At 37.5% G+C, this 60,758-nt stretch overlaps 6 protein-coding genes and 1 non-coding gene across 8 annotated transcripts in view; 3 read left to right on the forward strand and 4 right to left on the reverse strand.

Annotated features, from left to right (window-relative positions):
• The window catches only part of LOC111339324 (arrestin domain-containing protein 3), a 7,788-nt gene extending 7,028 nt beyond the window's left edge, over window positions 1–760 (forward strand). The window contains exon 5 of the mRNA XM_022945951.2: window positions 1–760. This exon is cut by the window's left edge and continues 1,298 nt beyond it. The gene's annotated coding sequence lies outside the window, so the exon portion shown is untranslated.
• A 1,495-nt stretch (window positions 761–2,255) lies between these two features.
• LOC111339321 (soluble guanylate cyclase 88E) lies at window positions 2,256–12,019 on the forward strand. Its single transcript, XM_088755564.1, has 10 exons — window positions 2,256–2,573; window positions 5,934–6,799; window positions 6,919–7,172; window positions 7,549–7,678; window positions 7,789–7,935; window positions 9,171–9,317; window positions 9,796–9,955; window positions 10,783–10,892; window positions 11,162–11,251; window positions 11,679–12,019. The coding sequence occupies exons 2-10, from the start codon at window positions 6,005–6,007 to the stop codon at window positions 11,733–11,735; spliced, it is 1,890 nt and encodes a 629-aa protein (XP_088611690.1). The 5' UTR covers window positions 2,256–2,573; window positions 5,934–6,004; the 3' UTR covers window positions 11,736–12,019.
• A 3,159-nt stretch (window positions 12,020–15,178) lies between these two features.
• Window positions 15,179–17,710, reverse strand: LOC148736234 (uncharacterized). Its single transcript, XM_088753803.1, has 2 exons — window positions 17,074–17,710; window positions 15,179–16,894 (listed from the first exon to the last, which is right to left on the reverse strand). The coding sequence occupies exons 1-2, from the start codon at window positions 17,129–17,131 to the stop codon at window positions 15,930–15,932; spliced, it is 1,023 nt and encodes a 340-aa protein (XP_088609929.1). The 5' UTR covers window positions 17,132–17,710; the 3' UTR covers window positions 15,179–15,929.
• An 850-nt stretch (window positions 17,711–18,560) lies between these two features.
• Window positions 18,561–22,242, reverse strand: LOC148736235 (DNA-binding protein RFX6-like). Its single transcript, XM_088753049.1, has 9 exons — window positions 22,222–22,242; window positions 21,169–21,276; window positions 20,966–21,043; window positions 20,577–20,690; window positions 20,380–20,429; window positions 20,186–20,286; window positions 19,743–19,801; window positions 19,093–19,231; window positions 18,561–18,613 (listed from the first exon to the last, which is right to left on the reverse strand). The coding sequence occupies exons 1-9, from the start codon at window positions 22,240–22,242 to the stop codon at window positions 18,561–18,563; spliced, it is 723 nt and encodes a 240-aa protein (XP_088609175.1).
• Window positions 19,957–20,029, reverse strand: Trnai-aau (transfer RNA isoleucine (anticodon AAU)). Its single transcript has one exon. It is a non-coding gene; the product is annotated as a tRNA-Ile (tRNA).
• An 82-nt stretch (window positions 22,243–22,324) lies between the features above and the next one.
• LOC148736236 (soluble guanylate cyclase 88E-like) lies at window positions 22,325–28,727 on the forward strand. Of its 2 annotated transcripts, none has more exons than XM_088753802.1 (9): window positions 22,325–23,537; window positions 23,657–23,910; window positions 24,287–24,416; window positions 24,527–24,673; window positions 25,907–26,053; window positions 26,532–26,691; window positions 27,521–27,630; window positions 27,900–27,989; window positions 28,159–28,381. In XM_088753802.1, the coding sequence occupies exons 1-9, from the start codon at window positions 22,743–22,745 to the stop codon at window positions 28,192–28,194; spliced, it is 1,869 nt and encodes a 622-aa protein (XP_088609928.1). In that variant the 5' UTR covers window positions 22,325–22,742; the 3' UTR covers window positions 28,195–28,381. The 2 variants fall into 2 exon arrangements, with proteins under 2 accessions (XP_088609928.1, XP_088609927.1); XM_088753801.1 differs by lacking the exon at window positions 28,159–28,381 and adding an exon at window positions 28,417–28,727 and having other exon boundaries at window positions 22,327–23,537.
• Window positions 28,728–29,055: 328 nt separating this feature from the next.
• On the reverse strand, window positions 29,056–51,329 carry LOC111339331 (regulatory factor X 4-like). The gene is made up of 17 exons (XM_088753800.1): window positions 50,971–51,329; window positions 38,807–38,882; window positions 37,317–37,440; window positions 36,857–36,918; window positions 36,295–36,372; window positions 36,191–36,221; window positions 35,139–35,246; window positions 34,936–35,013; window positions 34,547–34,660; window positions 34,350–34,399; window positions 34,156–34,256; window positions 33,713–33,771; window positions 33,067–33,205; window positions 32,492–32,586; window positions 31,691–31,814; window positions 31,063–31,182; window positions 29,056–30,882 (listed from the first exon to the last, which is right to left on the reverse strand). The coding sequence occupies exons 1-17, from the start codon at window positions 51,131–51,133 to the stop codon at window positions 29,918–29,920; spliced, it is 2,487 nt and encodes an 828-aa protein (XP_088609926.1). The 5' UTR covers window positions 51,134–51,329; the 3' UTR covers window positions 29,056–29,917.
• Between the last annotated feature and the right edge of the window lie 9,429 nt (window positions 51,330–60,758).

Raw genomic sequence — 60,758 nt, forward strand, 5'->3', positions numbered from 1 at the left:
ATATTTCTTAAATTTAAAAAATGATTAGAGATGACAATTTGCATATAATGACGTACATTATCTATATAGATCATTACAGAAGATTTGCTCAATGAAAACCAGCGTCCTTCAAGTTTTATGTTCTCATCATACTTTACATTGTAAAGCGTCTATGAACCTATTTACAAAACAATTGTTATATATTTAGTAATTCAATGAAGCAAAATATAATACATACTGTCGATAAAGAAACAATTGTTGAAGCAAGCTCTGATATCTCTAATTTCTGGTGATTTATCAAACTTGCAAAAGATTGAAAAGAAAGGCTGCTAAGACTTGATTAGAACACTTAACTAGCTTTACTGATAGGAATGAAATGAAATGCCATCTCAATTGCAATAACTATATTGGAAGTCTGAAAATAGAAATGAAGTGCATATCTTTTTTTTACTTAATTTGTTTGCCCACTAAGTTTGTGGGCCTGGAACTAACCCCTCCTTTCTGTTTTTTTTTTTTTTTTTGCTGCACAGACTATGCATTTACATAAAAGGTAAAGCTCGAGCAGGAGCCACGTGAAGTCTTAATATGGACTTTGCTCGACAGTTTCCTGTTTGTATTTCATAAGTATTATTTCTTGTTAATAGAATTATTACTATTATTATTATTGATGTAACATTTATCATCAGCATCATCATCGTTTCAATTATTATCGTTAATTTTTATCATCATCATTATTGTCATTATTACCAGTATTAGTATCATTGAATTATTATTATCAGTATTTTGGGTTTTTTTGTTTGTTTGTCCCTTTCCACTTCTGTTATTTTCACTTACATCCTTACCACGATTTCAGAGAAACAAAAGGCCTGGTTATATTTAGAAATCACTGAACTGGAAAAGCATGTTGACTTGGCAGAAGTGTGGCAATCATCTGAAAGGAATGTTTAATTACCCGTAACCTGGCTTTCTCCCGCTGTTCTATGAATGATAAACTTTTTTTTTAAGAATAAAGCTATGGCTGTGAAACCCTAAATACTGCAGCATTTGAAGGATATTTAACATGAAGCTTCATCTGCCTCAGTATGACTTACAGCAAATAGTTTTGGTGTACTTTTTTCCCGGCAATTAACTTCTAAGCTGCACTAGATAAAAGGAAGAAACTCTTACGTACACGGCAAACGCAAAACACCAAGTTCAAAATTGGACACTGGTTTCTAAATCAGACAGCGATGTAAAAAAATAGACACTAGTGTTCAAATTCGGATACTGGAGTCTTAAATCGGTCATGAGTGTGTGATCTAAGTCCAGGATCGGACGCTAACGTCTAAATCGACCAAGAGGGCCTGACGTATTTAAAATATTACTTCAGTGCAAGTCAATTTTATGTGTGCTTGTAGATCAAGTCGATAGATTTGAAGGAGACCCAGGAGACCAATCTACTTCGACAAAGCCTTGTCTTAGAAGCTTACAAATGATGATATATCCGTTTCTCCAGATTTACAGCTCAGGAAAGCAGTTTTCGCTTAAGGATTATGTAGTGTTTTTGGTATTATTGCTCAAAAAGGAAAAGAAACGATACAAAAAAACAAAAACAAAGAGAATAAATACAATAAGCATATTTTGAAATGTCACAAAAAATTACTTGTATGATACTTTAGATTTCATTCAGAAAATCTTTCAGATATGTTGACTGTGACGTGGGGAAAATATAAAAAGGATGAAATTAAAAAAAAAATAATCGTAAAGCCGAATAAGAGAAATTAATAAACACGTCGCCATGGGGTTTTCGCCGTCCACTAGAGAGTCGATTCACTGACAGCTATCAAATATTATTCAGAAAGCGGTTTGACCTAATTGAATTATCCTGAACACGGATTGGGGTTATGTTTACCTTACTCCAATTTTTAATTTAGAAGCGCCGTCAAATTTCCAAAAAATTTTGGGGAAATTCGATGAATTATCTACTGCGATAACGGTGTGACACGGTTAAACAGAAATTCGGGATACCAAATCTGATGTTGAATGTTTTTCGGTTTACGAGAGATAAGAACTGGATACGTTAGCCGAAGGACTTACTATTATTTTCATATCAAAAACTAGATTTTCGTGCCATTCTTTTGTTACCGAGGGAGTCGAAAAAATGATGAATTATTCAGCCTTGTAGAAGGAAACGAGAAATTTTAAGCAGAAAGCGGCTTAAAGTAGAAGAAGCAATCTAACTCCCTTTGACTCAGGTGGATTCTGTGTGCATAGATGATTTGACATTTCAAAGAGATTGTTAATTATCCCAGTTCCATTCGCCAATTTTAATTCACCAGAGTCAACATTATGGAGTAACGTTCGCTCGCACAGTTAGCCATTACATTTTGTATAAATAATAAATGAGTTTAAGTTTAGACTATACCAGTTGGGTACACGATCGTTGAGACAGTTACAGCGAAGAAAAGACACTACAACAGTCAGTTTCTCCTTGAAGACACAAGTGAGTATAATTTACTCATATCCATTCCGCTGATCATAGAGCAGAAAATTTTCAAGTCTCAAAGTCAAAGCATATACTTTTCGGGAAGTGTACCGAAACATTGGTATTACAGGTAAGACAAATTTCTTTCCTTTTTTCGAGAATGTTTGAAAGCACAATTATCATCACACGAGAGCAAAATTCCAGCCAAAAAACCGGAGCAATATTCTAAACTGAGACTTTTAACAACTCTGAATTGTAAACCTTAGGTGACATACTTGCTACAACGACTTTTCAAAACTGAAACACCCTGACGGGAAATCAGCTTCGTTAATTTCTCCAAAATTAGGTCATAAATGTGATTTTCTCAGCCATCGTTAAGGAAAAGAAATGCAAATTTAATTAAATCTGCGTTGTTTAGTACATTTACTGTATACGTTTCCATGGTTAAATCAGGGAGAATGATAAGCGAGTTAACGCGAAACGCGCAAACGAACCTGAGCCAATTTTATTAGCTTAGAAATGGGGGATAACTGAAAGCTAACTTTACAACGGAGACTACGGAAGATCCACATAACATACTATTCATGGAAAAAACCCTATATCCTGCATAAATATATTTAGGAAGATTTATTCAGAAATCCGTTGAAAACTCAAAGATATTTTTATGAGTGAAAAACGGATTTATCATCTATGTTTCATTTCTTTGAATTGCGCGATGCTAGCTAGGCTCCATCAGCAATTCAGTAGTTATACTTCATCCAACGGATCACCAATGATATCACAAGGCATTAAAAATATCTCTCGAGGAACAAGTTAAATCCGTATGTTAAAACTTTGAAATAAATAATTATTTCTTAAAGTGACTGAGGCGGAATCTCCATTAGAAACGTTGGTTTCTATGCCAATAGAGACAAACAAGATCGGAAGACTTTTGCTTAGCCCGACATTAATCACGCATCAGAAAATCTGCTTAGTTTAACAAAGTTTCTCTCTTACAATAACACTTTTTTTCTTTTTTTTTTCCAAAATAATGGGAAGTGTTATTGGTCAAACAAATTTCTGATATATTTCTGTATTCATTCCACCAAAATCAACCTCATGACGAATTCAAAGGCCAAGGCTCCGATACTTTTACTCAACCACTGACTAACAGCCAAGTTCAATGTTTATTCCATAAACGTTTTTACTTTCTTACAAAAATCATCGATAGATTTCTATATTTAAACTGAATCATATTTTTTCGTGTTGACATCACTTCGATATTTTCAACGATGTAGATGATGTATGCTGTTATTACTTTTGGCGAGAGACAATCCTCATGGAGAGCATCTTAGATATGTTTCCTATTATTTGTATTCAATAAAATTTAATTTAACTGGAGGCTGACAAAATCCTGCTACAATAATTGATTCGTGTTCCGGCTCTTCTAAGCGGACAGAATGAAATTTTAAATTCTTAATCCATTACTAATTAACTCATGATCATGGCCCATCGCCTGAGGAGAAACTATCGTTCCAGAAACCCGTTTATTCCTTTACAAAATCAAAAGTAATGATTTTACTAGTTTTATTTCTGTCATTAATTTTTTTTTTGTATCTTTAACTTTGAATGATGATGGCACCGTATTCTGTAACAACAGTAAACTAAATCAGGGTCGATGAAAAAACAAGGAAAAAAATCATTAAAAAAGGTATGAAATCTCATTAATCATCCTCTTGATAAATTTTTTGACATCAAATAAAACCCGGTCCTTTACTGTCGTAAATGAATTGTAACTAAAACGATCAGTGTCTGTATCTTATCAGCGTAACGTATTACCTCTGTCGTAACTTCCATTTCTTTGATATGCCAGTATGTTGTAAGCACGGCATTTGAATGGTCGCTCCTGGAAAACGGCCAACCAATCCCCTTGACTTGATTGGAAGTTAATTATGAGGAATTATTATGACTGGTTACTTTTTTGTAGTTAGATTCACATCAGCCTGGCATATTGGCAACCAATAATGAGCCTGTGCTTTTCAAAAAACATATCATTGACCACTTACAAACTGATCGAAGATTTTTTCATTTTAACGCCAAATGCTATCATTACTTGTATTGTTAATGCTTTCATAATCACCCAAAAGGTTTACTCCTATCTATGAGAAACATGATTTTAAATCATGAAGGTTCATAACCATGATCACTCCTGTTGCCTGAGGGAAATATTTTTAACAGTAGTTTATAGAATGACACGTGATTTCTCCAGATCTTTCGGACAATTTATTTGCGTAGTGTAAACATCAAGTACGAGTGAGTCCATTTTTTCTCGTTATGTATCTGGTATCTTTTTCCCCATAAAGTACAAATGCACCTGTAAAACTGATTTTTGTTTTACAGGTGCATTTGTAATAAGAATGCAAGCTACTTATTAATTAATATTATATAATTCTTCTTCCACTGAGCAATGACGTATACTTTTAGTTCCTCCAAGAAAAAACTTTTGCTCGATCATAAACCATGCATTGCACAAGGGCGCTAAGGGCATAACGCAGTGTCACTCACAAACTTTTTATCCAAAATTATTCTTTCCTTAGAAAAGACCTATTTCGAAGCTCAAATTACTGCTGTATGAAATTGCTAATGACAACGAATTATCCTTGATCTGAAATCTGAAAGCTAACTCAAATAGTAGGCACGGTCATACATAGATCAGATCGTTCTTGAATTTATGAATATACAAATTTCAGAAAGAGACAAACCCTGTTAAAAAACGTTTGAATTTCATTAGGCGATCATGGCGAATTTGAAACTTGATCATTTAACATATTAATCGTTTCACAATCAATATTCATTTGGTTTCACAGAGCGAGAAAACACGAAGCTAGCTGTTGAGAAAGTTAATTTTGAATCTCATCACTAAATATCGTCAAAAGTATAAAGCGAGTGATTTTGTTGCATTGTGCGGTCTCGATTTATAGACTATCTGTCTCTGTTCGAGGAAATGGTTAAGATCTTTGCGCTGCCTTAATTGATGAAATTCAAAAGCGGTTGAAATTTGTTTAGGAATGTTAAGTATGGGCAAGAACGACCAAGGCTCTATGTTTTTCAAGTCTCAAAATTTCAACTTTCGCAGCTTATTTGAACGTTTTCTTGACTTCCTAGTTATTGAGCTGATTTTTGGTATAGGTCGACGTGTCCAATTAACTCGAACTTTGATAATTTTTGTGCAGTGAAATGTAACACCGTTAATTATTAACCGAAAGTTTATTTGAGTTCCCAGTCAACTTTAAAATTTGCAGCTTGAATGATGTCAAGCTGTCCCTTTAGAAATTATTTTCTAAAACTGGGCGGGAGGATTATTATTCAATATATTTCTAAGCTGAATGCATTAAAATTAAATATTCATGTTGGTGTGGAGTACAAAAGTGTTAAAGGGAGGCTTATGGGCGCAGTATTTCCATCGAAGATGTCACTACCATGGTAACACTTTTTTTTTTTATAAATCTAGGCCTGTTGTCGGCTCGAATTTTATTTCAAGCAGTTTATCAGCGCTGAATAAAGACAGCTTGTAGATACAAGATGTATGGGATGCTTCTGGAGAGCGTCATGTACTATCTAGTCGAAAAATATGGCGAAGAAAAGTGGGACAAGATCAGAGAACGCGCAGGTATAAGTGAACATATGTTCATAACTCACAAACGCTACAGTGAGAGTATGATGCAGAAAATTGCCGACGCCAGTGAGGAAGTTCTTGGAGAAGAAACAGATATGACAAGCGACGATTTCATGCAGTTTTTCGGCAGTTGTTTTGTGAAGTTCTTCAGTCACTATGGCTACGATCGTATAATTCGCGTAAGTGGTCGGCATTTGCGAGATTTTTTAATTGGTATTGACAGCTTGCACGAGCACATGCGTTTTGGTTACCAAAAGATGCTGTCTCCAAGCTTTTTCTGCGAGGAAGAAACGAGTGCAGGCTTGACACTGCACTACATTTCAAAACGGAAGGGCTTCATGTACTACGTCATTGGACAAGTCAAAGAAATTGCTTCCGCCTTCTACAACTTGGACGTTGACGTCAAAATTCTTAACAACGAAGTCACCAACACGACTACTCACGTGGTATACCGCCTCGATTTCGAAAACGCTGGCTATAAACCTCCCATCCCTGACTCCTTATCAATCCACAGCAAACGCAGTGTCAGCATTGAAGTATTTTTCAATATATTTCCGTTTAGTTTCGCGATTGCGCGTGACATGACAGTGCACATGGCAGGACATGGAATCATATCTACTGTGGGAAATCGTATCATAGGCAACGACGTGAGGGAGTTGTTCACAATGAGGAGACCTAAAGCGGATTTCACATGGAACACGGTAAGATGAGTCATATCGGTCTCACATTGGCTCTTGTCTATCTAAGCTCCACGCTTCTTAGTCTTCCTGTTTTTAGAATCATGAATGATTTGTTTTTATTATTCTCTTGTTTGGTTTAGTTTACGACAAGGCACGTGATGTTCGAGTTGGTCTGTACGCTTTCGACGCTGCGACGTCCCACAAGGGCGAATTTTACGCTGCAACAATCGTCTTATAAACTCCAAAACAGCAGTATGGAGTGTCCTCTTTTTATCTCCACTGAAAATGAACAGCAGTACGAGACCATGATGTCCAAACAGCCTAAGCTCCACCTTAGGGGCACGATGAAGTTCATGCCGTCATGGAATAAAATTATTTACATCTGCTCACCTTTGTAAGGTTCTTTAATTTGTTTTTCTATTAAGGTTTATAGTAGCATAGTAGCCACGCCATGTGCATAATAGCCAGCCTTTGAATCAGCTCAGAGTAAGGCGCAGTTGAAAGAAGAAGAAAACGGCTTACTAATTAAAGGAAAAATAAATAAATAATGACTTAAGTATGACAAGCGGAAAATTTCGTACATCTATCAGAGTAAAGTCGCCTTTACCTTCACTCTTGTCAGAATGGATGAAATGTTAGCATACAAGTGTGAAATGCGCGCGGCACTAATGTTTCTGCCAAAAAATTAAAAGGTGACGCAATTGTTAAGACTTGTGATTTCATTGAGTGTCATCTTTTTTCCGAATTCCTTCTTTTCTACGTACATGCAGGATTGGGGGTGTGGAGGAGATGATGCGCATAGGTCTGTATATGAGCGACCTAGGACTGCATGATACATCACGTGAGATGGTACTATCTGGGATTAAACCACTGCCTCAGCTTGAGATGGCAAGAGACCATGTGAGTGTCCAGGATTCAAGTTTGCTAACTAAACTTGTCAAGCTTTCTTTGCAGCCAGGTTTTCAAAATGCTTGAAATGATTAGTGCCTTTTTTTTATCCACTTAACAAGGAATTTGACAAAGGGAAGGCCCTCGAAGAAAATATGGAGAAATTGGCGCAAGAGAGGAAGCGGAGTGAAGAGTTGCTTTATAGAATGATGCCCAAAGCCATCGCTGATAGATTGAGACTGGGGGGTAAAGCAGTCGAAACATGCGAGGTTAGATTAATCGTGACGTTTATGTTCCATTATTATTTCCGAAAAGAGGGAGGGACAGGATATTTTTTTAAGGGACATCTCTAAGCTGCTAAGAATAAGGTTTACCGAAAGATCCTTCAAAACACTTACTCTGCAAGTATAAAAACAAGCAATGCTAAAAGAGTTCCTAAAACATGGGGTTTTTGTGGTAACATGTCGCAATAGTCAGATGCAAGGAATGAGCGTTTAAGAAAGATAGAATGTGGATTAAAATGAAACTTTTAACTATTAATTTTGCTTCTACTCCTTCATGTATTCTAATATTTTTGCTCTTAATCGATAATGATAACATGTGGTCAGCGAAGCGAATAGTTTCAGCACAGCTTCTATTGTTGACTGGGTAAATAGTCAAAAAAAACTTTCAAGAAAGAAAACATCATCAAAAATCGGGGACATTTCGAGCCCGTTACGAAATGCCAGCGGTATATCGTATTACAGACAATTCAGTATGGCGGCGGTGGAAGTGAAATGAATACGTAACTTTGTATTTTCGTAAAACTCCACGAGAGAAAAGGCCTGGTACCTTTCTATCCCAGAAAGCCAAAGGAGACGTCAAAACAAGGAAAATGGCGGCCAAGTTGTGCAGTCACTGGGACTTGTATTTTTCGTGTTCTTCCTTCCTAAAATTGGGGTATTTAAAAATGGCGTATTTGGCTTTTGAGCTCTGTAAAAATACGAAGAGTTTCCCGGCTAGAGGAAAATTTCTGGGCCAACATATTCTACCGGTTACGAGCGATTTAATTGAGCAAACTACTGCAGAATGCATGTCGAACTACACAGTGGCGAATCTTCACAAGGTTGTTCCCACGACCAAAAAATTGTAACACCTAGTCGAAGCAGATTTTAAGAGTTTGTGTGGGAAAATGGAGTCAGAATTATGAGTTTACTCGTATACCTTGGGAAAAGGTAGGCTTGAATTTGAGTATTTCTTTTTCGTAGCGATGGGCGCTTTAACCGATGCAGGCTGCATTTCCAACCACGCAGCGAAAGAATATCCCATTCTTAGACAGTTATTTTGGAAAAACAATCTTTTCCCATACATTTTCTTATACTGTTTCGGCGCCATTTTGCTTGCAACACGAGAACTACCTCTGCCATATTGTCCCGAATTTCTGGCAATGGGAGAAATGGGAAATTTACCCTATATTCACTCTTACAGTCTATTCAACTATTTCAATCTTTTATCCTTCTCTCAGTATTTTGAAAACGTCACCGTGATGTTCAGTTACTTGGACGGCTTTGTCGCCATCTGTTCTCAAGTGGATGCCATGGAGGTTGTCAATCTTGTAAACAACATGTTCACATCTTTCGACAAGTTGACTGAAAAGCATGATGTTTATAAGGTAAATTGTTTAATTCGCGTTCAGGCTGTACCAGCTTAGAAAAAAATGTTCGTTCAAATAATATAAATATAAGATGTATTGCAACAAGGTATTAAATATTATTGAATATTAATCACTTAGTTGGTTTGCATTGTGGCTGAAAGGCCCCTCAGGGGGAGCTTCAATTTACGTATTTATCTATTTATTTTATTTAAGCTGTCACGAAGAAAAATTGCAAAAAGCTGGGCATTGACTGCATTCTTATCTTGAATTAATGGAATAATATCAGGAATAATTTATTTCCATGAAGTTTACCTTAACTTTGGTGATTCGGATGCGAAATATCGTTCTTTTTAGTGCAAAGCAAAGCAGTACTATGAGCCCTGAAAAGAAATGAAAGGAAATATCTCGAAATTAAACCAGAATCCTCAAATAGGTTGTTCGGTTATAAACATATGCCTGAGGGTGAATATAACCTGGCAGCGTTTCCTTCCTTTAGTTTGAGACGTTGGGAGATGCTCTTTACATGACGGTTAGCGGTGCTCCTGTGAAGAAGGCGCGCCACGCCGAGCCAATATCAGCCATGGCACTAGACATGTTGGAAGCTGTCAAAGTAATCGTGAACCCTGCCAGTCAGAATCCTATAACAATAACTATTGGTGAGATCTATAGATTTTTCCAATCTAACAACTTAGACTGAACACACAAATCCCACAGACTTCCTAAAGCTTTTACCGACTTCAGAAAGAAGCTTTAGCTCTAACGAGCATTGAGTCAGAATACGATTACGTTGATCATGAGCTGGAGATCTCTATCGTGTAATCGCCGAAGAGGGTGAAGCCCGAATCAAGGTTTACGCGTGGATAATGAGAGTGAATAATCGCATTGTTTGTGCATAAATCTAAGAGTCAACAAAAAATTTAGCAAAAAGGCAAGCTCTTAAAGAAAGATGTCTTTTAGAATGTTTCCGAAATTGGGAAAAAAGTCTAACTGCCGACAAGAAATGAACCTCAGACTTTCAAATTCCCCGCTTTGTTGCTTATGTCTTGTCGATTACCGCACGATGTTGGGCCCCTGACACTATTTACTATCTATAACGGCATAGATAGCGAGTGGCATGACCAATCAGACTGCAGCATTTGTGGTAGAACGATAATATATTGGTAAGAGAATTGTAACTGTTTGGATATTTGTCCTCTGATTAAATATAACTTATTATAATCAAACATCTTTCTGAAGACTACATCATAGGCAACCTTTAGCGATCGGAGTACTTTGTTTTTATTTCCTGGTAGCAGCTCTTTTCTTTTTTTAGGGGGGGGGGGAGGAGTAGTAAGAAGTCCCGTTTGACTTATAAACGTAGCAAGTTATTTTTTGTTATCTCTTCATTTAGTTTTGCACTTTGAAACGACTAATTAAAAAATGTTGGTATCTGATGAATAGTTCTTTCTGGTGAGTGATATGTCTTTTTCATGTTACGTAACAGGTATGCATTCAGGCCCTGTGGCTGCTGGTCTAGTCGGCGAGAAGACGCCTCAATATTGCTTATTTGGTGACACAGTTAACATAGCCTCAAGGCTAAGAACCACTGCGCTGGTAAGTAAGTGGGAGAACATTAGGCGCAGGCTAAGCAGATAAAAAGATCCACACACTCCTGTTACGTTCTGGCGTATTTTCCTACCGCCGTCAGTAAATCTTACCCTTCCCCTCCCCTCCCCAAACCATCTTACCTCCTTGCGTCGACTTAAGCTGCCGCTTTTATTCCATAATACATTGTTCGCTTAGAATTATGATTTTAACTGCCAACATCTTCCGAGCAGCCATATCTAAACATTTTGTACGCTTCTTGTTGATTCTCCTTTTAGCCAATGAGGGCACATATCAGTGAAGCCACCAGAAAGTGTTTGGAAAACACAGACTTTCGCATCGAGTTTCGAGGAGTAGTGGAACTCAAGGTGAGGCTGTGATTAGTTTTTATTTCAGATCGTCATCAATATTATTAATAGCTAATAGAAATGTTGAAAACAGACAGCGAAGCGATACCTCAGACGCCTCTTTTAGGCGGAAAGTGATATAATTTGTCTCAATGTTCTTCGTCCTTTTCTTTTTTTGTTTTTGATTTGGTTAGCGGGGAGGGGAAACATTGACATTCTTCTTTAGAACCAAATCTATTATGACAGACAAATCGACGCAAGCGTTTTCAATATAAGCCGGTCTACCGCCTACTTCTTTCTGCCATCTGTTTAGCCTGAGAGCCGACTTTCGTGTTATGGTTTTGCCTTTTGGCCCACACTCCTGGTACACCCGTCTTTTGTAAAATCGACGGCCGCTTACAGAAAATGTTATCAAAAGCCCTAAATGATATTTACATCTTTTCAACAGGGGAAAGGAAAGACACGAACGTACTGGTTGACAGGAAGGAAAAACGCCACAAAGTGAGATTCCCATGGCTAATTTTTATCTTCACCACGAATGCGAACTTTAGAAAAGGAAGACTTACAGGGATCTATCGATCATATTTACTAGTAATTTTTCAATACCTTGTGATGTTACAGTGCTCATGCGCACATTTATGATACCTAATATATATATATATATATATATATATATATATATATATATATATATATATATATAACTAACTGCAGACAGAACTGTTTCGGCCTTCTGGGCCTCATCAGTGCAGCGCTGATGCTTGGATGGAGGAGAACCCAGACGGTTCATATATATATATATATATATATATATATATATAACTAACTGCAGACAGTACTGTTTCGGCCTTCTGGGCCTCATCAGTGCAGTGCTAATGCTAGGATGGGGGAGAACCCATATATATATATATATATATATATATATATATATATAGGAAGTCTGTAAGTCGATTTTCGCGTGGAACAGTGCTCAATACGTTGAAGCAGAGCAGAATAAATATTACGAGAGGAAAAAAGGACGTAACTACATTTCCCGACAAGCCTGTTTCGTGAATCGCTTCACTCCCCTGAAGAGTGAAGCGATTCACGAAACAGGCTTGTCGGGAAATGTAGTTACGTCCTTTTTTCCTCTCGTAATATTAATATATATATATATATATATATATATATATATATATATATATAACTAACTGCAGACAGTACTGTTTCGGCCTTCTGGGCCTCATCAGTGCAGTGCTAATGCTAGGATGGAGGAGAACCAATATGGTCACCCCAAACGATCCAACCTTTGTGGTATCGTCTAAGCCATGCCAGAGTGCTCAAACTAGAGTACACTAGCCCCCTGATGAGTGGGCGACCACGAAACAGGCTTGTAGGGATGAACTTGTAGTTTACTTGTCTTTTTCCTCCCACAATATATACTTCGCTCTACTTCTATGTATTGAGCACTGTTCTACGAAAATCAAGTCACACTTTATATATATATATATATATATATATTAGTTAGATATAGCTCTTTGGCATACAAAGCTTTGCTTTCATGTCCAAATTGAGCACTCTAACTAGGATGAGTCATTGCTCTGCAATTGCGCATGCTCGCTAGTGTACTCTAGTTTGAGCACTCTGGCATGACTTAGACGATACCACAAAGGTTGGATCGTTTGCGGAATGAGATCATTATCTACTAAAAAGTGCTCAATAGCAGGGCTAGAGCTATGGATAATTATACCTCAAGAATTAGGTTACTTGAACTTTTACTGCAACTCTGAGTTTCATGCCTCTTGCGAAGCAATCGTCAGGCAACTGACGAAGATGCATTCATCACGTTGAAAGACCATAAGCCCAATTTTCAAGACAATCCATCATGCCGCTTAATAAACCCTTCTAAGCCTGAAATTGGGAAAATCAGTAAGCATCTCCTCGATGAAATTAACAACGCTATCATCACCAGCAGTAAAGCAAACCAGTGGAAAAACACCTCAAGTGTTCTCAAATGGTTTAATAGTTTAGAAGACAAGAGCTCTCTTTCATTCATTAGTTTCGACGTTTGTGAATTCTACCCCTCCATCACTGAGAAGTTGCTTTCCAAAGCACTAGATTTTTCCTCTAAGTACTGCTCAATCAACAGCCATGAGCGTGAAATTATCTTGCATGCAAAACGATCTCTGCTATTTAACGATGATTGCCCATGGGAGAAAAAATCTGCCAGCAACCTCTTTGATGTTACCATGGGGTCCTTCGATGGAGCGGAAACGTGTGAGCTGGTTGGATGCTTTCTCTTATCGATTCTTACTGAGAAGTATGGTCAAAATATTGGTTTATACCGGGAAGATGGTTTGGCTGCCCTCAATGGAACACCGCAGGAAATAGAGAATATCAAGAAAGGTTTTTGCAAAGTCTTCCGCAACAATGACTTAAAAATCACAGTCGAGGCTAACATCACCAAAACCAATTTTCTAGACGTCACGCTTGACCTCTCAAGTGGGAAGTATTACCCTTTTACTAAGGAAGGCAACATCCCCCTGTACGTGCATAAAAAATCTAACCACCCACCATCCATTCTGCGCCACATCCCTGAATCAATCAATAGGAGGCTCTCCGAGATATCTTCCGACAGGGAATGCTTCGATAGTGCTAAACCTATTTATCAAGAAGCTCTCAAAAAAAGTGGGTACAGCTACACTCTGTCATTCAACGCTGCATCAAACCAGGCACCACGTCCACGAAGAAACAGGCAGCGGAATATTACTTGGTTTAACCCACCATACAGCAAGAACGTGGAAACTAACGTCGGAAAATGCTTCCTTGCACTTATTGATAAGCATTTCACAAAAACTAATCCTCTTCACAAAATTTTCAACCGAAACACCCTTAAACTGAGCTACAGCTGCATGGGCAGCATTAAAACTGTCATATCTAACCACAACAAATCTGAAATCCGGAAACTCGCACGCGCTACTGATCGAGCTAGGAAAAGCTTCAACTGTCGAAAACCTGACATATGCCCCATGGATGGAAACTGTAACATGGAAAGCATAATTTACCAGGCAGAGGTCACCACAGAAACCGCAAAGGAAACGTACATTGGTCTCTGTGACACCGCTTTTAAAATGCGTTACAGGAACCACTTGTGTTCATTCCGAAACGAACGTTACAGGCATGCTACTGAACTTAGCAAATATATATGGAGTCTTAAAGATAAGGACACTAAGTTTAATATTAAGTGGCGCAAGGTGAAACAAGCTAGTTCGTATTCCAATGTAGCTAAAAGATGCAACTTGTGTTTGTGGGAAAAATATTTTATCATTTGTAAACCGCAGATGGCAAGTTTAAACAAAAGAAATGAGCTGACATCAGGTTGCAGACATGTCAGGAAATTCCTGTTAAAGAACCTAACGTTACGATAGCGCGTGCAGTATGTTGCGCGCGCATGTATACATTGTTTCGTCTTTTACATTTTGGTGGATTGTAACCGTTATTTCTGGCAGTTGCCTGACGATTGCTTCGCAAGAGGCATGAAACTCAGAGTTGCAGTAAAAGTTCAAGTAACCTAATTCTTGAGGTATAATTATATATATATATATACAACACTAGATGGTGAACATTTTTTCTCTGACAATCGCCACCTCTTAACTGAAGGCTAGGAGACCTTAAAATCTTCCTTTAGGAAGATACCGTAGGCTTTTTTCGATTTCTTTTGAGTTTGTAACGGGAGAAGGCGCCGTGGATTGGCGGAAGTAAACGGAATGAGCATTTCAAATTTTGAAAATGCACCGAAGCTTCGTGAGCTCTCCTCTCCCTTTCTGAGATTAAATTCAATGAGGTGATGGTTGAAGGTATTTGAAACATATATGTAAACTTTATTGAATGGCACCCTTAGGAGGCACTTTCAGGCTTGTATTAATCTAACAATTTCCCTGCACATTTATGGAATCAGTATTCTTGATGTGCATTTAAATTGTTTTAATCCCAACACTTATATAAAATTTGTACTCTACCTTTTTTGTTTCACAGTTCTTGAAACCTAACTCATTTTTATTGTCTAGCTATATATCGAAAATTAGCATTAACATTAACCACGAGCAAAGTTTGTTGTAACATTCTTCAGAATTCTTTACCATTCTTACAGTCGACATTTTGCATATGAATAGCCTTTGGCAATAGTTAAATGCGAAATAATTTCGTTTGATCTATTTACAATCGTAGGGACAGATTCCTGATTATAGAATTTCATGAGACAAAATTGAGATGCTTATGCCTCAATTAGAAAAGTAGCTAGTACAAAACAAAGTAAAGTTGTATCTAAACCCCTGATAGATACACTTTTTGACTCTTGTTTTCAAGTCATTGATTAACCTAATATTTTTAGCTTCCATATATTTTACATAAAATGAAACACTATGAAGATTCCCCAGTACAGCACTGATGAAAATCTGATAGTCTAAATATGGAAGCACAATTACTTAACTTGACATAAATCGTTTTGATTAAAGCCTATTTATTCAAAAATGGTCCTGTGGCCATTAATAAATAATTTTCAATGTCATTTTTTAAAAGATATGATAACTCTATGAAGCAATAATCTCTCTCCATAAGTCTTTTTTCTATAAGTGAAGAAAATTTATGGTTATTTGAGTTTTTTTCGCCTTATGAGCATTATTCACAGGGCATAAAATAAGTGAAAATACACTGTTGCAAATTAAACAGCACCAATCCCTAATCGATTTGACTGAACATCATGGACTGTCAATCCATCCATTCCAAATGAATTAGCTGCAGCATTGAGCAATCCGTTAAAATTCATGACGTCACTTCCATTGGGTTGCATTACATTCCTCGCAGGTTCGTAGAGATAATTTGGCGTGTTGTACCTCGGATATATGTTTGTAATGCTTGGCACATAGCCGAAGTCGTCTTTGGTTGGGGATATATAAGGAATTTCTTGTGGCCGAGGATTTGCAGCCATTGTTTGTGAATTGGAATAAATGTTCAGTGGAGGTACACTGTTTTCGTAAGTGATGGGGAAATTTCCATTTCCTGGAAAATTCATGGCTCCGTTGTTGATAAGGTTGTGTTCTTGGAGACTGACAGGATTCAGCACGGTGAGATTTGATGCTTCGTTTTGAACCCATGGCGATCCCATGTAGTCGTCGGGGTTGAGGATAACCCTTGAGGAGAAAAATGCCTTGTCGATGGCATTAATAAAATCACCTTGAAACGCAGCCTCTGGAGTTGCTTGGCGTGGTTGTTCTTGTTCTGGTAGTGGTAACGGCTGAAAACTGGAGCGACATTCTTGTAAAGGTGAAAAAGACGTTGGAACAGAAACATTCATCGGCGTTGGATTCGGCATTTGCCGTGGTTGGTTGTTCATTGGCGCTGTCTGAAAGATCTGTTCGCTAGGAAAGGTCACATTTGGCGTGCTTGCTGTAACATAGTGACTGCCCTCGGAAAAAAATTCAGGGCGAGTCTTTTCTTTATTTTGATGCAGGGAGGAGTGATCTTTTGCAAAATTCATTTTAGCAGCTTGAATGAAATTCGACGATGTGTTATTTTGCCTTTTAGCTCGCGGTGCTTCCTTTGGCTTGTCATGTTGTTGTTCTGGCTGCATATTTTCTTTGGGTTTGTCAAGCTCTGTTTCGATGGACGGCATCAATGTGGAATTATCTGAGAATAATAACAAAAAAATACTTATATATCATACAAAGCAAAAACACCGTTGAGTATCGACGCTAGGAAAAACCTTTTATCTTTTAATGTGATCTAAATAACACAGCGTAAGAGAAGTTCTCTGCGCCCATTAGGTACAAATAAGAAATGGAGAAATGTCTCAAAAGTGACCTCACCTTTCATGAGATGTATCTCAAGAGAACGTTTCAACTTTTTATCCATTTCCACAATCATCTGGTTTTCGACCACAAGGAATACATATTCCTCAAAAGCAGTGTGGATCAAATGAAATACACCTAATCACAGGGAAAAAAGAGCGACAAATTTTTAGATAACTTAGCTCAAAACTACCAAATCTGAAATTTGCAGCTCTGTGGTACTTGCCATTTCCTTCACCGAGTGAATAAAGCGAAAGAATCACCCATTAGGTACAAGGGTGCCTCCAACATAATAAACTTGAATTAACACCAAATGTGACAAAGAAGTTAGATGAGATTCATTGGCTGTTTCATGTGAATAAATTGGTTCTTGGTTTCGTGAAAGTGATGCTTGTAACAGAAGTTGCACTTCAAGTGTAGCCAAGTTATCGATATACTATAGGCTTTTAGGATCAACAGAGACAATGGGAATCAGTGTAAGCTGTTTTCTTTTGGCTCAGATTGCCCGGATATCCCTAATGAGGTAAGGCGAAAGTCACAATTGCTCCATAAATTTACCTTAGCCTTGCTGCAATGAGTGTCCAAAACAAACACATTGGAATTTTGCTGCTCAAAACGAAGCAACCTGAAAATAGGAGTATCTTACCAAAACTTGGAGCACTTCTTAGCGTCAAATCAGCTAACAATCGTGCGGTAATAAAAGACCACATGGCAAGAAATTTCCTTGCTCTGTCTTCAGTAGAAGTCTTTTCTGATTCCTGTGGATGACCCTAAAAGAAAAACGGCTTATTAGCTGTTGCAATAGGAAAACCAAACGTGTCTAGCTTTAGAGAGAAACACAAATAGCTAAGAAACGTGAATTTACATTTCTATTGTAAAGTCAGGACTGGATAGCTTTCTTTGTATTTTCTGTTATAGTCTAAATCTTATGCCCCATTCACACAGCCAAAACATGTTAAGTTAAACTGAAACAGCTTAAAAATTTGTTTAAGCTTTGGTGTGAATGAGGTATTACTCTTTTAAGCCTAAACCTAGTATTACCAGGGCGAAGGTGTTAGCTTTTTTGAAAACTAAGAGAATCAGAGGAAAGGCGGGAGAGTGAGCCGCCTTCGTACAGACCTTATCTCAAAGAGTATTACTCTTAAGCTACATTTAGATCGATTTCTGTTCAAGGATAAAGGGACTATGTAAAAAAACAAATTAACATTTGCGAGCTGCATATATGGGTCGATAAGAAAATCCACTCCGAGTTGATGCATCGATTTTTATTTAATATTTCTCCCTGAATACAAGGTAACATGAAAACAAGGTAACATGAAAACAAGGTAACATGAAAGTAGCTTTAGAAAAAGTCATATATTCATTATTCTCTCTGTTCTCTTCAAACAACTGACAACGTCGCCTGATTCAAATCAATTCTACGTCTCCTTGTTTTAAATTATTAAAGAATTCTAAATGAACACCTTCAGAACACATCGATCCACCACACTGTCCAGCCATTCTATCTACGCTTCCAGTGGTGCTTGTTTACTGAGGAGATTTTCGAGCTCACTGACATCTGGCAATTACAAAAGGAGACAACTATTATTAAAAGCAATTGTTTAGGTGCTGGGCAATTCTGTAGAGAGTTGTAAAGTTTTCTTAGAGTCAGCCTGTGGCTTTAAAAGCAATAAAAAGCAGGAAAAGACTATTCCCGCTTTAATGGGAGGGAAGACAGCTAACTTTTTAAGTTCACAGTCCAATCGTTTAGTTGAGGGTATCCCTCTTTGAATGCTGCAGAAAAGAAACTTTCCTCTGATAAACACTTTTAGGCCTACTCTGGGACCTTAAGTTGCCTTAAGTCGCCTTAAGTCGCCTTAAATCGCCCAAAGTCGCCCAAAGTTACGGCGACTTAACTCCCCAGAGTACGCCTACTTTTAACTCAATGAGATCCTCTTAGACCCCTGATCATTGTGTCATTGACTGTAATTATTATTTTCAACAGCTTCAGTTTCTAAAACGAGGGGACTAGAGAAAAAACAAAGAGATAACACTTACATGTCTTAGTTTTGTGAAATACTTCCATGTTTTCAAAAATGAAGAAGCTTTTGGAAAGAATTTGATCAAAGTCGATTTTCCTTAGGTCACCCAACATCTGAGAGACATCCTCGTAACTCAATAAAGCTGAACGTGCTGCCTGCAGGAAATAATTGCAAAAGAATTGCGTCAAACAAAATTAAAATTGGGTAAATCAGTAAGATGAAAGTTGCGAGACCGTAAAGGTAGTCAGGTAACCGTTTATCGCGAGTGTGGAAGAAAAAACAAAACAGTGCAAAAAAATCCTGTGCGAAGATTAGGATTCGAACGTGTGGTTATGAGATGCTTTACCGCTTAGCTTTTCTGGGGAGGGTGAGAGATCTGATGAAAGAAAGCTTTCAAACTGACGGGTACCGACGGACAAAGGCTGTAAATTCCATTGTGATGGACTGACATCCCTTACAGAGATGTGTTTGTATTCCTAGTCATTTTAGGACACCAAAACCAGGCAAAAGCAATGTAATTTATCAAGGCCATTTAGCCTGGAAGATTTTCAAAGCATAGAGAACAGGTAAGCAATATCTTGGGTCGATATGTAGTATATAGACTTTGTAGGTTCTTGTATACAAATCAAAAGCCATCTAACAAAGGTAAAATTAATGTTTACATACCTGTGCAAGGTGAACGAAGCAAACTTGTCTTTTTAACGCTTGAGTAAATATTCTTGCAACTAAGAATTCAAATTAGGTTATTTTATTTGATTAATGATTATATCATTAATCAAAATTGTGAAAAAGTTGTGCATTATTAGGTTATTTAAGTATGATGCACGATCCTCGTAGTAGAGAGCGCTATTTATGCAATAGCGAAAATCTGAAAATAATCAGGCCTGTACGGGATTCGAACCACTGACCTCTGCGATATTAGTGCAGCGCTCTACCAATTGAGCTAACAAGCCAACTGGGAGCAGGCCGTTAAGTTGATTCGTAATAAACCCGTGATGATAAATCACGGATACAATGAATATATGAACTTCATATATTCATTGTACCTAGGTTATTTAAGTTTGCAGGTTTGTTAGTTAACGGATAGATGAATAACGAAATGTGCCTACCTTCTAACTTTGCATTTTTCAGTGCAAGTGGCACCTCAGTTAAAGATTTTTCTAGCCAAGCAAGGAGGCTGTCGGCAAAGTCAATTATTTCTTCTCTGAGACTAAAAATCGAATTGGTTTGATTATTTTCAAGAAAATAGGACAATAATAGCTGCAATTTTCTTGGTTTTATTATTTCATCTTTTGTAACGTACCTGTCTGGAAGATCTTGAATGGTTGAAGGAATAAGTACATCCGTCAAGACCTAAAGCCCATCAAGTCAATCAATTATTCAATTATACAAGCATTCGAGAAATATTCAATAGTTATAAAGATTTCTAAGCTCCTCCTTTAGTTACCCTATCTTTCTTTTAGTTAAGAGAAACACTTATAACTTTCCACTTTTTTTTACCTTGTATAAAATTGAGTCACAAATGGCCACAATGTCAACCACAACAGGACACTCTAGCACTGAAATTATATGGTCCGGCATGCCTTGCCAGAAGTGAGTGATAAAATTCTGAACCTGCAAAATGACAAATGAAATATAAGAGAAAAAAAAATTACTAAATTTTCACAAACGTATACTATGATATGAGGTGGAACTAGTCTCTGTCAAAAGCGGTTGCGGAATGTTCGAAACAAGTGGACCAGGTTGATGCTATCATTTCAATAACAAAAAGATAGAGTACGAGGAAAAAAACCATTGAGCAATTTCAGAGCCACTATTTACTAATAATGACTTCTGTGATACCGTTTCTGGTACGTTTTGCTATTTTTAAATTTATTGAAATAACTTACTCCCTCAAAGTTGGCGCTTACAACAGTATCCAGCATTCTCTGGCAGTGCGTTCGGTACATCATGATGAATGTCTCTACCTGGTAAGATGAAGATACAGCAAGATTATCGCTTTTAAGGCTTCTAGTCTACAATAACTCCGAAAAACTTGTCAATAAGAGTGGAAGTAAAATATTTAGTTTAGTCTGTGTGATTGACATCTAACCTTGTGGTTAGAAACTCCATCCGGTAATTGGACAGTTTTCGCGTTGGGGAATTCAGGTAAAAGAGTTCCAGACTTGGCACTGAGGGAAAACTTCTTGTGGTTTGCGTTCTGGTGGAAAAAGATATGAGGGGTAAGCTTGACTTCACATAATGGAATTTTCTGCACTATCACCTTCACTGCCTTAACATTGCTGATTGAAGGTTACACATTAACTAAAAAATGTGAACGTAATTCTTTCAATCTTGAGTAAAGAGAGTAAGTTTCTAAAGAAACTGTAGTGCTGCGTCGGTGGAGGAGGGGCTAACGCACAAAGAGTCAGCTTTCAAACTCCCTACTTCGATCTTGGACTGATTCGATCGCCAGAATGACATTATGCGACGTTATTACTTCTCCTAATATCATAGGTGACAAATTACTCCTTAATTTTGGCGCGAAATTTCAGCGTTAATTTTTAATTTCACAAGTGAAATTACAAAATTGCCATGGTAACATATTTTGTATCTCGATCAGAGCCAAGATGGCGTCGAAATTTAAGACGGTGACCCATGAAGAAGTTAGAAATTAAAAGAAGCGGCCGAAAATTATTAACAGGCACGAAGAATTCGAAAGGTATTTTTTGTGAAGAAACTCAGAAAATTACGAACTTTAACAACAATGTATGCTTTAAACGAAAACTATGTTCTTCTTCATGTTCTCGGTTTTCGATTGAATAAACCAGTAAAAACAATTACGATTGTGAACGTAAATTGTCACCCACGATATAAAAGATAATCAAATGGTTTTCTCGTGAAATTAGGAAATAATTTCACTTGCGTTTTGTCAAAATTCTGATAATTTCCCTCGCCTAAAGGCTTGGGAAATTATCAGAATTCTGACAAAACGCGCGTGAAATTATTTCCTAACTTCACTCGTCGCCATTTGATTACACATACATATCCGTTAAAGACCGGAGCACAAAATTACACTTTGGCTTTCCGTTAAATTTGTACATATGATTTCCGAAGAGAACATAAATGACAGAAGGTGGCTCAGGTTAACTTAGCAATAACTTACCACGTCTCCCTTTCCTTTCATCCCTGAAAATCTGCAAAATGAAGAGTATTGATTAATTTCCTCCTCCTTTAGCCTCCTGGGTGCAAGGAGTTATCTTAACTCACCTTGATAATCCCTTTTTAGAATAACCAGCATGAAAATAAGCTGATGTCTCCTTTACAACGATGCCATAATAGTGATATCTGTTGAGAATAAGATCATAAAAGAAATTAATATCGACTAGTGATGAATATCAGGTATTCAAACATAGATAGGATTTCTATGCAATTTTCTGCTTTACCGAGCCACAAGCAGGAAATATATTATTCAATATATTTCTAAGCTGAATGCATTAAAATTAAATATTCATGTTGGTGTAGAGTACAAAAGTGTTAAAGGGAGGCTTATGGGCGCAGTATTTCCATCGAAGATGTCACTGCCATGGTAACACTTTTTTTTTTATAAATCTAGGCCTGTTGTCGGCTCGAATTTTATTTCAAGCAGTTTATCAGCGCTGAATAAAGACAGCTTGTAGATACAAGATGTATGGGATGCTTCTGGAGAGCGTCATGTACTATCTAGTCGAAAAATATGGCGAAGAAAAGTGGGACAAGATCAGAGAACGCGCAGGTATAAGTGAACATATGTTCATAACTCACAAACGCTACAGTGAGAGTATGATGCAGAAAATTGCCGACGCCAGTGAGGAAGTTCTTGGAGAAGAAACAGATATGACAAGCGACGATTTCATGCAGTTTTTCGGCAGCTGTTTTGTGAAGTTCTTCAGTCACTATGGCTACGATCGTATAATTCGCGTAAGTGGTCGGCATTTGCGAGATTTTTTAATTGGTATTGACAGCTTGCACGAGCACATGCGTTTTGGTTACCAAAAGATGCTGTCTCCAAGCTTTTTCTGCGAGGAAGAAACGAGTGCAGGCTTGACACTGCACTACATTTCAAAACGGAAGGGCTTCATGTACTACGTCATTGGACAAGTCAAAGAAATTGCTTCCGCCTTCTACAACTTGGACGTTGACGTCAAAATTCTTAACAACGAAGTCACCAACACGACTACTCACGTGGTATACCGCCTCGATTTCGAAAACGCTGGCTATAAACCTCCCATCCCTGACTCCTTATCAACCCACAGCAAACGCAGTGTCAGCATTGAAGTATTTTTCAATATATTTCCGTTTAGTTTCGCGATTGCGCGTGACATGACAGTGCACATGGCAGGACATGGAATCATATCTACTGTGGGAAATCGTATCATAGGCAACGACGTGAGAGAGTTGTTCACAATGAGGAGACCTAAAGCGGATTTCACATGGAACACGGTAAGATGAGTCATATCGGTCTCACATTGGCTCTTGCCTATCTAAGCTCCACGCTTCTTAGTCTTCCTGTTTTTAGAATCATGAATGATTTGTTTTTATTCTTCTCTTGTTTGGTTTAGTTTACGACAAGGCACGTGATGTTCGAGTTGGTCTGTACGCTTCCGACGCTGCGACGTCCCACAAGGGCGAATTTTACGCTGCAACAATCGTCTTATAAACTCCAAAACAGCAGTATGGAGTGTCCTCTTTTTGTCTCCACTGAAAATGAACAGCAGTACGAGACCATGATGTCCAAACAGCCTAAGCTCCACCTTAGGGGCACGATGAAGTTCATGCCGTCATGGAATAAAATTATTTACATCTGCTCACCTTTGTAAGGTTCTTTAATTTGTTTTTCTATTAAGGTTTATAGTAGCATAGTAGCCACGCCATGTGCATAATAGCCAGCCTTTGAATCAGCTCAGAGTAAGGCGCAGTTGAAAGAAGAAGAAAACGGCTTACTAATTAAAGGAAAAATAAATAAATAATGACTTAAGTATGACAAGCGGAAAATTTCGTACATCTATCAGAGTAAAGTCGCCTTTACCTTCACTCTTGTCAGAATGGATGAAATGTTAGCATACTAGTGTGAAATGCGCGCGGCACTAATGTTTCTGCCAAAAAATTAAAAGGTGACGCAATTGTTAAGACTTGTGATTTCATTGAGTGTCATCTTTTTTCCGAATTCCTTCTTTTCTACGTACATGCAGGATTGGGGGTGTGGAGGAGATGATGCGCATAGGTCTGTATATGAGCGACCTAGGACTGCATGATACATCACGTGAGATGGTACTATCTGGGATTAAACCACTGCCTCAGCTTGAGATGGCAAGAGACCATGTGAGTGTCCAGGATTCAAGTTTGCTAACTAAACTTGTCAAGCTTTCTTTGCAGCCAGGTTTTCAAAATGCTTGAAATGATTAGTGCCTATTTTTTATCCACTTAACAAGGAATTTGACAAAGGGAAGGCCCTCGAAGAAAATATGGAGAAATTGGCGCAAGAGAGGAAGCGGAGTGAAGAGTTGCTTTATAGAATGATGCCCAAAGCCATCGCTGATAGATTGAGACTGGGGGGTAAAGCAGTCGAAACATGCGAGGTTAGATTAATCGTGACGTTTATGTTCCATTATTATTTCCGAAAAGAGGGAGGGACAGGATATTTTTTTAAGGGACATCTCTAAGCTGCTAAGAATAAGGTTTACCGAAAGATCCTTCAAAACACTTACTCTGCAGGTATAAAAACAAGCAATGCTAAAAGAGTACCTAAAACATGGGGTTTTTGTGGTGACATGTCGCAATAGTCAGATGCAAGGAATGAGCGTTTAAGAAAGATAGAATGTGGATTAAAATGAAACTTTTAACTATTAATTTTGCTTCTACTCCTTCATGTATTCTAATATTTTTGCTCTTAATCGATAATGATAACATGTGGTCAGCGAAGCGAATAGTTTCAGCGCAGCTTCCATTGTTGACTGGGTAAATAGTCAAAAAAACTTTCAAGAAAGAAAACATCATCAAAAATCGGGGACATTTCGAGCCCGTTACGAAATGCCAGCGGTATATCGTATTACAGACAATTCAGTATGGCGGCGGTGGAAGTGAAGTGAATACGTAACTTTCTATTTTCGTAAAACTCCACGAGAGAAAAGGCCTGGTACCTTTCTATCCCAGAAAGCCAAAGGAGACGTCAAAACAAGGAAAATGGCGGCCAAGTTGTGCAGTCACTGGGACTTGTATTTTTCGTGTTCTTCCTTCCTAAACTTGGGGTATTTAAAAATGGCGTATTTGGCTTTTGAGCTCTGTGAAAATACGAAGAGTTTCCCGGCTAGAGGAAAATTTCTGGGCCAACATATTCTACCGGTTACGAGCGATTTAATTGAGCAAACTACTGCAGAATGCATGTCGAACTACGCAGTGGCGAATCTTCACAAGGTTGTTCCCACAACCAAAAAATTGTAACACCTAGTCGAAGCAGATTTTAAGAGTTTGTGTGGGAAAATGGAGTCAGAATTATGAGTTTACTCGTATACCTTGGGAAAAGGTAGGCTTGAATTTGAGTATTTCTTTTTCGTAGCGATGGGCGCTTTAACTTATGCAGGCTGCATTTCCAACCACACAGCGAAAGAATATCCCATTCTTAGACAGTTATTTTGGAAAAACAATCTTTTCCCATACATTTTCTTATACTGTTTCGGCGCCATTTTGCTTGCAACACGAGACTACCTCTGCCATATTGTCCCGAATTTCTGGCAATGGGAGAAATGGGAAATTTACCCTATATTTACTCTTACAGTCTATTCAACTATTTCAATCTTTTATCCTTCTCTCAGTATTTTGAAAACGTCACCGTGATGTTCAGTTACTTGGACGGCTTTGTCGCCATCTGTTCTCAAGTGGATGCCATGGAGGTTGTCAATCTTGTAAACAACATGTTCACATCTTTCGACAAGTTGACTGAAAAGCATGATGTTTATAAGGTAAATTGTTTAATTCGCGTTCAGGCTGTACCAGCTTAGAAAAAAATGTTCGTTCAAATAATATAAATATAAGATGTATTGCAACAAGGTATTAAATATTATTGAATATTAATCACTTAGTTGGTTTACATTGTGGCTGAAAGGCCCCTCAGGGGGAGCTTCAATTTACGTATTTATCTATTTATTTTATTTAAGCTGTCACGAAGAAAAATTGCAAAAAGCTGGGCATTGCCTGCATTCTTATCTTGAATTCATGGAATAATATCAGGAATAATTTATTTCCATGAAGTTTACCTTAACTTTGGTGATTCGGATGCGAAATATCGTTCTTTTTAGTGCAAAGCAAAGCAGTACTATGAGCCCTGAAAAGAAATGAAAGGAAATATATCGAAATTAAACCAGAATCCTCAAACAGGTTGTTCGATTATAAACATATGCCTGAGGGTGAATATAACCTGGCAGCGTTTCCTTCCTTTAGTTTGAGACGTTGGGAGATGCTCTTTACATGACGGTTAGCGGTGCTCCTGTGAAGAAGGCGCGCCACGCCGAGCCAATATCAGCCATGGCACTAGACATGTTGGAAGCTGTCAAAGTAATCGTGAACCCTGCCAGTCAGAATCCTATAACAATAACTATTGGTGAGATCTATAGATTTTTCCAATCTAACAACTTAGACTGAACACACAAATCCCACAGACTTCCTAAAGCTTTTACCGACTTCAGAAAGAAGCTTTAGCTCTAACGAGCATTGAGTCAGAATACGATTACGTTGATCATGAGCTGGAGATCTCTATCGTGTAATCGCCGAAGAGGGTGAGGCCCGAATCAAGGTTTACGCGTGGATATTGAGAGTGAATAATCGCATTGTTTGTGCATAAATCTAAGAGTCAACAAAAAATTTAGCAAAAAGGCAAGCTCCTAAAGAAAGATGTCTTTTAGAATGTTTCCGAAATTGGGAAAAAAGTCTAACTGCCGACAAGAAATGAACCTCAGACTTTCAAATTCCCCACTTTGTTGCTCATGTCTTGTCGATTACTGCACGATGTTGGGCCCCTGACACTATTTACTATCTATAACGGCATAGATAGCGAGTGGCATGACCAATCAGACTGCAGCATTTGTGGTAGAACGATAATATATTGGTAAGAGAATTGTAACTGCTTGGATATTTGTCCTCTGATTAAATATAACTTATTATAATCAAACATCTTTCTGAAGACTACATCATAGGCAACCTTTAGCGATCGGAGTACTTTGTTTTTATTTCCTGGTAGCAGCTCTTTTCTTTTTTTAGGGGGGGGGGGGGAGGAGTGGTAAGAAGTCCCGTTTGACTTATAAACGTAGCAAGTTAGTTTTTGTTATCTCTTCATTTAGTTTCGCACTTTGAAACGACTAATTAAAAAATGTTGGTATCTGATGAATAGTTCTTTCTGGTGAGTGATATGTCTTTTTCATGTTACGTAACAGGTATGCATTCAGGCCCTGTGGCTGCTGGTCTAGTCGGCGAGAAGACGCCTCAATATTGCTTATTTGGTGACACAGTTAACATAGCCTCAAGGCTAAGAACCACTGCGCTGGTAAGCAAGTGGGAGAATATCAGGCGCAGGCTAAGCAGATAAAAAGATCCACACACTCCTGTTACGTTCTGGCGTATTTTCCTACCGCCGTCAGTAAATCTTACCCTTCCCCTCGCCTCCCCAAACCATCTTACCTCCTTGTGTCGACTTAAGATGCCGCTTTTATTCCATAATACATTGTTCGCTTAGAATTATGATTTTAACTGCCAACATCTTCCGAGCAGCCATATCTAAACATTTTATACGCTTCTTGTTGATTCTCCTTTTAGCCAATGAGAGCACATATCAGTGAAGCCACCAGAAAGTGTTTGGAAAACACAGACTTTCGCATCGAGTTTCGAGGAGTAGTGGAACTCAAGGTGAGGCTGTGATTAGTTTTTATTTCAGATCGTCATCAATATTATTAACAGCTAATGGAAATGTCGAAAAAAGACAGCGAAGCGATACCTCAGACGCCTCTTTTAGGCGGAAAGTGATATAATTTGTCTCAATGTTCTTTGTCCTTTTCTTTTTTTGTTTTTGATTTAGTTAGCGGGGAGGAGAAACATTGACATTCTTCTTTAGAACCAAATCTATTATGACAGACAAATCGACGCAAGCGTTTTCAATATAAGCCGGTCTACCGCCTACTTCTTTCTGCCATCTGTTTAGCCTGAGAGCCGACTTTCGTGTTATGGTTTTGCCTTTTGGCCCACACTCCTGGTACACCCGTCTTTTGTAAAATCGACGGCCGCTTACAGAAAATGTTATCAAAACCCCTAAATGATATTTACATCTTTTCAACAGGGGAAAGGAAAGACACGAACGTACTGGTTGACAGGAAGGAAAAACGCCACAAAGTGAGATTCCCATGGCTAATTTTTATCTTCAACATGAATGCGAACTTTAGAAAAGGAAGACTTACAGGGATCTATCGATCATATTTACTAGTAATTTTTCAATACCTTGTGATGTTACAGTGCTCATGCGCACATTTATGATACCTAATATATATATATATATATATATATAACTAACTGCAGACAGAACTGTTTCGGCCTTCTGGGCCTCATCAGGGCAGCGCTGATGCTTGGATGGAGGAGAACCCAGATGGTTCATATATATATATATATATATATATATATATATATATATATAACTGCAGACAGTACTGTTTCGGCCTTCTGGGCCTCACAACACTAGATGGTGAACATTTTTTCTCTGACAATCGCCACCTCTTAACTGAAGGCTAGGAGACCTTAAAATCTTCCTTTAGGAAGATACCGTAGGCTTTTTTCGATTTCTTTTGAGTCTGTAACGGGAGAAGGCGCCGTGGATTGGCGGAAGTAAACGGAATGAGCATTTCAAATTTTGAAAATGCACCGAAGCTTCGTGAGCTCTCCTCCCCCTTTCTGAGATTAAATTCAATGAGGTGATGGTTGAAGGTATTTGAAACATATATGTAAACTTTATTGAATGGCACCCTTAGGAGGCACTTTCAGGCTTGTATTAATCTAACAATTTCCCTGTACATTTATGGAATCAGTATTCTTGATGTGCATTTAAATTGTTTTAATCCCAACACTTATATAAAATTTGTACTCTACCTTTTTTGTTTCACAGTTCTTGAAACCTAACTCATTTTTATTGTCTAGCTATATATCGAAAATTAGCATTAACATTAACCACGAGCAAAGTTTGTTGTAACATTCTTCAGAATTCTTTACCATTCTTACAGTCGACATTTTGCATATGAATAGCCTTTGGCAATAGTTAAATGCGAAATAATTTCGTTTGATCTATTTACAATCGTAGGGACAGATTCCTGATTATAGAATTTCATGAGACAAAATTGAGATGCTTATGCCTCAATTAGAAAAGTAGCTAGTACAAAACAAAGTAAAGTTGTATCTAAACCCCTGATAGATACACTTTTTGACTCTTGTTTTCAAGTCATTGATTAACCTAATATTTTTAGCTTCCATATATTTTACATAAAATGAAACACTATGAAGATTCCCCAGTACAGCACTGATGAAAATCTGATAGTCTAAATATGGAAGCACAATTACTTAACTTGACATAAATCGTTTTGATTAAAGCCTATTTATTCAAAAATGGTCCTGTGGCCATTAATAAATAATTTTCAATGTCATTTTTTAAAAGATATGATAACTCTATGAAGCAATAATCTCTCTCCATAAGTCTTTTTTCTATAAGTGAAGAAAATTTATGGTTATTTGAGTTTTTTTCGCCCTATGAGCATTATTCACAGGGCATAAAATAAGTGAAAATACACTGTTGCAAATTAAACAGCACCAATCCCTAATCGATTTGACTGAACATCATGGACTGTCAATCCATCCATTCCAAATGAATTAGCTGCAGCATTGAGCAATCCGTTAAAATTCATGACGTCACTTCCATTGGGTTGCATTACATTCCTCGCAGGTTCGTAGAGATAATTTGGCGTGTTGTACCTCGGATATATGTTTGTAATGCTTGGCACATAGCCGAAGTCGTCTTTGGTTGGGGATATATAAGGAATTTCTTGTGGCCGAGGATTTGCAGCCATTGTTTGTGAATTGGAATAAATGTTCAGTGGAGGTACACTGTTTTCGTAAGTGATGGGGAAATTTCCATTTCCTGGAAAATTCATGGCTCCATTGTTGATAAGGTTGTGTTCTTGGAGACTGACAGGATTCAGCACGGTGAGATTTGATGCTTCGTTTTGAACCCATGGCGATCCCATGTAGTCGTCGGGGTTGAGGGTAACCCTTGAGGAGAAAAATGCTTTGTCGATGGCATTAATAAAATCACCTTGGAACGCAGCCTCTGGAGTTGCTTGGCGTGGTTGTTCTTGTTCTGGTAGTGGTAACGGCTGAAAACTGGAGCGACATTCTTGTAAAGGTGAAAAAGACGTTGGAACAGAAACATTCATCGGCGTTGGATTCGGCATTTGCCGTGGTTGGTTGTTCATTGGCGCTGTCTGAAAGATCTGTTCGCTAGGAAAGGTCACATTTGGCGTGCTTGCTGTAACATAGTGACTGCCCTCGGAAAAAAATTCAGGGCGAGTCTTTTCTTTATTTTGATGCAGGGAGGAGTGATCTTTTGCAAAATTCATTTTAGCAGCTGGAATGAAATTCGACGATGTGTTATTTTGCCTTTTAGCTCGCGGTGCTTCCTTTGGCTTGTCATGTTGTTGTTCTGGCTGCATATTTTCTTTGGGTTTGTCAAGCTCTGTTTCGATGGACGGCATCAATGTGGAATTATCTGAGAATAATAATAAAAAAAATACTTATATATCATACAAAGCAAAAACACCGTTGAGTATCGACGCTAGGAAAAACCTTTTATCTTTTAATGTGATCTAAATAACACAGCGTAAGAGAAGTTCTCTGCGCCCATTAGGTACAAATAAGAAATGGAGAAATGTCTCAAAAGTGACCTCACCTTTCATGAGATGTATCTCAAGAGAACGTTTCAACTTTTTATCCATTTCCACAATCATCTGGTTTTCGACCACAAGGAATACATATTCCTCAAAAGCAGTGTGGATCAAATGAAATACACCTAATCACAGGGAAAAAAGAGCGACAAATTTTTAGATAACTTAGCTCAAAACTACCAAATCTGAAATTTGCAGCTCTGTGGTACTTGCCATTTCCTTCACCGAGTGAATAAAGCGAAAGAGTCACCCATTAGGTACAATGGTGCCTCCAACATAATAAACTTGAATTAACACCAAATGTGACAAAGAAGTTAGATGAGATTCATTGGCTGTTTCATGTGAATAAATTGGTTCTTGGTTTCGTGAAAGTGATGCTTGTAACAGAAGTTGCACTTCAAGTGTAGCCAAGTTATCGATATACTATAGGCTTTTAGGATCAACAGAGACAATGGGAATCAGTGTAAGCTGTTTTCTTTTGGCTCAGATTGCCCGGATATCCCTAATGAGGTAAGGCGAAAGTCACAATTGCTCCATAAATTTACCTTAGCCTTGCTGCAATGAGTGTCCAAAACAAACACATTGGAATTTTGCTGCTCAAAACGAAGCAACCTGAAAATAGGAGTATCTTACCAAAACTCGGAGCACTTCTTAGCGTCAAATCAGCTAACAATCGTGCGGTAATAAAAGACCACATGGCAAGAAATTTCCTTGCTCTGTCTTCAATAGAAGTCTTTTCTGATTCCTGTGGATGACCCTAAAAGAAAAACGGTTTATTAGCTGTTGCAATAGGAAAACCAAACGTGTCTAGCTTTAGAGAGAAACACAAATAGCTAAGAAACGTGAATTTACATTTCTATTGTAAAGTCAGGACTGGATAGTTTTCTTTGTATTTTCTGTTATAGTCTAAATCTTATGCCCCATTCACACAGCCAAAACATGTTAAGTTAAACTGAAACAGCTTAAAAATTTGTTTAAGCTTTGGTGTGAATGAGGTATTACTCTTTTAAGCCTAAACCTAGTATTACCAGGGCGAAGGTGTTAGCTTTTTTGAAAACTAAGAGAATCAGAGGAAAGGCGGGAGAGTGAGCCGCCTTCGTACAGACCTTATCTCAAAGAGTATTACTCTTAAGCTACATTTAGATCGATTTCTGTTCAAGGATAAAGGGACTATGTAAAAAAACAAATTAACATTTGCGAGCTGCATATATGGGTCGATAAGAAAATCCACTCCGAGTTGATGCATCGATTTTTATTCAATATTTCTCCTTGAATACAAGGTAACATGAAAACAAGGTAACATGAAAGTAGCTTTAGAAAAAGTCATATATTCATTATTCTCTCTGTTCTCTTCAAACAACTGACAACGTCGCCTGATTCAAATCAATTCTACGTCTCCTTGTTTTAAATTATTAAAGAATTCTAAATGAACACCTTCAGAACACATCGATCCACCACACTGTCCAGCCATTCTATATACGCTTCCAGTGGTGCTTGTTTACTGAGGAGATTTTCGAGCTCACTGACATCTGGCAATTACAAAAGGAGACAACTATTATTAAAAGCAATTGTTTAGGTGCTGGGCAATTCTATAGAGAGTTGTAAAGTTTTCTTAGAGTCAGCCTGTGGCTTTAAAAGCAATAAAAAGCAGGAAAATACCATTTCCGCTTTAATGGGAGGGAAGACAGCTAACTTTTTAAGTTCACAGTCCAATCGTTTAGTTGAGGGTATCCCTCTTTGAATGCGGCTGAAAAGAAACTTTCCTCTGATAAACACTTTTAGGCCTACTCTGGGACCTTAAGTTGCCTCAAGTCGCCTTAAGTCGCCTTAAATCGCCCAAAGTCGCCCAAAGTTACAGCGACTTAACTCCCCAGAGTACTCCTACTTTTAACTCAATGAGATCTTCTTAGACCCCTGATCATTGTGTCATTGACTGTAATTATTATTTTCAACAGCTTCAGTTTCTAAAACGAGGGAGACTAGAGAAAAAACAAAGAGATAACACTTACATGTCTTAGTTTTGTGAAATACTTCCATGTTTTCAAAAATGAAGAAGCTTTTGGAAAGAATTTGATCAAAGTCGATTTTCCTTAGGTCACCCAACATCTGAGAGACATCCTCGTAACTCAATAAAGCTGAACGTGCTGCCTGCAGGAAATAATTCCAAAAGAATTGCGTCAAACAAAATTAAAATTGGGTAAATCAGTAAGATGAAAGTTGCGAGACCGTAAAGGTAGTAAGGTAACCGTTTATCGCGAGTGTGGAAGAAAAAACAAAACAGTGCAAAAAAATCCTGTGCGAAGATTAGGATTCGAACGTGTGGTTATGAGATTACCGCTTAGCTTTTCTGGGGAGGGTGAGAGATCTGATGAAAGAAAGCTTTCAAACTGACGGGTACCGACGGACAAAGGCTGTAAATTCCATTGTGATGGACTGACATCCCTTACAGAGATGTGTTTGTATTCCTAGTCATTTTAGGACACCAAAACCAGGCAAAAGCAATGTAATTTATCAAGGCCATTTAGCCTGGAAGATTTTCAAAGCATAGAGAACAGGTAAGCAATATCTTGGGTCGATATGTAGTATATAGACTTTGTAGGTTCTTGTATACAAATCAAAAGCCATCTAACAAAGGTAAAATTAATGTTTACATACCTGTGCAAGGTGAACGAAGCAAACTTGTCTTTTTAACGCTTGAGTAAATATTCTTGCAACTAAGAATTCAAATTAGGTTATTTTATTTGATTAATGATTATATCATTAATCAAAATTGTGAAAAAGTTGTGCATTATTAGGTTATTTAAGTATGATGCACGATCCTCGTAGTAGAGAGCGCTATTTATGCAATAGCGAAAATCTGAAAATAATCAGGCCTTTACGGGATTCGAACCACTGACCTCTGCGATATTAGTGCAGCGCTCTACCAATTGAGCTAACAAGCCAACTGGGAGCAGACCGTTAAGTTGATTCGTAATAAACCCGTGATGATAAATCACGGATACAATGAATATATGAACTTCATATATTCATTGTACCTAGGTTATTTAAGTTTGCAGGTTTGTTAGTTAACGGATAGATGAATAACGAAATGTGCCTACCTTCTAACTTTGCATTTTTCAGTGCAAGTGGCACCTCAGTTAAAGATTTTTCTAGCCAAGCAAGGAGGCTGTCGGCAAAGTCAATTATTTCTTCTCTGAGACTAAAAATCGAATTGGTTTGATTATTTTCAAGAAAATAGGACAATAATAGCTGCAATTTTCTTGGTTTTATTATTTCATCTTTTGTAACGTACCTGTCTGGAAGATCTTGAATGGTTGAAGGAATAAGTACATCCGTCAAGACCTAAAGCCCATCAAGTCAATCAATTATTCAATTATACAAGCATTCGAGAAATATTCAATAGTTATAAAGATTTCTAAGCTCCTCCTTTAGTTACCCTATCTTGCTTTTAGTTAAGAGAAACACTTATAACTTTCCACTTTTTTTTACCTTGTATAAAATTGAGTCACAAATGGCCACAATGTCAACCACAACAGGACACTCTAGCACTGAAATTATATGGTCCGGCATGCCTTGCCAGAAGTGAGTGATAAAATTCTGAACCTGCAAAATGACAAATGAAATATAAGAGAAAAAAAAATTACTAAATTTTCACAAACGTATACTATGATATGAGGTGGAACTAGTCTCTGTCAAAAGCGGTTGCGGAATGTTCGAAACAAGTGGACCAGGTTGATGCTATCATTTCAATAACAAAAAGATAGAGTACGAGGAAAAAAACCATTGAGCAATTTCAGAGCCACTATTTACTAATAATGACTTCTGTGATACCGTTTCTGGTACGTTTTGCTATTTTTAAATTTATTGAAATAACTTACTCCCTCAAAGTTGGCGCTGACAACAGTATCCAGCATTCTCTGGCAGTGCGTTCGGTACATCATGATGAATGTCTCTACCTGGTAAGATGAAGATACAGCAAGATTATCGCTTTTAAGGCTCCTAGTCTACAATAACTCCGAAAAACTTGTCAATAAGAGTGGAAGTAAAATATTTAGTTTAGTCTGTGTGATTGACATCTAACCTTGTGGTTAGAAACTCCATCCGGTAATTGGACAGTTTTCGCGTTGGGGAATTCAGGTAAAAGAGTTCCAGACTTGGCACTGAGGGAAAACTTCTTGTGGTTTGCGTTCTGGTGGAAAAAGATATGAGGGGTAAGCTTGACTTCACATAATGGAATTTTCTGCACTATCACCTTCACTGCCTTAACATTGCTGATTGAAGGTTACACATTAACTAAAAAATGTGAACGTAATTCTTTCAATCTTGAGTAAAGAGAGTAAGTTTCTAAAGAAACTGTAGTGCTGCGTCGGTGGAGGAGGGGTTAACGCACAAAGAGTCAGCTTTCAAACTCCCTACTTCAATCTTGGACTGATTCGATCGCCAGAATGACATTATGCGACGTTATTACTTCTCCTGATATCATAGGTGACAAATTACTCCTTAATTTTGGCGCGAAATTTCAGCGTTAATTTTTAATTTCACAAGTGAAATTACAAAATTGCTATGGTAACATATTTTGTATCTCGATCAGAGCCAATATGGCGTCGAAATTTAAGACGGTGACCATTGAAGAAGTTAGAAATTAAAAGAAGCGGCCGAAAATTATTGACAGGCACGAAGAATTCGAAAAGTATTTTTTGTGAAGAAACTCAGAAAATTACGAACTTTAACAACAATGTATGCTTTAAACGAAAACTATGTTCTTCTTCATGTTCTCGGTTTTCGATTGAATAAACCAGTAAAAACAATTACGATTGTGAACGTAAATTGTCACCCACGATATAAAAGGTAATCAAATGGTTTTCTCGTGAAATTAGGAAATAATTTCACTTGCGTTTTGTCAAAATTCTGATAATTTCCCTCGCTAAAGGCTTGGGAAATTATCAGAATTCTGACAAAACGCGCGTGAAATTATTTCCTAACTTCACTCGTCGCCATTTGATTACACATACATATCCGTTAAAGACCGGAGCACAAAATTACACTTTGGCTTTCCGTTAAATTTGTACATATGATTTCCGAAGAGAACATAAATGACAGAAGGTGGCTAAGGTTAACTTAGCAGTAACTTACCACGTCTCCCTTTCCTTTCATCCCTGAAAATCTGCAAAATGAAGAGTATTGATAAATTTCCTCCTCTTTTAGCCTCCTAGGTGCAAGGAGTTATCTTAACTCACCTTGATAATCCCTTTTTAGAATAACCAGCATGAAAATAAGCCGATGTCTCCTTTACAACGATGCCATAATAGTGATATCTGTTGAGAATAAGATCATAAAAGAAATTAATATCGACTAGTGATGAATATCAGGTATCCAAACATAGATAGGATTTCTATGCAATTTACTGCTTTACCGAGCCACAAGCAGGAGCAAGGTAACGGCTTTTACATGAATTAATTTTCCCAGTTTGCAACTTGAAATTCACATCAGTCCACTCCAATATTGGCCATCCATAAATCCTTTCGGTTTTATCGTTCGAAACTTTTTTTCTAATGAATTTCCTTCCCTACTATGACAATTTTTGAACGAAATTTAAACAAGTACTTACTTGGTATAACTTATTTAAACTTTGCTTAGTATCGATACCATATTCTTTTCCTTGTAGCGTGGGACGTTTTCTGACAGTTTCCACTTTCAGGATATTGGGGATCGGAACTTTAAAGGGAGCTCTTGTCTACTACCATACGAAAATTATCTGTACAGCTCACGTGAATTTTTTAACTCGTTGGTCAAACTTACTTTGATTGCCCACGAGTTCCAAGTCTTCTTGTCGTCAGCTTTGGAAACCGTTGACGGATTATCTATATAGTTAATTTAGAACAAAAAAAGAAAAAAAAACTCGCATTTGAGTCTAAAAAGGTTGTAAGTTTTCTGTGAGCTTCGACTTGAAATAAAAAAAAAGATGTTAAAGTGTCATGAAAGACAGTTGAGTCATCCGTGGTCACATTTGAGCCCTAGTCCTTCGGATTTCGCAGTGTGAAGCTTAACCATTTAACTCAATTCAGAGGAAGCATATTAATGCAGAAATTATTATTAAAGGAAATAGAGAAAGTTTTTAAACCAAGTTCAAAAGACTCGATTTTCCCTAGTTACTGATTTAAGAAACAGAAGACCTCCTTCCTCAATGAAATCGTCTTTTCTTTAAGCAGACGTAATAATTCATTAAATCATTAAATTATGTTCCTAATGCGGCTTTTACCTTCCCAAAAGTGGCTGGTCCTGCTGGGCACAGCTTGCCCTTACGACAAAAATCTAGATAGTGCGTGTACATGACACATCGTGGTAAACACATCCCTTCCTTCAACTCATAATTTTCACCAAGCCTGTTGAAGAAAACAGATACACTGAAATGCTGAATCCTTAAAATGCAGCCCCTATAAAACTTAGGAACCAACTTACAGTGTTCAACTCGCTACTCAGGTCACTGCATTCAACTTTTGAATGCATTCAACTTTTGCTTGGCGCTTGTTAGATGAACAAAAATTTCACGGCGATCGCGAGTAGGAAAAATTGTTGGTTTCTAAAAAATCTGGACATTATTCGCTTGTAAATTGAAAAAGGCTCCTCTGCGTTGAATTTAAAAGCCTCTATTTCTAGAGGCTTTTAGTGAGCCACAAGCATTATAAAGTGACAAGACTTAAGTCTTTGTTTAGACCCTTCCGTCACAGACGTGGATTTTAAAAGTGTGTCAAGACTAATTCTCATCACTCTTATCAGTTATTTTTTGAGTGAAGTGTCTACTGCTCAGAATTTGGAAACCAATTCTACGCAGGTATCTTTTTTTGTCCACATCGGTCAAGTACTAAGATTTGAGCAGATTTAGAACTACAATAACAAAGGACTACAGAACGTCATATCATTTGATTAGTATATTCGACGCTCTTTATTATTAGAAATTGTGTATATTTATAGACAGGTAATCAAAAGGGAAAAGTCTGCTGATTCATGGTGCCATTTAGTGACAGCTTTATAATGACACGATAAGCAGACGGTAAAGCCTCGTTAACAGACAAGAATAGGCTTCTAACGATATCTTCATAGTCTTTATATTTGATCTTATACCTCTAAAAATTTAATTCATATTACCTCTGAACTGATTAAGCTATAATCCCTTGTACGCGGGGAATGTATAAATCAGTAGTAGTTAATGGATGAGAGGGTTACCTAGCATTTTTTCATGATAGCATATGTGATCATTACACTCTATTTTATCCATTTTCTCCTACCTCATGAGGGGGAGGAGAGCACAGGCGTTTCATCTTTTCCCCTTTTTTTTCCTTTTTTGCGTGTTTTTTGTTTTTTGTTTTTGTTTTTGTTTTTCTTTTCTGTATTCCTTCCCATCACTAATACTAAAGCTAGCAATGCGCTTCAAATAAAAAAATTTTAAGTACTCTTTGATGTCATCTATCGTACTTCCAGCGCCTCTTTTAGTTTCAGTATTGCTGTATGTTATGTCTTTCCAACCGTTATGTTAACAAGGAGAGGTTGACTGGGTAAATATTGAATACGCTTCATTCCTTATAAAGAAACTTAAAAATGTTTTTACCTGGTTTCGGCCTTTTCCGATAATTTCTTCTTGTTTGTGTTTCCCCGTCAACTTGTTTTCAACTTTCGCACTTAATATCCGTGACTTAAATAAGTCGCGTTACTTGTCTGTTTATTTCTCTCTTCTACGAGGATTTTACTTACCATTTTAAAGTTTGAGCAATCTGCCTCTGTTTCTTCTCCAGCATAATGAAAGAATATGACTCTTTCCTTCTACCTCCTGAAACGATAGCGTTTAGAAAACAGATTTAGCTTTGTTGAAATAACTAATTATCAAGTGTTACAAATACTACTCACAAAAAACTACAGAAGAAAACTTGCGATCTTCGATCAATGACTCAACTCACCTTTACCGTGAAGGATGCTTAATTTTGTGAAGACCTATCAGTGTATGCGTTTGTCATAAGAACTAGAATATTTAAGCCGAGCTCGTTAACATTTTAGAATGCTTGTGTATAATGTCTCTTTGCCCTATTTGACTTATGCTCTTAAAGTAGCCCTCAACACAATGAGCAAACAGACAATTGAATTCAGGGTCCGTGCCCTTTTAAGTAGTGATTAAATACAACAATGGAAACAAAACAATGTTTTCATGCACAACCTTTAGCTTTGGTTGACCTCTGAAGCACGTGTGTGTAAAGAAAGTTCTAAACACCAAAGGTGTAAAAAAGATTTGCCCCAAATGTTTTTCTAAAAGATGCGAAGAGAACCTCAATACACTACTCATTTAGGGATGTTACGTTGCCTAGCAGACGAACGAAATCCACTGTATCGATAGTTACAATGATTACTCAAATATTGCTGGGAAGTGTTGATGATCGAAGTTTTGGCCCAATTTACAGTTTCCGAGTTAAGAGTTTTGTCCGTTTCACGTTTTTCTTGAGAACATTCCTCCGATGTTAGGGAAATCTCGAAAGAATTTGGACAAAATGTTTGATCTAGTCAGTGGGTAACTCAAGCGACAAAAGAACTTTCTACTGTTTCTTTTCATAATTTTCACCTGTTGCACACTTTCCTCGAAACGCGCGCTAGCTGATTAAGTCAATTTCGTCGGTGTTAGAGCGTTTCTCTTTGTAAACTGTTCTGATCGTTGCACTGGATACCTAATCTCAAATCATTCTTTACGACAAAAGATTTAGTTTTTCGGTCAGGGAAAAGGATGAAATATTAACTTCGATCATAAAGTTCTTTTTTGAGATGACAATTTGGCTTTTAAAGCTATCATTTATTGCTGAACCGAAATTGCGTATAAAAAGGAAAAAAAGAAACGTGCCAGCTGCCTCAAATCAAATGAAAGATAGTGAGAGTCGAAGATCTGCGCATATGGAAGACTCAGCAAGGCAAGCATTTTAGTATTTCTTAATTATCGTCAAACTCAAAGACGATTAGCTATCATTTTCGTTTCTTAGTCCTCTATTAAGTTCTTTTCCTTTGTTTCTCTTTATGTCTTCTCTGCCATTTGTGCAACCTTTATAAAATGAATAATTTCTTTATATTTCTTTTTCATAATTTTTCAAGAAATCTTAAATGCAGTATTACGTTTCTTAGTGAAAAGTGTAACATCGATGCGGGGGTAGAGAGACCTGTAACGACCAAACAAAACAGATTCCAACAAATACTTTCTAACATTTTTCAAATCACGACCAATAGCTCATTCAATTAGATTTAAAGTATTTCTGTCTTTAAAAATATTATCTCACATAAATCAAATTTTCTCTTAAAACAAATAACTTTTTAATCTTTGTTTCATAACTGTAACCGCTGCTCTTAACGTTGTCTCTACAGCCTCTACAAGATTTCCAGAGAAGATTGAGGAAAAACTGTAATAATCAGAAATGAAAACGTTGTGGATAAGTCCACCACAAAATAATATTATTCTATATAATACTGTTAGGATAGCCGTCTTCACCGCGATTTACTACCAAATAAACAATTCATTTTTAGCGTAGCTGCTTAGTCTTTTTTCATTGAGCTTAACTTTAGTCCTTAGAGTTCTGTAAAAATGCAATTTACTTAAATAGGCATTCTACACATTGAAACAGCTTTTATAACCACAACGAACTTTCAACGCAACACTCAAACTTCCACGGCACGTTTTAAGGGCACAGTTTGCTTGCCGTGATCGTGGACATGCTGAAGAATGTTAATTAAAACATTAATGCTGAAAAGCCTTCTGTATACCTTACCTAACCTCTTCGAATCTTGCTTTGGAAACAGTGTATGTCAGTTTTGAAGGTGACCTATGTCCTTCTAAAATCCAATAAATGGACAAAAGTCACATTTATACTAGGCCCATTCAGAGGGTTTCTATAAATACATGCCGCAATTACGTTAAAACTCAAGTATTCTAATCTACAAATGTATAAGTTATCTGACCGGAATCCAATACCGAAGAACTAAAAAAACAAAAAGTTTATTTCCCTGCATGTGAAAAAATATTGTGCTTTCTGTTCGTGGCGAATGGTACAGTCATTGTGCTCATGTAATTTCAAAATATATATTTACTGCGATAGTAAAACAATCCTGAATGTTTTCTTAGGGCAGTTTAAAGCCATGAAGATTTAATGTGGTTTGCGTGATTGTTTTTCTCCTATCGACATAAGTTAGGTCATAATATTTGTGTATAGCATTTTCCTTTAAGGTTAGAGTTTAAAATCTTGATAGTATAGGGAATATTACTCTTTTTCCCATACAAGTGTCAGCTTTTGCTCTTACATTTCACCGATGTTGGCCACACTAGAATTTAATGGAAGTCCTCGATGTATACTAGATTCATTATATTTGCCAGATACTGGTTAGTGTATTGCTCTTGCATGATGTAAGCCTTAAGCGTTGCTCATGCGCGAGTAGGTTTTTTGGAAAAAAAAGAAAACACAAGAATTGAAACAAAAATAGACGAGTTTTCTGTTACAAAAGGTCAGGTCAGGTCGAAACCTGCCCTTTGGCACACATGTCATTAGTTGATGTTATGTGTTAACAGTGTGATCGCCAAATCTGCGCAAACTTCAGAGATATAGCGGGGAGATAATTACCACAAAACTTATATAAAAAGAGACATGAGAGCTTATGCGCACACCCTAAGCCTACTCCCTAAAACCACGAGTGGGGGAATGATGCATCCAAGTGTAGAACGAAACTTTAAACTGTATGGAAAATGCACAAGAGAAAAAATTACTGTAAATCATTTATTCGTTTTATCATTTTATAGTTAAACTAACTGATTTCTTGAAATACCAAACTTTCATTAAGTGTTAGTAAGAAAATGTTTATAACCTCGTAATTTTTATCAGAAGTTAAGATATGTGATAAGAGTTTCTCTTGCTCGAATACAATATAGTTATTTATTTCTTGATGTCTTCTTCATAAATAATTGCCGAGTCATTTGCCATCAGAGGGTAACAGTGGCTTACCTTCCAATCCATTAGATTCACATGAAGAATTAGAGGTTTCAATCGTGTTGAGAGCGATTTCAGTAAGTGGGTCAACCATTTGATGGAGGAAAAAAAGCTCGAAGCTTTCCTATATTTTTAGGCATGTCTAGGAAGGGATTAAAAGGTATTGGAGAATGAGTCTCACAACTGGGGAACAAAAAGCATCTAATATTGTTTGCAAAGTAGGAATAGCGATCACATGGCCAAAAAATATTATAAGGCCCACCACTAGTTTCATGTCAACCAAGTTCTAGTGAAAAAGGATTTCGACGTGAGTTTTTGCTTAGAAAAACTTTCTTTGTCACTGTATGGAAGTCATGCTCCTGTCAAAGGAGCTGAGAATACCTAAAGTAAAATGCGGAAGGGTGTTTGTAGGTCGTGGCTAACCCAAATTCGAAATTGCTGACACAGAATTGGGGATGAAATTATCGCACTACACTTGTTCAGGACTCAGTCATTGTATCGGTGTGTCGGCTTCAACGGGTCATATTGTCTTTGTACGGAATCCAATCCCTCTCAAAGTCTAGCTTTTGTCCTTATGTTATTCGACAACCGACAAATTTGAGATGATTGAAAAGGTAAAAAGGTAGTCCAAAGGGCAATAAAATGTTTGTCACGATTCACGAGTCTCTTGATTAGTACCCACCCCCTTTTAAAACCAACTTCCTGTGGAATCAACCACTGGATTAAAGTACCAAATATACACTTAAAAATGGTTTCGTTTGACGTCAAACGGTGTCTAGCGGGTGCTCTTGAAGTCGTTCCAACACAGACTGACTTAAAATAACCTGCTGTTTTTATAAGCTTGCACGCGAGTAAATCTTTCAGTTAAATGAAACTAAAAAGACAAACTCCAAACAGAGAAAGTGAAACAGTTCTTGAAGCGAATTTCTTAAGGTATTGCAAGGCTAGCCGACTGATCATGTTACTGTTAGCGTTATAAAATTCTACCGAAATTGTAATATCGTATTCAGCAAAATTTTTCTTGACCCCTGAATCAAACGTTAGCTTCTTCTAATATTGACCATTTCTATTCCACTTAATCTGCCCTTGAAGCCTCATGGTGGCGGCCTGCGACTTATGTATTGCGGATTGTAACGCAGTATTATTCCCCTCCCACATTTGGACGGGAATAATCCATGATTTCTCTCACTCATGGGAAATAGCCAAACGTAGACGCCTTTTGTGGCAAGGAAAGCCCTTAACTCTTTGACTCTTACCTTTGAGAGATCTATATTTCGCAATTATGGTATAAACAATTCCAAAATAGCCAGATGAACTATATTTAGTTGTAGGACTGCTTATTTAAACTCGCCAAGACCTAGTGTTACATGTACGAACTGCTGATTAGAAGAGCAACATCACTTATTTTCATAAGATTAAAGAATTTGAAATTTTCTTCATCGTCAAAAATAAGGAGTAGCTTTCGTTTTGAGCTTCAAAATATGTACTAAGCTTTCAGTCTCAGATATTTCCGGCGAAAGTTCTCGAAACAGTTAGGCAAACAAATCGGTACTTACTAAATAAATCTTGGCCTAACAAATAAAATAGCTAAATGTCATATTAACAGACTGATATAAGTTTTTATCTAAAATGAGGCGACACACATGTAGTTATCAAAAGTTCTTCGAAAGGCGCCAGAAATTCAAAAGAAGAAAAAAATCTGTCTTTAGTGCTTTACCAAGCTCATTTGTCATTTTTCTCATTTCTTTTACAATACAGGCTACTCGAACAAGATTCATTAGGTCTCTATCTATATTCGCTTTACGCAAATAATTCATAGCGTTCGGGTTAAGTTTTTAAAAGTGGGACATCCCACAAATACTGCTTACAAATCTATCTCTAGTTATTTAAGCAAGATCAAAACCTTCGACATCCTTTATTATAGAAAAAAATGAGTTTTACAATTCGTTCAAGAATAAAAACTCTTGGAAATAGGCGCACAATTGTGGAGTGGTAAATTTTTTCACCGACTGTTTGATTTGGCTTTTTACAAAGAACAAAAACCGTAGTAATGCTAAAATTTACTTGCAAATTTAGCCGCTTTGAAAATATAATCTCCACAAGCTCACACTATTTTTGCATTCTATTTTCTGATGAAATAAATTTACTATATCCACCCTTTGATAACGATGAATTGATTTTTTTTTTTAGCCAGACAATTTTTCCTTTTTCGAAATGGAAAGAGCCATAACATGGTGTGATACTGAACTGATGAAGTTGAACAATCTGGAATCATTACAGTATTCTTTCAAATAAAAGAAAAAGAAAAAAAAAGATCTTTGGCGACAAACAACTAAGGAAAACCCCGAAACTGGCTCATTTCTTATCACGAGCTATCTAAGACTACTTTTCGTCAACCTTAGCGACACTGGCAAATAGAATACTCTAAAATTGCCAAGGCTTCGGCTGAAATTATCAACTGGAGAAAATGCCTGTCTATGATTTACCTCTTTGTTAGGGGAGTTAACAGCAAGCTTTCCTTTCTCAGTAAAAACTCAATTTTTAACTTAACTGTCCTATGAGCTCTCCTGAGCGTTCTCAAACGAGCTCGCACGCTATGAATGTGTACCAAGCTCTTAATGCGTGCCCACTTGTACTAGTAAACATCTGTTGGCATCAAACGCTGAAGGGCCCTGAGTGACAAAGTCGTTTGAATGAAATGCAACAGCGTGGGCCTATTTGTGCGCCCGGTAACCTATTGTTCTTTTGGAACCCTTTTTGTGCCGGGAAAGTTCAGAATACATGTCTTCTTGAAATGCAATATCATGGTACCTGCGTATCTAAAGTGATTCGTGACACTACTATCTTGGGCACTTCGCCTTTAAAATTCTGCTGCCGCCCTACAAAGAACGGGTCCAGACAAGGCAATTTTTGAAAAATGAGAAATGTCTTCAACCTCAAGTCTCGAATTGATTCAGGCAGTTTTTCTCTTTTTTTTAAGCGTTTAGTCCTAGTCGATCTTTGCCACGCTAAACCGTTTTAAGGTCGAATTTTTGATGAAAAAAGGGAAGTTAATGGTTCATTGCAAATATTCTAGTGCACCCCGGAGCGTCTAAGCAAGACATAACAGAGAGTACATGTACACGTGATAAAACTTAATTTTCACTACTGACATTTTAAAAATCTTTATTCCAAACTTCCTCAGTTAGGATGCATGTGCAGAAATTAAGGCGCATGTTGTGGTAAACATAGTTAAGCTATGAAAAGTCTGTTCACTTTCAAAATTTCTCTATTATTTTCATAACTTTCCTCCCTAAACATAGAGGCTGAGCATTAAGTTAAAACTGGTTAACCGTTACCTGTATTAAGAAAACCTATCCGCAAATGAGGCAGCATTTGGTAATAACAGGTTTCTCCCTAGAACAGGGGAGTATGAAGCTTTACGTGCATGATCAAAATGTGTCTTATTTAAAGAGGTTACTATTGCGTTTGGGAACGTTGGATCGAGTTTAATTCAGGACTATTTTGTACACCGGTGCTTTTAAATCAGCTTACATGCCAACCCTTTCAGTGATTATTTCGTGTCAAAACAAAGTACAAACAGAGAAAATTTTGTCATTCCGTTAGGTCGGATAATTAATCTTAAAAGAAGACAAAGGAACAAAACACCAAAGCTGATCCTCATGCGAATGTGTGGTGACCTTTGTTCCAAATGGTACCTGGTTCTGTATTCAATTAAGATAAAGGTGCTAATGTTTTCCCATCTGTTCTTCGCTGCTCTTGAGCTTAAAGAAAGCGCCCTTTCGGTCACCTTGGGGGGAATTGTACTATTTTACATAAAACCTGAAATCAGTATCGTTCTCCCTAGTTAAACTGCTGATATTGATTGCCTTTTTTTAAATAAGGAGATTTAAAATGTTCGGCCACCGTTCAGTTTAGTAAAAGGAACTAAGTAATTATCAGAGGTAATTACGCCAAAAAATTTCTACCTAAATGAAAAAGTAACAGATGTTTGTTTAGCTAGTTAAAAACGATTAATGCATAATTTTTCTTTTTTGTGGCATACAACAGACGCATTTTTATTCGAGGTTTGAATCGGGTCTCCAATTGCGCGCTGAAACCTCACAAAGTTGCTCGAGATTATTTTCAATTAGTTTTCATCTGTGTAAGTTTTCCAATGACAAACGTTGTTTTCGGATTCTCAAAGCAGGAATTTTTCGAGATTTGATTTTATTCCTGGTCACGGGGCAAGAGGCCGTTGGGACAACTATTTTGTTTTCATTTTCTTATTTATTAATTTTTTTATTTTTTTATTATTAAACTTACTGTCTTATAGGTGCAATGAGGGTTTTTGCATTTGCGACTGAAAAAATTTTGGACATTTTAACGCCTGAGCTAAGAAGAGAGAAACTACTACATGCAAACAATCCTTTGTCAGGCGCAAATAAAATTTATTCTCTGCTCAAAAACAGGTAGCGGAGTAAAACAAAAGGATTTAAGACGCACCTGCCATGAATAATTTATACCCAAAAACCTTATTATATTTTGTGAATAAAAGGAAAAACGCTATTTCGCAACAAACATAAACAAAGAGCCAAATATGGAAAGTTGAAAGAGATTACTATGAACCATGTCGGAGGATAATGTTTAAAATATCACTAAAGGGTTCTTAATTTGGTTCTTGGCTGAAAAGGGAGATTTATTTTAAAAAAGAGCCGTTAAGTTGTCTCGGCCAAGTTATTGTGTTATACTAAGGCTGATCAAATATTTGCAGACTCACACAGGAAAGACACAGAATAATTAAAAAGATTAAGATCCTGACGGTAAATATTCATGTTATGATGAAGTTTACACACCTTGGTTTTCTGGCTTTAGCCGAGATTAAGATTACTTTCCCTGCGCCAAAAATTGAAACTTCCTTTTACATTCGCTTTTCTCTGCCAACACGTGGAAACACTTGAGACTGATATTTGAAAGATACCATGCATAGAATTACCTTGAGTAAAAATTTGAAAGAAATACTCACTTTTTCTCTAATAAAGAACTTAAAAGTCCCCTCGTGTTCGAGAACACAACGATACAGAAACATGCGAATATATTTCTCGTTTCTAAATATTATAGCAATATATGTGTTCCAACTCGAGAATAAAAGGAACCCGAAGGCATTTTGCACACTAGAGTTAAGAATTAGCGAGGGCATCTTTTAGAGTGCCAAAGTGTAAAATGATGTGAGAGCACACATGGTGCGAGAAGTGTCTGCCTAAGGGCGATTAGAGTTTGACAGGTGTAAGCGTTTGAATGATTTATAAAAATTGTGACCTTTCCACTGTTTTGAGGAGCGTTACGACGATCGTCAAAAACATTTAGAAAGAGTTTTTTTTCACTTAGGAGCTTTCACATTCTTAGAAAGGTCTCTCAAGCTGTATGGCTATAATTTTTTCGCTCCACGCGGATACTTGTGAAATTTCTGACAACTGTAGCTCTTTGCTCTTTGGGAGGTTTGATTAGCGAGTGAAATACAATTATTTTTTCCAATCACAACCTTTGAGAGAGAATAACAAGGCAATATTAGTTGATAAATCTCAGATCAATCAATATCTTGCAGGAGCACCGTTCGTTTTTTCATTCTCTCAGCGAGTTGTTTTCCTACATTAAGCATATCTTCACATCACCCATTTCAAAAGGTGCTCGCTAGTCTACGGAAATCCAGAGGCAGAATTTCTCATTTTCAAAAATCAGCAAAAAATTGGAATGTGAAATTCTATTATTTGAAAATTGGTACTCTTGCCTAAGTAGATGGACAATAATTGCAAATGTACATAGGGAAGTATTCTTGTTCTCCAGGGTATTTTAAAATTAGGCCTAGAGCTCTCTCCGGTATTTTGAGAAGTCAAGATTTTTTTTTTTCTTGGATAGGGCTATCGTATATTTTGAGGAAGCTCTATGGCATCAAAAAGTAGTAATGTTTGCATGATTAATCAGGCACATTGTCAGAGAAAAAAGCATTTTACATAATGCGACGACTCGTTTGGTGTAGTGACACTAATACAGTTGTGTATTACTGGACTAGAAACTGACGAAATATATTTCAACCCAGTGCTTTCAGTCACATTTCAATCCATTTTCTCTTCTGCGTCCGTCACTTACAATCATCTCCCCAAAATCAAACTGTTTTTGTCTAGTTCCTGAGCCTAAAACTCAAAGTCCTGATCATCGGGATTCCAGCGAGACCTTTGGCAGCAGAGAATCAAATACAGTTTTATATATATATACTGTTTGAAACCGTACTTCTGTAAGCTTGAGATTGAACGGCCGAGTAGTATTTTCTTCTGCATCACCGTCACCCAACTTCTTGCGAAGTTCGAATAACATGGAAAAATGAAGCTTGCTTCATAACAGGAATATCATTGAAACATTTGTTGCTGGAGGAAACAAAGTCAGACAACGAAACGATGTAAATGATATTTACAGATGATAGTAATACAGCGGGTAAAATAAACAGCAGGCATAGGACGATGTGGTCATCTTGTGTTCGAAAGTGGCGAAAACAAACTTAGGTGGACAAAATACTTTGCACTGTGATAAGAACGTGCAACTCCTTGCTGGCAAGTAATCGGAATAACTACTAAGAAAACAATGTGTATGTTGATGGTAAACTACATGAGGAACTACATTGAAGCTTCTCAGAGGAATGAAAATTTGCTAGTATGCCGCGATACTTTAGTGGGTGTAGAACTGCTGTCGAACTTGGTAAACAAATGTTTATAAGCCACCGGCAGTGCTTGAGGTGTGACTGGCCTTCACCTAAATCAGCTATGTCTACAGTTAGATAAGGAGGTGTTCAGCACAATATAATACGAGAACAGGAAAAAATTCGAAAAATATACCCTACTGGAAAAAGTGGAAAAAATTACGGCTTGTTTACCAAAAATGGGCTTAAAACTGTTGTAATTACACAAGTTGTAACCGAAGTGAAAGAGCATGCAGTAGGGAAGTGGCCGGGATATAGATAAACTCTAAGATATGGTTAACAAATACATTCAAGTTAGAGGGCCGAGAATTTTATATTTTTTTTAATCGTGTAAGTCGTATTGCCTTTAGCTTTTGCTCTTATTTTTTCCGATTAAGCCTCAATATCGCTGCTATGAAGATAATTGTCAAAAAGAAATCATCTTCTTTTCGTTTCATTCACAATAAATGTTACAAACTCAAGAGTACTAATTTAGGCTCACACCCGGAAGAAGCGATGGAAAAGCGGAAGTCAAAATAGCCGAAGAACATACTTATGATTCACTGATTCGGTAGAAGATGACTTTCATTCCAGAAATCAGATATTCAATCTCTCTTTTCTTCCGGAGTTTTGGGACCAGTGTAAATGGGCTAACATTATCATGTAGTCCATGCTTGGAAGGAAAATGAAAATATTGAAAACAAAAATATTGCGGCACAAAAATTTAACTTAAAACCTGATAGGCCAGAGTGACTTAAGCATTGGCAAGATATAAGAACGCATTCGTATTCGAAAAACGCTTTGAGACTGTGTCAAAATCAAACCTTTTAAATTGAAAAGTCTTTACTTTATTGCAGAAATAAAGGAAGTTGTTTGTTCATGTTTTTTTTTTTTTTTGCCGACTTATTAAAAATTATGAACTGACCAAAAAGAGGGGAGAAAAGAGAAGGAAGAAAAAGAAGAAGAAGGGATTTTAAAATGAACATTCAACATCGACCCGAAGGCAGCTGCCCATATCAGATATAATTCATTTCAAATTATGCAGCCGGGCCTCACATTGTTAGCTGTCGACACAGAAAAAGATCTTACATTTTGATAAAGCAAGTTTATACCATTTCTGTTCGAATTTGGAAGTCGTAAACGACAGGTTATGCGCTGACGAACTTCAAAATGACAAAACAGACAAACTTAAGTACGAATATCTACTTGCCAATGTCGACAGGAACAAATGCATTTAAATCGATTCTTTTTTTTTCTCTTGTTTTATCACTCATGTCGAACAATAAGGTTAAAACACTTTTAAATTAGCATTTAAAAGCCCTACGACATTTTCGGCAATGAGTACGTACTTTACTTAAATTTAGGAACAAAACGAGGCAATTTTCTTGACGTTGTGTCTACGAAAAAAAATATACTGCTGCTCAGTTTGTTTCCTAAAGCGTGATTTAATTTATGAAATTAGACATCGGGGATTTGAAATATTAAAAAGCTGTATTCGTTATTTCAATCAGCAATTTATTCGGAATTAATAACAAGTCCTACCCTAGTAATATGTTATTATTGGCAGTATTTAAAACACTCGGACTATTCGTCGCTGGATAAGATCCCCTTTTCTCAGAGTAAAGCTCACATTTAAAGCAATATATTTAAAACGACAAACTTGTGCTCATCGCGAAATGGAAATGTTCGAAAGGTAAAAGATACTTATTTCAACAAAGGAAATATTATAACCTTGCCTTGCCACAGGACAATGTTAAGCTCTCATTCAATTGTGTTTTTAAGACTAAGAATGATTGTAATATCGATCTATTTTTCCCCTTCTGTTCATTGTGTTAAACAACGAGCAAGATGCTTGGTTATCGCGCTTCTCCAAGTTTTTATTTCTAACGAATATAACTGTTCCAACGACTCTGCCACTTTTCACCGCTATTATTACTTTTGATTAAATTGTACCATTTTTTAAATTGGTGATAAAATATAGTCCTTTCTTAGAATCGTCTCCCAGCATGCGGTCAAAATACGACGTTATTTTTTACTTAAAATTGCTTCATTCCCTCAAGACATCGAACGCTTCTATAAATGTGTTAACATAACACAATATTTATATATTTCCGAGAAACTCATTTTACCAGCTAAGGCACTAATTATCACATCCTAAACCAGCGATCAAGGCACAGTGATTGAAAATGTTCTTACTTACTTACCCTTGGGTCTGTATTGTTTTACGTCTTCTGCAGAAAATTCATCATCGTCTGGCTCGACCTCGCAATAGGATTTTTTCGAGCAAACCCTTCTCGGTCTTTCAACGTGGGTTTTTGTGTGGGAGACACTCGGCTTCGAAAGTGTTTGAATTGCCTTTGAAGCCATTCCTACTCACGCGGATCTCCGTGAAAATAAATTTCGCTAGAAAAACTCTGAGTTATTTCCTACTTTTGAGTGTTAGTAGTATTCCCGCCGCTAAAGACCTCTAAGAATACGAATTTCCGGACTGGTTAATAACTGAGATTCGTGCCGTCAGCAGGTGCAAATATCTCCCACCTTCTGAGTTTTATGGTCAAGGGCTGAAAAAGTCGCCTTTATGAATAATACAAAATTGAAACAAAGCGAATTCATTGCAGTTGCTCGACGGTGAGTTGCGATTGGTCGGTTTTGATAATAGTCCAAGAGGATTGCCACGCTCATATAAAATCATCAGAAAAGTTTTAATTGACAAATATTCCCATTGTAGCTTTGTAAACATGTCGCTAAATTATTCCGTATATAATTTCGAATTCGCTCTGCACGCAGCGTTCGATCGGCCCATCACGTACTGATTTTATAAATTTTCATAAAAATTTCGGGCTTAAAACGTTAAACGCTCGCGGTCTGGCAATAGCGATCATGTGACAAAGCACCCGCCTTTTTGAGGCCATAAACGATAACAAAAGGGGCCAATTTGGTGGATTTAAAACGAAATAGAAATATTCGCTCATTTTTAATTTGAATGAAAAGTGCAAAAGACCAGTTAGTTAAAATTCAACCGCAGATGTATCAGGACAGATTTAAATTACAGGTGTTGTTAATGGCTGTTTCGCTCCTCAAATACATCAGAGCTTGCATGCAACTGACTCACAGCGACTTCAGAGCCACGCAATAACGAAAAAAAAGCAACAAATCGTTGTGCTAAGCAGCGGAAAGGTTCTTCCTAAATCTTATTTCAATTTATTCGTAACAAAATTAAATAGATTCAGTATCTTTTGTTGTGACAAATTAACTTATAAAGACAAAGCAAGATCTAAGAGGAAGTCTAGAGTTGTAAGAGTTTTCTTATTTCCAGTTTCTTCATGCAGTTACAATTATTTTGAACGGAGATTCAGGTTAGTTCACCCGTCAAAATTTAGGTTATTGTATTTGTTGATAATTACGTAGATGGTATGGCAACCTTTTAAGTTGCCGAGAAATGAAGAACGAGCGGTGTACAACTGCGAACTGGTAATGCTTTCAACTAGTGCAAAGCTGCGTGAATAAATAAAAAAATAAACCTATTTCCTGATTTAAAAATTTACTCACCTACTACGTAGGCCTATTCTGTTTTAATAATCTTTTTTATTTATTTATTAATTTTTTCTTTGCAGCACTTTTTCATTCGAAGAAGTACTGTTATTGACGGTTTGAAACAAATTAAAACAAGTAGAAACATTTAGAAGCTCTAATAAACTATAGATAGGTAGCTACCATACTTATTTCAAATGGAGGAAAAATTATTATAACAACAGAATGAAAACTTCAGCTGGCTGGCAGCCTGTCATGGCAGGCAGTTTGACAGCTGTAGCATGCAAATACTTCGTGCAGACTGTAAGAGGTAAAATGATGCCTAATTTTTCCGCAGTCTTTTATAAGTATCAGAACGTTTATCACGGGATCGTTCTTGATGTATAATTTTCGCGATCTTAATATTGCTTCCTAGCAAGGAAGCCAAGTAAACAGCTAACACGCTTTGCAATAATCATTAAGTGAAAGTGGCTTCCATTAACTACCCCAATTTCAGCCGCTAACCAACAAGTACCTCGATATTCATAGTTGATGAAAAATATATATTTGGAACCCTCTCGGTGGGGTTTTGTTTTTTCTAAAGTGAACTTCAACTTCAATCCTCTTCCCCTCCGGCATCATTTGATATTCATTCATATGTGACCACGTGTGTCGAATACAGATACCCCAGCCCTCCAGCCCCCTAAAAAAAGGGAATAAAAAGATAAATAAAGAGTTTAGAATAAATTATGATGGAGGGAGGCGACAGGATTATATGGAATTGTTGCTCTTCATGACAAAAAGAGCTCTCGGCATTTTTTGCACTAATTTTGTAACTGTAATGATTTATTTGTGGTGATGACGTGGGAAGTGGCTAAAACGCCCGTCAAAAAACAAACAAACAAAGAAACAAAAAGATAAGAGTAGAGTAGACATCTATATTTATACAGGATAGCCCCTTCAGTGTAGTAAACACTGGTTTCAACGGGGGTCCTGTTAACCACTCATCCCACCCCAAGGGAAGACATCCATCACACAGTAATCTCGTGCGTGGGAAATTAACGTCTCCTGCCCCTAACCCTGCAGGAGACGCGACCTCCATTTATTCGTCCCTATCCGTGAAGACTAGAATATCTAATTATTTCTTGATGTTATAGAAAGGTAGCATATTCTTCTCAATTATTTTAAGACCCCGAGTGTTGGTCCGGCCGGGACTCGAGCCCTCAACCTCCCGCACAACAGTCCAGCGCTCTATCCATTGAGCTAACCGGGAGGCGGATAAGTAAGAACATTCGGTGAAAATAAAACAAGATAAGATGATATAAAATATATGAGGATCCTAATAGAGTATATAAATGTATTAGATTATAAAAAGTATATGGGAATAAAAGGGATCAATCAAAACCATAGACAGGAATGACAGATGTACCTTTTAAAATCAGTTAGACTCGCTTATTGACTCCGTCTCCTGGATCTATTAATTAGTTAATTTGCTTAGGCAGGGGACGTTAAGAACCCACTCACGAGATTACTGTGATGTGATCTGGCCTGTTTGCTGGGAATTGGTGGGGGAGGGGGGGGGGGCATCTTCAAATAAGTTTCCTTCGATTGTTTGTAAACTGCTGATGCAGTCCGGCCAAAGTCCCCCGAAAAGTGTTGGGATGCGCATTTGATCATATCCATATGTTAATTTGCGCAATATAAATATTAAATTATTATTATTATTATTATTATTATTATTATTACTACTCCCGGCATTTCCTCACTCCTGGAGAGTGGGGTGACCTCTCCGCAGCATATCCTATACATTACCAGTAATATGGTGCGTCGAGGTAGAGGTGAAGAGGCGTACTGTTGCCTCGGGCTGATGTAATGATCTGTACTGATTCCTAAAACTCTTCAAAGACCGACGAAGCATCTGTCAAGCACAAACACTGAGCAAGTGACGGAAAAATTACCAACACGTTGCCGGAACACAATGAGTCTCAGCCACTTATTTTTTGGAGGGATATTAAGTTTTTTTATAGATTAAAAGCACAAACTTTGACGTATTAACCACTTGCGTCATAAAACCACTTGAACCATAACTTTACCGTGTTTTTTTGGTCTTTGAAGTTTTAGTTTGATTTGTCACTTTGCGCACTTTGATATAAAAAAGCCGTCGCACTTTGTAATAAAAAAGCGGTCGCACCATGGTATAGGTCGCACTTGGGAAAAATGTTCATCTTGCCTTCCAAAAACGACAGAAAATTTAAACCGCAACCGGAATGCAAAACCAAGCGGGTAGTTTGGAAAGCATAGGATGACGGAATACAGAACCGGAACGGGAATACTCGGAATACCCGGAATACTCGGAATACCCGGAATTCTTGGAATGACCGAAAAATAATAAATCTAAATAGATGAAGGTAAATTAATAAATAAATAAGAAGAGTGATGATTAAAAATTAATGGTAAATTCAGAACTTTATTAAATAATTTAAAACGCAATTTTTCTCTCATGATCCCCCCAAAAAAAAAACACTTACCGGCACTGCTCATGGAGGGAGAAACACGTATTAGAATTAAAAGAAGTCTGCGTCAGGCCAGTAGCCCATAGAGCCTAAACGACGAAATGTTTGTACTCTCCCTTCCCGCTGAATGGGATGCTAGTCCATCATATGGTTGCTCCCCGTTTTAAATTCGCCTCCACCCATTTACACACCTGCTGTAGGATGTTTAGAGCGCCATGACCATTAGGCCGCCACGCTTTTCCAACCGGAACCATTGCAGAAGAACCATTCCAGTTAGTTTAATAGTTCGATTGTAAAAAGCTCCGAGCTATTACAAATTAATACTCTACCTTAAATAATTAGTAACCACACCTAGGGAGCTATCAAAGCAGCTACCATTAAGACCAGCCGTCTACAGTTAGAATTGAGAGATCGTCAGTTACTCGACACCTTTTCGCGTTTATTATATATACCTTGAATTATATACCTTTGAATATAAACCTTGTACTGATGGGTTATTCTAAACAAGGTTTATATTTAAAGATATATATTCAAGGTATTTATAATAAACGCGAAAAGGTGTCGAGTAACTGACGATCTCTCAATTTTAACTGTAGACGGCTGGTCTTAATGGTAGCTGCTTTGAAAGCTTCCAATGTGGGGTTAATAATTATTTGAGATAGAGTATTAATTTGTAATAGTTCGGAGCTTTTTACAATTGAACTATTAAACTAATTGGAAATATTGCATTTGTTTAATCTTCTGCAATGGTTCCTGCTGAAAAAATGGTTCCAAACTACCGACCTCGGGTCAAACTAAGGTCACACTGGGGTAGAAAAGTGTCAGTTGTGACAACTGAAGTAGACCAGATACGCGTTTATCCGCGTGTTTTCGGAAGAAAGGAGCTCGGCTTTAAAAAACGAATGCGTATAATGTCTAACTGTCTTAACTGCCGCTATGATTATATCTAGAAATCGACATCAGCGAAGAATACCTCGATCACCATATGCCTGGTCAGCTCCAGGGCCGTAGCCAGCCTTCAGAACAAGACGAGGCAAGTTTCGGGTCTGGCATGCCTCCCCCTGAAAATTTTGAAACCTAGAGGCTCAGAAATTCTCTTTCGAGCATTTTCCGTAGCACTTTTTTTTACAATAGTCAATCTTGGGCAAGTGTGGAAGTTCACTTATTTATTGCCGAGCGATACTGGTGCAAAAAAAAAAAAAGGAGAAGGCCAAAATCAAGACGAGGCAATTGCCTCGTCTTGCCCCATGCTAGCTACGGCTCTGAGCTCTTCGTCCGGTATTAGTCTTGGTTTGATCATCATCACTACGATCCAACAGTACCCCATGCGTCAGCAGCTTCGTGTGACAAGAAATACATTTAACAGCCTTTTGAACATGTTGGGCCACCGTTTAGTACGACAACAATCGCGTTTTAGAGATCCATCACGACCAGAGAAAATACTTCTGCGCGCTTGACAGAGTAACAGAAAGGACAGTAGACCATCAAATTTCGAATGTTTCTCGCTGTTAATTCGTCCGTTCTGTTCTGTCGTGCTTGCTGTATGCACTGATTTCTGAAAATTTCCTTTGTCAGACCAAACAAGGAAACTGACGCATTTTGGACGAGCGACTTGCCCTGAAACTAAACTTACGCATTGTCCCCAAGTTACATGACTTGAACCACAAGTGTCCAAACGTACAGTATCCGCCAGATGTGGAACTCTTACTATGACTTGAAGCTCCGCAATGCCCTTACATGGGGCTAGGACAGTCGATGGGTTCCCAATCCAGAAGCAGAACCGTGAGAAGGATCTCTGAGAAGAATGTAATTCATTGAAGAAGGAATTACAATACATTTAAAGACAATCATCCATTTGACCTATATCTAAAAAGAAATCTCCTGATGTTGTTATTGTACTTAAGAGCTCTAACCTACAAGAATAATACTGCAAGTGGTTCAAATGTTTTGTGAATAGCAAATAGATATCTGGCACCGGTAGTATACCTACACAAGCAGAATCAGTGATACTGGCTTGGCCAGTTTTGTAATAACTTCCTTGGATCTCCGAGAATCGGGATGTTTTTACGTGTGAGCTCCTCCTAGCTTGATTCGGTTTTTAGATCACCTCATGACAGCTTTTTATTTCCATTCAAAGTTAATAGGCATAAGCCAAAACACTCAGATTACTCGATCTCCGATTTACTTTCGACACTCAATTGGAAACTCTCATCTTTTCTAGTATATGACAAGAGGTGAGACCACGGAGGGATTTCGCGCTCATCGCGCCGCGTAAACATTCAACGAACCGTATCAGCGGAAAGGGTAGATTCAGCAGTCAATCTTCCCTTAGAGCGGTTTGAAACAAAACGAATCTAAAACAAGTTTCTAAATAGGCAGTTGCACTGCGTTGGCAAGCGATGAAAATACATTTTTACTTCATTATCGGACTTTTAGACTGGCCGGACGTCACTGGTGTTGAAAAGCTGACGTTGTGAGTATTGATGCTCTGTTGAAGCGAAGTGGACTGGTATGAGTTAATATCTGAGGATAGGTCCTGTTATTTGCGAAACAATTTTTTTTTTATCAAGATAGTTTCTTTATATTAAAAATTCTTTTACAATTAAGGCCAGCTAAGGTAATAAGAAAATATTTCGGGTGGATATAGATGGGTCCTACTGAATAAAATTAGTACATGACGTCAATTACAAACTAATATATAACCTAAATTCCTCTTTATTCTCCAACCCTTATGGGCTAGGAAAAACCCCTAATCGTCCTTAACCCAACATACAAGGAGATCATTAGGATAATTGTCTAGAGTTCAGGAAGTCGATATATTAAGCGTATTCTGTTCATTGAAATGGGTACCATTATCCTCACAAAAAGTTTGAGTTGAATGAAAACCGGTAGTTTTTCTTAAGAGCCTACATCAAGATAAAATGGTTTCCTATTGATATGGAGAAAAGCGAGGCTTAAGCCGGCAATAGTATAGTCGTAACTGAAAAGAGATTGTGACTGAAACGAGACATAAGTTTCTCCCATGTCTGTCAAAAGATGGTTGAGTTAGATGAAAACCAGTAGTTTCTCGAAGAACCTACATAATGATTTTTTATTTTGAGAACTAAATTGCTTTCAAATAAGCTGCTGACCTAACATACAGGGGAAGTCATTAGGAGAATCGGTCAGCATTAAAAATAACTATAAATTCATCGTTTAAAACCATTGAGTGGAAACTACTTCGAGACACCTTTTCACGCTTATCGAGACCATTGAGCAGTTATAAACCCACATTCTAAGCTTAAACCAACGGTCGACTTAGAATCGAAAATTGTGCAAATAAAACCGTCGATACACTGCAGCGTTTTAATGGAGAATGACTATATATATGTGGAAGTAACTTTATTTGTACATACATGCCATTCATATCCGCCTTCTACTGTTACTTATATCTATTAATTGTTATTGACATGACTATGACATCACAGTTATGCTGCGGCATTTCAAATTTGAGGTGAAAAAATCTTGTTTCTTAAAACTAACGCTATTCATTGCAAAGGAAACTTTGTAACAAATGACGCATCGACCGAGCACAAGTCTGAGCTAGTGGTGGAAATTACCAACACTTAGGAGAACATAATCAGTCCTTACGGCTTAATTTTACAAAAGATATTGTGCTGCCTGCAGAAAAAAAGCGCAACAACTTTGATTCTTAGCAGCTTGCGTCACAAACTACTTGTGCCACTATGGAAGCGTGTTTTATTTTGGAACCTACGCATATTCAGATATATTTGAAGTTTCAGGTAAGCATTCCTGACCTTTCGTGAGATTATAAAAAACCTCTCTAAGGAATCTTAAGAATGACTAGTTGGAATTGATCGAACAAGAACCACGGTTAATCTGAAAATCCAGCTTGTCTGATTGAGCTGTTGGATTAAACTCCTTTTCCGTCAAAAAGTTTCCATTTGGGTAAGTTGAGCTTCTTTTTCACCTTACATTGAAAATATTCCATGGAAAAATTCCAAAATGATGTGTTTCAGATACAAATATGTAAACTACATAAACATTGTTTTTTAACTCAAGTGTTTCCGCGAACAACGACAAGACTTCGATGGCTACCAACACGAGCACGGAAATGACAGTGCTTCCAGCATCACAGTGCATCCCGTGGCTCGTCGTTTTCATTATTGAATATCTGGCCGTAATCGTCCTTAACACGATGACGATAATTGTACTGGTAAAGAACCGCCAGCTACAGCGCCGAAGTACGTATTTGATTATCCATCTGGCGATAGTTGACCTCTTGGTAGGGGCTGTGTCAGGGCCTTTGGATATTTTGTGGCTACTGGGTAGCTGTGATCTGTGGAGGAACGCACCAAAAAGTCTCCTATTAAGGGTGATAGGGGAAGTCTTCCCTCTTGCTTCGCTTGTAAATCTCACAGCAATTGCACTAGACCGAGCACACGCAACGTTTTGTCCATTCAAGCATCGTTTTATGAAGAAATGGGTTTATGCAGTTGTAATTAATGTCATTTGGTTAACTACAGCCGCCGGGATTGGAGTAGGATATTTAAACGGCATCATCACTAGCTACTCCATTAGGATGTTTTTGTCTATTTTAATTTTATTGTTTGTAACAACTCTTTCTTACATTTCTATTTTTATCAAAGTCCGCTTTAATCGTCAACTGCATCGTAGTAGCGCAGCAAGAAATAGGGAGAGAAAATTGACGAGCACATTATTTATAGTGGCAATGGGATCTATAAGTACTTGGTTTCCATTGATAGCACGTCTGGCTGTATCCTCGTTTCATCCCCAGTTATTTGATGTTATCACCTCCCAGTCCCATTTTCATGTTCAAGAAACGACAGCGGTATTATTAGTAGCCAACTCGCTGATAAATCCTATAATCTACGCAATGCGTATGCCAGAATTAAGACAAGGAATAAGGGAAATCATTTTCCGCCAGACCCCAAACCGTTTAAACCCGGTAGATATACCATTACGTAATCCATAGTTTATTTGCCAGCTTCAACTTGCTTGCGTGCAGAAGTCTCCTATTTAATTTACTTTGTTGCACGCGGAAAAGTTGCACACGTGCAACAAAGGAAATGGCAGACGTCTGCGCGCAGACAATTGTCAACCTCCTTGCGCCAAAGATATCCCGAGATAACCCAAAGAGCTTGTATGTTAGCTGAGAAGGACCTTTACAAAGGATTTTCGTGAGCGTAGAATCAACTTTATTTGATCTAAGACAGTGATTTCTAGTTAAAATAGCGAGCGCGAAAATGGACAAAAGTCACTCATGAATCTCTTTTTGACAATATTATTCATTTTTTGCCGAAGGCTATTGCTCTTGCCAAACTATTAACTTATGTAAGGAAAAACTAAGATATTTCCCAAACGCCCAGTAATAAATATCGTATGGAAATACTTTCATCAAACTTCAGTTTCAAGTCACAAATGTAACATTTGGTTCATGTTCGAAGAAAGCTCATTAAGGCCAATGAAAGCCTTTTTATTGTTAAGGTGGCTCGTACTAGTTTCCTCGCGCGGGGAACAGATATCTCTTGCGTCACGTGCGAGAGAAACGTGCGAAAGAAGCGCGAGATTAAAAGACGAAAATTTAAAACAAAGATGGCGGCGCGAGGATTTTTTTCTACTTATGAGAGAAGTTTACCTAAGAGCTTGTATTTGATGTGTTGAGCGGCCACTGCGAATGCAGGAGATAGAAACTAAGATAAAGAAGACGATTTTCGGAAAAGTAAAGGTTGCTTCACTTCACATTTCAAAGAAATATTTAACCGATATGAAATCTTGCGACGGCGAAAAAAGAAGAACTCAACTGAAGGATAATCTACCTGAAGTGGAAGAAGACTTTGAAACTTAAAGGAAAATAATATGATATAGCCAGAAGTCGTGTGTAGGATTTTTAAGATGAGCCCGGGAGGCTGTCTTTGACAGCTGTTTAATGATTTTCTTAACAGTAA

Source organism: Stylophora pistillata, chromosome 3 (assembly GCF_964205215.1).
Source record: "Stylophora pistillata chromosome 3, jaStyPist1.2, whole genome shotgun sequence".
Lineage (NCBI taxonomy): Eukaryota > Metazoa > Cnidaria > Anthozoa > Scleractinia > Pocilloporidae > Stylophora > Stylophora pistillata.

Bases quoted from the DNA above. Each gene is read 5' to 3' on its own strand.
- LOC111339321 (XM_088755564.1), top strand. From the start codon at position 6,005: ATGTATGGGATGCTTCTGGAGAGCGTCATGTACTATCTAGTCGAAAAA. The intron at 6,800-6,918 runs GTAAGATGAGTC...TGTTTGGTTTAG, and splicing joins CGGATTTCACATGGAACACG to TTTACGACAAGGCACGTGAT. The intron at 9,956-10,782 runs GTGAGATCTATA...GTTACGTAACAG, and splicing joins TCCTATAACAATAACTATTG to GTATGCATTCAGGCCCTGTG.
- LOC148736234 (XM_088753803.1), bottom strand. From the start codon at position 17,131: ATGATTGTGGAAATGGATAAAAAGTTGAAACGTTCTCTTGAGATACAT. The intron at 16,895-17,073 runs GTGAGGTCACTT...TATTATTCTCAG, and splicing joins TGAGATACATCTCATGAAAG to ATAATTCCACATTGATGCCG.
- LOC148736235 (XM_088753049.1), bottom strand. From the start codon at position 22,242: ATGAAAGGAAAGGGAGACGTG. The intron at 19,232-19,742 runs GTATGTAAACAT...TATTTCCTGCAG, and splicing joins GCTTCGTTCACCTTGCACAG to GCAGCACGTTCAGCTTTATT. The intron at 18,614-19,092 runs GTAAGTGTTATC...TGTAATTGCCAG, and splicing joins ATTTCACAAAACTAAGACAT to ATGTCAGTGAGCTCGAAAAT.
- LOC148736236 (XM_088753801.1), top strand. From the start codon at position 22,743: ATGTATGGGATGCTTCTGGAGAGCGTCATGTACTATCTAGTCGAAAAA. The intron at 24,674-25,906 runs GTTAGATTAATC...TCCTTCTCTCAG, and splicing joins AAGCAGTCGAAACATGCGAG to TATTTTGAAAACGTCACCGT. The intron at 26,692-27,520 runs GTGAGATCTATA...GTTACGTAACAG, and splicing joins TCCTATAACAATAACTATTG to GTATGCATTCAGGCCCTGTG.
- LOC111339331 (XM_088753800.1), bottom strand. From the start codon at position 51,133: ATGGCTTCAAAGGCAATTCAAACACTTTCGAAGCCGAGTGTCTCCCAC. The intron at 37,441-38,806 runs GTAAGTAAAATC...TTTCTTCAACAG, and splicing joins ATTGCTCAAACTTTAAAATG to GCTTGGTGAAAATTATGAGT. The intron at 35,014-35,138 runs GTTAGATGTCAA...TCATCTTACCAG, and splicing joins ATGGAGTTTCTAACCACAAG to GTAGAGACATTCATCATGAT.